The 72,089-nt window shown below is 44.1% G+C and overlaps 1 protein-coding gene across 1 annotated transcript; it reads right to left on the reverse strand.

The window, feature by feature from the left end:
• Positions 1–20,260: 20,260 nt before the first annotated feature.
• Positions 20,261–39,258, reverse strand: LOC309558508 (cardiotrophin-2-like; the record flags this gene model as incomplete). The annotated part of the gene is made up of 3 exons (XM_082261588.1): positions 20,261–20,868; positions 24,654–24,778; positions 39,210–39,258. The coding sequence occupies 3 exons, from the start codon at positions 39,256–39,258 to the stop codon at positions 20,443–20,445; spliced, it is 600 nt and encodes a 199-aa protein (XP_082117714.1). The 3' UTR covers positions 20,261–20,442.
• Between the last annotated feature and the right edge of the window lie 32,831 nt (positions 39,259–72,089).

Below are 72,089 nucleotides of genomic sequence, written 5' to 3' on the forward strand. Positions count from 1 at the left end.
TCATTTCATCAGTTCAGTCACGTTTTTTGTGATTAGTTTGTCATCTGATCCGTTTTTTTTAATGGATGAAAAATAGAGCCGTTAAAAAAAAAATAACGGATGATGACGGAAGCAGATAAAAACGGATGTATATTTGTATGTATACGGATGTGTATGCATTTATATATATATTTTTTCCATAGAGATGCATTGATGTCCCTCTTTAATCCGTCAACAGATGGATGAAAAACTGACAGACGGTATGTGTGAAAGGGGCCTAAAGCCTCGTACACACGCAACGATTATCGGCCGACCGATCGTCCGACTTTTGTCCAAGTTGTGTTTTGTTGGTTTTCTCAGCCAACAAAATTCTACTTCAGAAGTGATGTCATGTGTTGGTTTGTTTTCTTTGTGTTTTTTCTTCTCTGAGCATGCCCAGTCTTGCTCATCAGATTTTTCCCTGTCGAAATCTGTACGGACTGACTGAAAATCGGCCGTTGTGGTGACGGCCAACAAAAATTTTATAGTCTGCACACCAGGATTTTTTTCGGCCGAAAAGTCGGAGTTGGTTGTCGGAAGCATCATACTAACAAGCCGAAAATCGTCCGATCGGACATTGGCCGAAAATTCCCTGCCAATTTTCGACGCGTGTGTACGGGGCTTTAGTGTCAGATTTGTCCGCCGCAATATCGCAGTCCTGCTAAAAATCTTATTACTAATAAAAACAAAAACAAAAAAGTCCACGAATCTATCCCATAGATTTAAACGCTATAACTTTGGCAGCAAACTATTTAACCACTTCTGGACTGGAAGGATTTTCCCCCTTAATGACCAGACCATATTTTGCGATTCGGCACTGCATTACTTTAACGGACAATTGTGCGGTCGTGTGACGCTGTACCCAAATAAAATTGATGTCCTTTTTTGTTTCCCACAAATAGAGCTTTCTTTTGGTGGTATTTGATCACCTGTGCGATTTTTTTTTTTGCGCTATAAACAAAAAAAGAGCCACAATTCTGAAAATAAAAAACAATATTTTTCAGATTCTGCTATATTACATTCCCAAAAAAAAAAAAAAATTAAAAAAAAAAAATCTAAATTTAACATTTTAGGCCAATTTGTTTTCTGTTACATATTTTTTGGTAAAATATGCAATAAGCGTATTTTGATTGGTTTGCGCAAAATGTATTGTGTCTACAAACTACTGGAAAGATTTGTCATTTTTATTGTTTTTTTTTTACTAGCAATGGCGGCAATCTGCAATATTTTTTTTTTTTTTTTTTAGGGACTGCGCCATTACAGCAAACAGATTGGACCCCTAACTGACATTTTTGACACTTTTGGGGGGGGACCAGTAAATATGCACTGTTACTGTAATAATAACACTGGCAGGGAAGGGGTTAACACTGTGGGTGATCAAGGGGTTAAATGTGAGTCTATTTATGTCGGCTTTATAGTTGCTGGAGGGGGATCTATAATTGCTGTGGGTGGGCCTTAAGTTTCTGGAGGGTCAATCATTGCTGGGTAGGGATCTACTGCTGAGGGAGGGGTCTTTTGAAGCTGGCTGCTGGAGGGTCTATTCATGCTGGCTGTTGGGAGTTCATTGTTGCTAGCTACAGGGGATCTACTTTACTGCTTTTCTTGTTATTATTAACACATTCCATACACATTACTTAATACCACAAAATGATACTTTTTTTAGTTACATAGTAGGTGAGGTTGAATAAAGACAATAGTCCATCCAGTTCAACCTGTGTAGGTGTGTGTGGCCGTAATCATCTCACATAGCCCTGAATGTTCTGATCCTTGAGATGTACGTCTAAGAGTCTTTTGAAAGCCACCATACTTCCCGCAGAAACCACCTCTTGTGGTAGAGAATTCCACAATCTTGTAGCCCTAACCGTAAAGAACCCCCCACGTTGCCTGAGGTTAAAATAATTCTTCTCCAATCGCATTGTATGCCCTCGAGTCCTCATTCAATCCCTTCGACTGAATAGCTTTCAGCTCACCACCTCCTCCATCACTGTATGGATACTTGGTTCTGTACTCTTATCAAAGGGATGGTACTGGTAGGTGCAGGGGCATCCCGTCTATTGGGGGCACCACCCCCCCATCCATGCATCTGGCTCCCTAATCTACATGCAGGGTGCCGGATGTATGGATTCCAATGGGGATTTTTTTTTTTTTTTTTGAAGCACCTGATTAGAGCCAGAGGCTCTAATAGGCTTCAAAAAAGGGTGGGCTCGGGGCGCAGAGCACTGCGCCCTGAGCCCACCCAGTAGTGTGACAATAGCGAATATTCCCTATTGTCACACTGACTCTCCTCCCAGCGAATCAGGAAGAGGGTTGTGAGACCCCTTTCCCAATTGGCCAAAAGGAGAAGGGATCTTAATGGCCAGGAAGAGGCAGAAGAGACACGGCTGGAGGAGGACAGCGGCTCCGCCATCCAGCACTCCCCGGCTTGGACAGGAGGAGGTAACGTGTCGCCTAACTGATCCGACTGACTGGGGGGGGGGGTGCGCATTAGTTTACTGCCCCCCCCCAGAATTACCGAGCACCAGCCGCCACTGCGTAGGTGGGGGAACCAAGGGAGGGTGCTTGGAGGTGGGTAGAGGGCAGAGCCAAAGGGTGACTTGGAAGGTAGGAGTTCCTGCGCCTATTCTCTGAGGGAAAAAAAAGCCCTGGCAATAAGAATGCTTATTAGGGTAACAAACAAGTGATATACAGGTCCCTCTCAAAAAATTAGCATATTGTGATAATGTTCATTATTTTCTGTAATGTACTGATAAACATTAGACTTTCATATATTTTAGATTCATTACACACAACTGAAGTAGTGCAAGTCTTTTATTGTTTTAATATTGATGATTTTGGCATACAGCTCATGAAAAACCAAAATTCCTATCTCAAAAAATTAGTATATTTCATCCGACCAATAAAAGAAAAGTGTTTTAATACAAAAAAGGCAACCTTCAAAAAATTATGTTCAGTTATGCACTCAATACTTGGTCAGGAATTCTTTTGCAGAAATGACTGCTTCAATGCGGCGTGGCATGGAGGCAACCAGCCTGTGGCACTGCTGAGGTGTTATGGAGGCCCAGGATGCTTCAATAGCGGCCTTGAGCTCATCCAGAGTGTTGGGTCTTGCGTCTCTCAACTTTCTCTTCACAACATCCCACAGATTCTCTATGGGGTTCAGGTCAGGAGAGTTGGCAGGCCAATTGAGCACAGTAATACCATGGTCGGTAAACCATTTACCAGTGGTTTTGGCACTGTGAGCAGGTGCCAGGTCGTGCTGAAAAATGAAATCTTCATCTCCATAAAGCTTTTCAGCAGATGGAAGCATGAAGTGCTCCAAAATCTCCTGATAGCTAGCTGCATTGACCCTGCCCTTGATAAAACACAGTGGACCAACACCAGCAGCTGACATGGCACCCCAGACCATCACCGACTGTGGGTACTTGACACTGGACTTCAGGCATTTTGGCATTTCCCTCTCCCCAGTCTTCCTCAGGGTCCGGTCACCTCTTCTCCTTGTGCAGCGTTTTCTGCCACACTTTTTCCTTCCCACAGACTTCCCACTGAGGTGCCTTGATACAGCACTCTGGGAACAGCCTATTCGTTCAGAAATTTCTTTCTGTGTCTTACCCTCTTGCTTGAGGGTGTCAATGATGGCCTTCTGGACAGCAGTCAGGTCGGCAGTCTTACCCATGATTGCGGTTTTGAGTAATGAACCAGGCTGGGAGTTTTTAAAAGCCTCAGGAATCTTTTGCAGGTGTTTATAGTTAATTAGTTGATTCAGATGATTAGGTTAATAGCTCGTTTAGAGAACCTTTTCATGATATGCTAATTTTTTGAGATAGGAATTTTGGGTTTTCATGAGCTGTATGCCAAAATCATCAATATTAAGCACTACTTCAGTTGTGTGTAATGAACCTAAAATATATGAAAGTCTAATGTTTATCAGTACATTACAGAAAATAATGAACTTTATCACAATATGCTCATTTTTTGAGAGGGACCTGTAGTTCTGAGAATGGTCCCTTATGTATCATAGTATAGCAGATCTGGGAAGCCGAAATCAAGGCGTTCCAGCTGTCTGTAGACCTAACTATGTTGGTTGCAGTAACTAGAGAGACACGGGGAGTGACTACTGTTCTAGATTTGTCCTTATCTGGAATATTGGCCCATTTCCATCTCAGTTAGTATTTCTGAAGTTCTCAGGAAATTTTGCAACAGCAGCGGTAACCCCGTGCAGATTTCTGAGGTAGGCCAAGGCCTCCAGAGGGAAGGTAGGAATTTATGGAAGGAGTATAAAATGCAGCTCAAGAGTCGGAGGCCGCAGTCTTTATAAAGTTTATCATATAAAATTCCTGTTGAAGCTCGTCAGCTTCTTCTCCGAGGAGCAGCTCACATTCCCGATATACAAAACCAGCCGCTCAGAGAAAATAAATCTTCTCTGAAATTTCATAATCAAACATTAGCAAGTGGTTTATATAAAGCTGCTCCCAATATTCACAGACACAGATATAGAAGACTTTCAGGAATTTATTTAACCGCTTGTCCACCGCCCGCCAGTTTTACTGCGGCAGGCTGGCTCGGCTGCGCGAAACAACGTAGGGGGTCGGTGGGGCTAGGGGGCGAGCGCACACCGCCCGCGACGCACTCCAACCCCCACTAGACAGCAGGGAAGCTGATCCACGGAACCGATGGCCGCGATTGCCTCCTGATACCCGCGATCACTCCCCGTTGAGAGATGGTCAGCTATTGTAAACACATCATGGTGCTGGAGGGGGGGCGAGCGCGCGGCGGCGTACTCCCACCCCCCACTAGGCAGCAGGGAAGCCAATCCACAGGACCGATGGCCACGATTGCCACCTGCGATCGCTCCCCGCTGAGAGAGATGCATGGTCAGCTATTGTAAACACAGCATGGTGCTGGGGGGGCGCAAGCGCGCAGCGTACTTCCACCCCCACTAGGCAGCAGGGAAGCTGATCCACGATTGCCACCTGCGATCGCTCCCTGCTGAGAGAGAAGAACGGTCGGATGTTGTAAACACAGCTGACCGTTCTTCTCTCTGGAATGATCACAGAGCCCCTGTGATCCTTCTATATAGGATCACATGTCTCTATGGTCATTTCACAAGTCCCTCCCCCCCATACAGTTAGAATACACTCCCCCTAGGCTCTCACTTAACCCTTTGATCACCACTTTGTTAACCCCTTCCCTGCCAGTGTCATTATTACAGTGACAGTGTTAAAAATACACACTGATTACTCTAGTAATGTCACTGGTCCCCCCAAAAGTATCAGTTAGGGGTCCGATCTGTCTGCTGCAATCCCGCTAGAAATCACAGATCACTGCCATTACTAGTAAAAGAAATAAAAATGACAAAGCTTTCCCCTAGTTTGTAGACGTGATAACTTTTGTGCAAACCAACCAAAATACGCTTATTGGGATTTTTTTTTTTTTACCAAAAATATGTAGCAGAAAACGAATTGGCCTGAAAGGATAAAACTTTTTTTTTTTTTTGGGAATGTTATAGCAGAATGTGAAAATTTTTTTTTTTTTTTTTTTTCAGTATTGACGCTCTTTTTTTGTTTAACCGCTTGCCGCCCGCCCGCCGTCATATGACGGCGGAGCGGAGCGACCATTATCCTGGGCCGCCGTCATATGACGGCGGCACTTTAAGCAGGGCAGGCGCGCGATCGCGTGCACGCCGCCCTGCACTGTCGGTGTCGGGGTGTCCCCGGGACACCCCCCATCACCGACAGGGGGGAAACAGCCAATGGGCGTGGCTGTTTCCCACGTGATCGGCTGTGTTCCAATGACACAGCCGATCACAATGAAGGCGCCCACCAGATGACCGCGCATGCGCGATCGGGAGCGCGCAGCGCGGTCATGTCGGTGGCACTGTGTTCCGTAGGAACACAGCTGTCACCGGCAGTAGTAAACAGTCACTGACAGTGACTGTTTACTATGTGATCGGCTGTGAATCCATTCACAGCCGATCACAAAATGTAAACAAAGAGCAGTAACTGACTGTTACTAGCTCTTCTCCAATCATACAGTTTCCAGTATGAGGGGAGAAGAGCTAGAAATAGTGAGTTACTGCTCTGTACACATGTAAAAAGTAAAAATCACACTAATAAAGGTCCCCCCACAGTCCTCAGCCCCCCCCAATGTCACCTGTCACCCAACAGTCACCTCATCAGTGCCCAGAAATTGACACCCATAACGTTCACATGTGAGCGCAGCGATCGCAGGCAGAATCACAGCGATTCTGCCCGCGATCCGGAAATCATTGCAAATCGCGGGACGCCTGTGCGTTGCCCGTGATTTGCAATAGCACCCCAAACGCTGTGCGATGTTGCCGCCATTTCCGCCTGCCGAATCGCGGTAACATCGCGCAAACATCGCATGACGCCCAAAAAAGGTACAAGAGTTTCTTTGGAGCGTCATGCGTTGTTTGCGTGATGTTACCGCGATTCGGCAGGCGGAAATCGCAGCAAAATCGCACAGCGTTTGGGGTGCTATTGCAAATCACGGGCAATGCACAGGCGTCCCGCCATTTGCAATGATTTCTGGATCACGGGCAGAATCGCAGTGATTCTGCCCGCGATCGCTACGCTCACATGTGAACGTAGCCTAAAGTTCACCGGTCACCCGAGACTGCCATCAGTACCGCCGTGCACCATCGCCCGTCACCTGTCACCCATCAGTGACCATCGCCCGTCACCTGTCACCCCATCAATCACCGTCACCTGTCACCCCATCAATCACCGTCACCTGTCACCCCATCAGTCATCGTCACCTGTCACCCCATCAGTCATCGTCACTTGACACCCCATCAGTGATCGTCACTTGTCACCCCATCAATCATCGTCACATGTCACCCCGTCAGTGACTGTCATCTGTCACCCCATCAATCATCGTCATCTGTCACCCCATCAATCATCATCACCTGTCACCTCATCAATCATCGTCACCTGTCACCCCATCAATCATCGTCACCTGTCACCTCATCAATCATCATCACCTGTCACCCCATCAGTCATCGTCACCTGTCACCCCGTCAGTCATCGTCACCTGTCACCCCGTCAGTCATCGTCACCGGTTTGCCATATACATGCAATCACTTACTGACCGCCTAACGACTATATGCGTCGGCCATTAAAAGCTAAATACTGGGGTTATGGCAGCAGATAGCCCCCATAACCCCGGTATTTTTTGAAACGGCGGGCGGTCGGCTTTCAGATAAGGGTGGTCCCAGTTGCGGATTCGCCGCGGAATTACCCTTACGGTGCAGGGGAAGAGGTGCCCCCCCCCCCCTCCTGCCGCGTCCCAGACGTTTTCCCAGCTTACCGGACCCGCCGGCAGCGGGGAAAACTATCCGGTCCCGGATCCTCAGAGACAGGAAGTCGAGTGAGGGCAAGATGGCCCTCACTCAACTCTATGGTCTTGGAGGACCGGAGCTACGTCAAAAGACGTTGCCTAGCAACCGGTTTAAAGGGCCGCTTTTTTTTTTTTGCTTTTTTTTTTCCTCTTTCAACAATTTTTTTTTTTTTTTTTCTTTTTTAGTGTAGTTGTGAGGTGTGAGGTCTTTTTGACCCCAGATCTCACAATAAAGAGGACCTGTCATGCCTATTTCTATTACAAGGGATGTTTACATTCCTTGTAATAGGAATAAAAATGATCAAAACATTTTTTTTTTTTTTAACTGTGTAAAAATAAAAAAATAATAAATAAAATAAATAGGAAAAAAAAAAAAAAAAAAAATTAAAGCGCCCTGTCCCCGTTAGCTCACGCGCAGAAGCAAACGCATACGCAAGTCCCGCCCACATATGTAAACGGTGTTCAAACTATACATGTGAGGTATCGCCGCGATCGTTAGAGCGAGTGCAATAATTTGAGCCCTAGACCTCCTCTGTAACTCTAAGCTAGTAACCTGCAGAAATTTTTAAAATGTTGCCTATGGGGATTTTTAAGTACCAATGTTTGGCGCCATTCTGTGAGCATGCGCAATTTTGAAGCATGACATGTTGGGTATCTAATTACTCGGCGTAACATTATCTTTCACATTATGGAAAAAAATTGTGCTAAATTTACTGTTTTCTTATTTTTTAGTTCAAAAAAAATGGATTTTTGTAAAATCTTACCGTAAAATCCTTTTCTCTTAGCTCATCGACAGACGTAGTCCTCGGTGATACACCACCTTCGGGTTATGTTACCTCCGCAGGAGCAGGACTAGACAGGAAATTAAAAAGCTCTGGCCACACCCTAGGGGCAGTCCCAGAGGGTATATCCTCTCTCTCTCTGCCTCAGCAAATCAGTTATGTGAAAAAGCAGTGCTTAGAGAATTTAACCCAACCCAACTCCAAAACAGAGGGGCGGGGACTACGTCTGTCGATGAGCTAAGAGAAAAGGATTTTACGGTAAGATTTTACAAAAATCCATTTTTCTCTAGCGCTCATCGACAGACGTAGTCCTCGGTGATACACCACCTTCGGGACGTCCCAGAGCAGTATCACAACTGAGGGGTGGGAAAATGGAAATCAAATCCCAATCTAGAAGGCCCAACCGGTGCCAACTAGAAGTTTACAATGCTCATCCTTAATGATGAGACTCAACAAAAAAATTTTTCAAACAGAAAAAAACCCTCGAGGTAGACCACCGGTCTCCTCAAATTGCGGCCTGCAAAACCTTGCGGCCAAATGAGGCATCCGCCGATGCCGTCACATCAATTTTATAGAATTTAGTAAAGGTATGTACCGACGACCAAGTGGCCGCCTTACATACCTGGACCACTGACGCCTGATGGCGAAAGGCCCAGGAAGTACTGAGCGCTCGAGTGGAGTGCGCCCTAACAGGGAACGGAGGACTCTGACCCTTAATAGAATAAGCCTGTACCACCGTTTGTCTAATCCATTTGGCAATGGTCGCGGCAGATGCAGGCAAACCCTTTCTGGGCCCATCCGTGATCACAAAAAGTGAATCCGTCTTACGGAATGATTCCGTAGCTTTCAGGTATACCCTGATTGCCCGAACCACATCTAAGGAATGCAACGCATGTTCCCGATGATGCTTGGGCTGAGGACACAAGGAAGGTAGTACAATATCTTCATTCAGATGAAAATCTGAAACCACCTTAGGAAGAAAAGATGGCTTAGGATGAAGTACTACCTTATCCCTATGAATCACTAGGTATGGGGACTGGCATGATAATGCAGCCAGTTCTGACACCCTGCGAGCAGAAGTAATAGCCACCAAGAAGACCACCTTCTGGGATAAAGTAAGCAAGGGAATCTCCCTGATGTTTTCAAAGGGAGGTTTCTGTAGAACCGACAAAACCAAATTAAGATCCCAGGGCGGTAAGGGCGCGCGGACTGGAGGAGCCAGGTGCCGCACCCCCTGGATGAAATTCCGCACCAAGGATTTGGTAGCTAAAGGTTTCTGAAAGAAGATTGCTAATGCTGAAACTTGACCCTTGATGGTGCTCAAGGCTAGCTTCTGCTCAACCCCTTGTTGCAAAAAGGCCAATATTCGAGACACCGAATAGGTACGTGGAGGAAATCCTAAAGATTCGCACCACGCAATATAAGTCTTCCATGTGATAATAGACTTTGCTGGAAGTCGCTTTCCTTGCTTTAATAAGGGTAGGAATGACAGAAGTAGACAAACCTCTGTCCTTCAGTACTTGGGTCTCAATGGCCAGGCCATTAAAACCAGCGACTGTAAAGCACGAAGGTAAATAGGTCCTTGAGACTACAGACACTCCCTGAGACGAAGTTCCCACGGAACGTCTGCGACTAACCTGTCCAAGTCGGCCAGGCCGGCTTGAAGAGGCCAGCCTAGAATTTCTAGGACCACTGGCGCTGATTGGATCTGAACCAGGCGTCCCTAGAGGTATCTGGCCCCGACCATCCGAGAAAGTCTGGTCGTTTTCTGTTCCCACACATTTATCAGATACCTGATAGTTATCAGGCAAGGTGATCTTTTCTGGTTGAACCTCAGGGACCGAAGTCACCCGACTAGAGGCTACTTGGCCTATCTGGTCAATCAGATCCGATTCCTGTGAGGTATCGGGACTAATCTTAGGAAAGGGTAAAGGAAAAGATCTATACAGGGAACGGTAACTACCGCTTCCTGTACTTAAATGTTGGAAGGGAAGAATCGCACCGGTAGTAGTGGTTGATGCTCGATCTAATGTCCTGAATACCGGTGAAAACGTCCCCCCACCCTGAAATTGGGTGGGGGCGCACCTTCAGGCTGTGTACTCCTTTACTTCGGGTTTGGCTGGGTTGGTCCTCTGCTTGTCCGACCAGCCCTTCTTGAACCCTCCTGGAGGAGTCTTGCCTTTCCCGGAAGTACCAGCCGGGCGTCCTTTATGGGCGGTAAAGAAAGGTCCTCGCTTGTTGCGAGGTTCCTTAGCTTTTGCAGCCTGTGGTAAAAAAGTACTCTTGCCCCCGGTGGCATCCTTAATGATTTCATCTAGGTTGGCTCCAAATAGACGATTCCCCTGGAAAGGGAGATTGGTCAAAGTCTTTTTGGAACCTAGGTCAGCTGACCAGCATTTTAACCACAGCACACGTCTGAGGATCACTGCTAACTTAGATGCATGCCCTAACAAGGGAGTAGTGTCCAAGGCTGCGTCACAGATAAACCGTAGCCCTTGTATGATCTGTTCTATCAAATCAGATGTCTCCTGGGGAATATCTTTTCCCCTAAGATCTTGGCGTACCATCTTCGCCCATTCTGTAAGTGTCTGGGAAACTAGACCAATAACAATTACTGGTCTAAATGCTGACCCTATCAGAGAAAAGATAGTGCGGGACTCCGCTTCTATCTTTCGATCCACCGGATCCTTAAAGGACGAAGTGTCCTCCACTGGAATAACCGTGGCTTTATTCAGCCTGGAAATAGGCGGATCCACGACTGGTGGTACCGTCCATTTCTTAATGATGGATTCCTCAAACGGATAGCGTCTAGCAATACGCTTGGAAATAGTAAAGGTACGTTTAGAATGTTCCCATTCTCCTTTAATCTGATTTCCAAAACATTTAGGTACAGGAAAGGCCTTCGCCGTCTTGATGGGCTTATTAGTCCCAAAAGGCCTCTCTGTTTCAGTTGCCTCTGCCGGTAAAGCCTCAAGTTTTAAGGTTTCTTGCACTGCCACAACTAGTGCGTCCACCAATGCTTCTTCCTGAATTATAGCAGGAGAAGAAGCGTCCTCCTCACTGTCTGAGGGGGCTTTACCTGGGATAGCAGCCCTTGCAGAGGAACCTGCAACTGCAGTGACCATCTCTGAATCAGAGTCAGAGGTGTCAGATAGTATAGGGGTAGGCGGGGGTCGCTTCCTTGACCCCCGTCCCTGACAGGCCGCCTCCACCCGAGCCACCATAGACTCCAAAATTGCTGTAAATGACTCTATACTCTGTACACCGGCGGGTCCCGAGGCCCCCTCGAGGGAAACAGGTGGGGGAATCTGTGTGGCAGGGTCCATAATAACTCCAGTTACTTCCTGGATGATATAATTCAAAGTAAAGAAAAACTTTTTTTTTTTTTTTTTTTTTTTTTTGACCCTCAGCGCCACAAAAAACCCCTTAGTGTTACCTGCTAGGGATCCCTATCGATCGAGAGAGAGAGAGATAGACCCCCAGGCTCACCACTTGATGTTCAGAGTTGAACTGCAACAGCTTACAGCGCTGTCTTAGACAAACAGGAAGTCTTTTGGCTGGCTGCCCAGGAAGAAAGGAGGCGGCTCCGCCCCTCTGTACGCCTTCCGGCGCCTCCCCCAAGCTCCACGAGGTGTAGAATCACCTAAAACATGGCCGCCCCCATGCTGGAGACACGAGGCTACGTCAAAATGGCGGCTCGTGCGATCCAGCAAAAAACATGGCGGCGGCCTGTGCTGACTAGCGGTGTGCTGCAGGCACACAACACTCTCTCTGCATGGGGATATGGCGTGTTTGGCGGTACCGGCCCTGGCGGACCGCATGGCCGTTCGGGAGGCCTGCTATTAGCTGGAGATCTGACTTGGAAGGCAGTCTACATGTCCATGGCTTCTGACTGGTAGGTAGCTTATACTTAACCCATAAGATTCCCAGAATGCCACAGATTACATCTTTGAAACATGTATACAATAGATTGTTAGCTCCCAAACCAAGCCTCCTGGCTTTTGCACACATAAAATCACACTCAAAGTAGGAGGATTTGTGACATGTTATAGGATAGAAAGAAACTCTTTCTTACCATACAGAGAGGGGCCCGCGTTCACCACAAAACCCGTCAGGGAAAACAGGGGGAACATACTACTCACCATACCGGAACCAGGCGGGCACCAACTCCTGACAGTACCCCTCTCCACCGGGGCGGGAGGGCTGTCGACCGATACAGACGCCGTGACTCATGGTCTTTGGCGTTTCAGCGAGACGTTTAACTCGCGGGTTCAGTCCTTTAATGGGACTTTGTCGCGGCCGACTCAGCGCGGAGCTATGGCCTGCACGCGCTCGTAGGCTGAACTGGGGTGACCACCGGATCTCAACATCCAGCCCGTCGCCCAGTTCAGCTTTCTTGCTTGAAGATCTCACAGGAACACTGGAGAAAAAAGCTGTCCAAAAATCCTTTTAGAAAAAAATTTCTTGCCAGGACCTAAGATCCCAGCAAGGTATCTAGGTCCTTACTCCTAACTAGACAGAAAATAACTGATTTGCTGAGGCAGAGAGAGAGAGAGGATATACCCTCTGGGACTGCCCCTAGGGTGTGGCCAGAGCTTTTTAATTTCCTGTCTAGTCCTGCTCCTGCGGAGGTAACATAACCCGAAGGTGGTGTATCACCGAGGACTACGTCTGTCGATGAGCGCTAGAGAAAGTGAATTTTTTTCAAAAAAAATCGCATTTGGAAGACTGCTGCGCAAATATGGTGTGATAAAAAATATTGCAACGATCTCCATTTTATTCTCTAGGGTCTCTGCTAAAATAAAATATATAATGTTTGGGGGTTCAAAGTAGTTTTCTAGCAAAAAAAATGATTTTAGCTTGTAAACACCAAGTGTCAAAAATAGGCCCAGTCTTAAAGTGGATAAATGGACAACTTTGTGTAAAGCGCTACTTGGATGTGAGGCCTATGTATGTGGCCAGGCTGTGAAAAAGTGTTACACATGTGGTATCGCCATACTCAGGAGGAGTAGCAGAATGTATTTTGGGGTGCAAGTTTTGCTATGTACATGCAATGTGTTAGAAATATTGCATAAATGGACAGCTTTGTGTAAAAAAAATGTGTTTTCATTTTCTTTCCACATTTTCCAAAAACTTGTGGAAAAAAATGACATATTCAAAAGACTCATTATGCCTCAAAAATTATACGTTGGGCTGTTTGCTTTCCAAAATGGGGTCATTTTATGGGGGTTTCCATTGTCCTGGTGCTCCAGGGCCTTCAAAAGTGCGATAGGTTGTCAGGAAATTATATGTGTAATTTGTGCTCCTAGAATGCCGGACGCTGCTACTCGGATGTTAGGCCTCTGTATGTGGCCAGGCTGTGAAAAAGTCTCACACATGTGGTATCGCCATACTCAGGCGGAGTAGTAGAATGTGTTTTGGGGTGTAGTTGAAAGTATACATGTGCTGTGTGAGAGAAATAACCTGTTAATACGGCAATTTGTAAAAAAAAAAAAATAAAAAAAAATAAATCTTCATTTTGCAAAGCATTGTGGGAAAAAATTACAACTTCAAAAAACTCATCATGCCCCTTATTAAATACCTTGGAATGTCTACTTTCCAAAAAGGGGTCATTTGGGGGGTATTTGTACTTTCCTGACCTTTTAGTGTCTCAAGAAATGAGATAGGCCTTCAGTACATCAGGTGTGATCAAGTGTGATCAATTTTCAATGAATAGCACCATAACTTGTGGACTCTATAACTTTCACAAAGACCAAATAATATACACTTATTTGGGTTTTTTTTTACCAAAGATAAGTAGCAGTATAAATTTTGGCCAAAATTTGTGAAGAAAAATGACTAATTTGCAAAATTTTATGACAGAAACAAAGAAAAATGCGTTTTTTCACGATATTTTCAGTCTTTTTTTATTTATAGCACAAAAAATAAAAAACCCAGTATTGATCAAATACCATCAAAAGAAAGCTCTATTTGTGTGAAAAAAAGGACACAATTTTTGTATGGGTACAGTGTTGCATGACTGAGTAATTCTCAGTCAAAGTGTGAGAGCGCTGAAAGCTGAAAATCGGTCTGGGCAGGAAGGGGGTGAAAGTGCACTGTAGGCAAGTGGTTAAAGCATGAAAGCGTAAAAATCGCACAGGTGATCAAATACCACCAAAAGAAAGCTCTGTTTGTGGGACAAAAAGGACATCGATTTTATTTGGGTACAGCGTCGCACGACCACGCAATTTTCTGTTAAAGTAACGCAGTGCCGAATGGCCAAAATATGGCCTAGTCATTAAGGGGGAAAAATCTTCGGGTTCAGAAGTGGTTAAAGCCTGAGGCTTTACACACTATGAGAAAAATCGGAAGAAAAACTCTGTACGAGGCACGATCGTTCGATTTTCATATAGTGGCAAATCCTTCCGGTCCAGAACTGGTTAAAGGGGATTGCTCATGAACCAATATACCTGTGTGAGAAACCTTAAAGCGTAACTCCACTTTTGTTGAGAAAAAAAAAAAACCTTCCCCTCTGGGTGATCTCTGTACATTGCAGGGATTATAACAAACTTTGTTGCAGATTTCTACCTTTTGTTATTCTGAAGAAATCATTGTTTGTTCCTCTGTGCTGAGTGGGTCTAATGGGAAGGGTTTCATAATTATCAATCAATCAGCTGTGCAGCTGCAGGGCTCTAATGAGGAAATCTGCTGGGCTTGCATCCCTTTAGACGTGTTCCTATTGGGAGTATCTCACCAAAAATGACATTTGTGTTGCAGGGGATGCCAGAAATCTGACTTGTATCTTAGTGCAGACTTCTGGGAAAATTGGTGAGCCAATCACACAAGCAGGAAATGATGTTTCTGGGGGTGTGGTCAGTATACATTCTGTGTACAGAACAGCGCCAGGCGGCCATATTGCATTGCATTTTCAGACAATTACAACAGCTGCAGATTGAAAAGCAAAGGTCATTTTTAATAACATTCAATTACAATATGGTTTGTGTCGCAATTGTATACGCTATATTTTTTTTTCTATATTTGCTGATTTTTTTTTTTCCCCACGAAAGGAGGCTGGCATTCTTTGGCTCCTAGGCTTCTACTAGGCATAGGAGAGTGGAGCTAAATCTATTCCATTTTTTTTTTTTTGCAAAAAAATGCAAGGATATATTATTAGTTAAAGTGTTACTAAACCCAGGAGCCCACAGTCACTACATCTGGTCTCCCCAGGAGCCCACAGTCACTACATCTGGTCTCCCCAGGAGCCCGCAGTCACTACATCTGCTCTCCCCAGGAGCCCGCAGTCACTACATCTGCTCTCCCCAGGAGCCCGCAGTCACTATATCTGGTCTTCCACAGTACACGGAAAATGTAATTATTTTAGTAAATATAAAACTGTTAAATATCTTTTCTCATCAGCAGTTTATAGCAGTCTTGTGACTTCTATAAGTGTCTGGTTAAACTTGTAGGAGGAGTTTTCATTCTCTTCTGACTGTCTTAATAGGGCTGCATGACCCCCGACCCTCTGGACAGTGATGATTGGCCCTGTGCTGATCACATGCACCCTCCCTTAAAAGAAAAAAAATCCTAGCAATACACACCAAACTGAGCATGTCTCAAAGCTCTGCTCTATCAGGAGGTAGATTGGGGACAGTGGAAGAAGGGGATGATCAGAAAAGACAGGATCAAACAGCCTTTTTACACAATGCAGAGGATTAACCCCTTAGGTTCCACAATGAGTACAACAAGCATGCTTTACTGCATATACAGACTGATTTTACTGTTGTGGGATTAGTAAAAAAAACTTTAAGGATCTGCAAGTACAGGGCTTAAGAAAACAAGGAGACATCTGGTTATTGTCATTGCAAAGCCTCTTCTGAAAATACTAATTTCCAGGCTGTGTCTGTCTTAAATATTCTAGCCACTTTAAGACCAGGCCTTTTCTGCCACTTTGTTTACAGGTAAAAAAAAAAAAAAAAAAAAAATCAGCATTTTTTGCTAAAAAAATACTTTAAAACCCCCAATTATAATATGTATACATTTTTTAGCAGAGACCCTAGAGAATAAAATGGTGATTGTTGCAATTTTTTTTTATATGTCACATTTGGACAGAGAATGCATAAAAAAAAAAAAAAAAAAAAAAAAAAAAAACAAACAACAACACACTTTCATGAATTGTAATTAATTAAAAAAAAAAAAGTGACCAAATGTTTGGTAAATTATAAAAGATGTTTTTATACGTGGCCGGCAGTCCTTTTTCACATAAAAGTGGTCCCAGCGGAGGATTCGCCGCTGGATCACTTTTATGGGCGGCGCTGCTTCCCGGTCAGAAAGAAGGTTCTCATCCCAGATTTTATAATACAAGGCCCCGTCCATTGACCACTCACGAAAAAAAAAAAAAAAAAATACTTTCACCCTTAAAAGGGCACCAGCCATCATGTGATTATAATGCTTCTTGCCCAATGTTCAGGCCCCACATCTCAGTGTTTTATTAATTTATTTTTTTAAGATGACAAATCTCGGATGGATGGCTCCAGCTATCTCTCAAACAGCTGATTATGGCTTGAGCCTCTCTCCCTCATAGATGGCATACCCCAAAGTCACTGGATCGCTTCTCATACAGGTTTTTCAGCACAACAGATACTGTACATACCAGGGGAAAAGCAAAGAATTCCATAGTGAAGTACAGTTTACTAATAAACCAAGTGGGTACTCCCAAACCATTAGGAGCAGATACAGCCTGCCAGTAGGGATGATCGAAACATTACTGTTCGAATTCCGAAATTTTTGCAGAAAAAGTTCGGAATTCGGCAACCAGAACCGCCCAAAATGCCATGGGACAGGAACTGGGCTTTAAAAGCCCTTGATTGGACCAGAAACATCAGTAAAAGCCAATTGAGGGGGCAGGAGGATGCTAGGAATGTGATTGGAGTGACTAGGGGGTCCAGAGGCCAATCAGTAGTGAATACGCCCCCCAGTATATAACATAGCCCAGCCAAATCTTTAGCACTGTAATACAGGGGCTGTGGAAGAGAGTGGAAGCAGTTCTGTTACTCCTGCTTCAAAAGTGTCATTTAGCAATTATTAGTGTGAGGAAAGGGATATGCAGTGTAGTTAGGGTACTATATACCACTATAGTTAGATTCAATAATCTAGTTTCTGTAAGGAAAGTGTTAAGGTGTCAGGGTGACCGTATTGTAGTTTAGGGTGAACTGACTGACTGCTATGCTAGGGTGACAGAACTCATCCATGTCAGGGTGACCGCCATAAGAAAAAGATAATTTCTTAGAATTATTAGTAGAGCAGGGATGGGGTTCCGCTCCTATCACACCTGTGTGTGTGTGTGTGTGTGTGTGTGTGTGTGTGTGTGTGTGTGTGTGTATGTATATATATATATATATATATATATATATATATATATATATATATATATATATATATATATATATATATATATATAATACATACATACACCCCTATACAGAAGTTCAGATGTAATGCCTGCCTCCGAAGATGCCCAAAAAATGCCTGAAACAAAAACGCCCAGGTGTGAAAGTAGCGGAACCCCATCCCTGCGCTAATAAAAATTCTAAGAAAAATTTTTTTCTGGTTCTGGACATGCTACAGAGCTGAAACTTCACAGGTACACTTTAGACCCCCCCCCCCCCCGACACTAATCCAAAGAAATCTCATTTTTTTTTTAACAATTTTTTCAATAATTGACTCTCTATCAAAAACGACAATTTTTAATAACTTTTTTTGTGTGATTAATAGTCCCTGGGACATGACCCAGAACCCTAGGCACTTAGGGGCATTTATTGGGTTTTAGGGCTTCAAAATTATGTTTTTTGATTACCGAAGTTCAGGCCCCATTGATTTCAATGGGGTTCTGGAATCCCGACCCGAACTTTTGGGAAGTTTGGGTGTTCTGGTTGAACCAAACTTTTCAAAAGTTCGATCATCCATACCTGCCAGCTCTCTAGATAAGCGTGAGGACATCACCACTAAAATCCACCCTATGCATGTTTCGTCCAACGAGACGTCTTCCAGAGGCAAAAGAGTTTGACAGGGCAAACACTATTTTTGAGCTAATACAGTCAATTAAATAAATGTATTTGCGCTTTCTAAAGACCAGAGGGAGGGGGGGGGGGGAGGAAGAAAGAAAAAAAAAAAAAAATAGTATCGGGCAGCGGCTGCAGCATTTGGAACACGTTACATCCTAAAAATCAGTCAAATCATTGACTTTTTCTAATCCTTATGCTGCTAGCATTAAAAAGCTAGGAAGGTATATACACTCGGGATGCACCGATCCGACTTTTTTGGATCCGATACCTGGCGTTGTGAAATCGCCGATACCGGAACCGATCTGGAGCTACACACAAAGCAAGCGGCTGCAGTACAGAGCAAAGCCGCTGCTTCATGTGTATGGCTCCTCCATTCACAGGCGGAGTGCATCTGATATCACTCTGCCTGTGAGCTGGGAAGTAGCGGCTCCCATCCCATACTATTACTGCACCAAGGGATGGCTGAGCTGTTACTAAGCAAAAACCGGATCGGCCAGTGGATCGGTCAATGTTACCGATCCCCCCCCCCCGATCCAGCTATAATGGCCATATCGGCACCGATATCCGCTCCGTGCATCCTTAGTATATACACACACATACACATGTGTGTGTATATATATATATATATATATATATATATATATATATATATATATACACATATACATATACATATACACACACATATATACATATACACATACACACACACACTTCTTCAGTTAACTGGTTTTCAGGCTCAGGTAAATTACATCATACATACCAGGTGCCTTTCAGGAAGGGGAGGAGAAGTAACCTGCATGCATGAGCTAAGGGCAGAGGGATTCCAGGCAGTAAATACTATAAAAACCATCTGCCCTTACTCAAGATGGCCATGGCCAGAAATGCTAGGGGGGTATTTTTCAAGTGACTTCACAGAAAGAATTGAGACATTGATAGGGAAGGGGGGTTCCTTTGAATAGTAAAAATGAATAAAATAGTGTTCATGGTTTGTGTTCCTTAGGTGCAGGGTTGTTCTGCTTTAACTTACTTGATTATAAAGACCACAAAACCACTTTTCAAGCTCGAAAAAAAAAATATCCACAATGCATCATTTTTGCAAACTTTATCAAAAAAAATACCAGGGACATTATAAAAAGGTTTTCTGAAAAGCTTTGGTGTAAGGGGATTGCCAATCCCCGATAATTATTAAAATACTTCACACAAACTGGAAAGCAGAATACAGTGTTAAAAGAATGATTGAGGGTTTGACCGTAAATATTAGACCGCATGTCCTTTGTTTATAAACCTGTAATCTAAGACTCTTGTCAGTCATTCGAAAAAACCATCAAATCCTTTGTGCCACTATAATTGAGGGCTTGGCTGCCTACCAGTTGTAACCCAAATCCTCAATCTTTCAGTAACATTCCCTCCTGAGCTGTGGTAATCTCAGTGGAATCGGTTTTCAGTAAAAAGTCTCTTTATAAATAAAAGAAATTCCAGTGGATTATGTTTGGAGAAGATTAACCGAGTTAACTGTGTACAGGTTTAAATGCATCTTCAGAACAGTCAGACATATCTGAGGAACCTTTACAAAGTTCTTGAAAACATTTCTGATTAAACGGATTTCTTCACTGTGCTTGGCTGGGTTATTTACTATTGGCAAATTTAAGTGGTTCTTCAGAAAGGAGTTCCTCCGATTTAACTAGAAAAAGCTTTAGAGATACATCATCATAAATCGTGAAGAAATGTATTTGAAGAATCCAAATCGTGAAGAGATGTATTTGAAGAACCTTTCAAGTTCCTATAAAATAACATTTGGACAAATTTTATTTCTTCACCATGTCTGGCTGATCTGCATGCTTTGTTTCATGTTCTGGAGAAAGTTAGGTTGCCGTTCATAAAAAGTTCTTAAAAAAGGAGAAGACTTCGATTTTCCAACTAGGTTAGTTGAAACTTTAGAAATGATTCAAGAGCCTTACACAAAACAAGTTCATGTATCAAATCTTAAAAAAAAAAAAAAAAACACGAATTCCGAAACAACCCAGCTGTTCCCATAAAAGGTCAATTTCCGGGATTAAAAAAGACCATTGTTTAGTAGCTGCGGGTGACCTTTGATGAAAATTTTGGAAGATATCCTTCACTGTATTGAGACATCCGACATGTAAGCATTGATCTAGAAGTATTATCCTCAATGAGGTAGGCAGGTCTACACTAGATGTTGCACAGGCGTTACATCAGAACATTTCTACATGAAGTGAAGAAGTCTACACGGAGCTCTCCGCTACAAGAATGATCAAGTCCTTCTCAGTTTGTACGAGCCAGTCATAATAATTTCTACAAACCATGTAGCCAGCAACTTTCTGCTTGTAAGCACTGGAAACTGTTGGCGAAGATTGAGCAGGGAGGTCGTTTTGCCCAAGGAGATCACCAAGGTTTGCACTGATTGCCATGGAATTATTTCTGGAGATTTCCAGAAGTTTGAGAAGCTCCCAAGATCCAGGATTAAGCGACTGCTGCCAGCTGAGGACAGAAGCAAACCAACCTCTGAAGGACAGGAAAGTAGACAGGCTCAAGGATAGACGCTTCCACGGGGACGAAGGTAGTGTCTTTTTATCCAGGACAGGTACATTGTCTATCTTCAATGTAGGAGGCTTGGCGTTGTCTGAGAATGGAGAACCTTGTTGGCTGAGCTGTTAGAGGAAGAAAAATTAAAGAGTTACCATGCCAGGGCAAAATATTTTAGAAGTTTTAAGTCACCGTGAGAAAAATTCTACAAGTTAAAGAGGATGTAAAAAACAAAAAGGGAGGTCGGGACTTTAAATGAAACAATGGCAACCCAACAAAGTCCCAAATTTCTTCTCCCCCCTTTTCCAATTTAAAGAGGATGTATAACGAACAGTCTAAAAATATCCAGCACACAGCTTAGATAAGATCTAAATCTGTCACAATGAAAGTTATGTCCTTGACCAAGACTGAAAGGCAAAGACACATCTATCCCTAGTGGAGGCAAATCAAGCTGTTTTAATGTATCAGTTTTTGGGCCCCCAAACTTCCTAAGCAATAACTCACTCTGATGGGGTTTCCAAATGCTCCAAACATAGGGCCAGTTTACCGTCCTTCAAAAACTTTAGGGGGGCCAATGGGAGAAAAAAAAAAAGTCATGGCATCAGTGGAAGTAAAAAAAAAAAAAATGCGCCATTAGCATTAGGGTGAAAGAATGGTGTCAGTGGAAGGAATAGTGCCTCATCATTGGTGTCAGTGGAAGGAATAGTGCCTCATCATTGGTGTCAGTGGAAGGAATAGTGCCTCATCATTGGTGTCAGTGGAAGGAATAGTGCCTCATCATTGGTGTCAGTGGAAGGAATAGTGCCCCATCATTGGTATCAGTGGAAGGAATAGTGCCCCATCATTGGTATCAGTGGAAGGAATAGTGCCTCATCATTGGTGTCAGTGGGAGGAATAGTGCCTCATCATTGGTGTCAGTGGGAGGAATAGTGCCTCATCATTGGTGTCAGTGGGAGGAATAGTGCCTCATCATTGGTGTCAGTGGAAGGAATAGTGCCCCATCATTGGTGTCAGTGGAAGGAATAGTGCCCCATTATTGGTGTCAATGGGAGGAATAGTGCCCAGTCATTGGAAGTAATGCCCCATTGTTGGGGTCAATGCAAGAAATAGGGTCAGATCATTTGTGTAATTGGGAGGAATAGTGCCCATTGATTGCATCAGTGGGAGGAATAATGTGGTGTCAGTGGGAGAATAGTGTTCCCATCATTAGTGTCAGTGAGAGGAATAGCGTCCCGTTGTAGGCGTCAGTGGCAGGAACTATGCCCCACTGTTGCCGACATTGTGGGGAATAATGTAGAAGTAGGGAAACTACTGCGCTTCATAAAAAAAAAAAAAAAATAGACCAGCTGCTGGCACTACAATACAACTATATTAAACCTGTAAAAAAAAAAAAATTCGAAAGTGCTACGCTACAAATGTGAAAATAATTGGATGGATCCAATATATGCGTGTTAGCCCGTGATAGATTAGATATGGTTGGGGCTTACTACTAGAAGTATAGCGAAGGGCAAAATAAAAAAACCCAAGATGCAGTCTGTCCCTAGCACTGATGCAGCATTTTCTTTCCCCCAGACTCCCCTTGTTATTCATCTTGTGAACAACGTAGACTAACTGGGCATGCAGTTTTACAGTACTTAAAAGAGACAAAACCCATTAAGGCTCCTTTCACAATGGCACTGTCTAGTCTGTTCAGCAGGGGATCCTGGAACCGATCACCTCCGGAATCAAAGTACCCTCATTTACATCTGGCTGTCCATAGGTTTACATGAAGCTTTTGATCAGATCCTCCTGAAAAAATGACAGGTGGACCTGATCATACCACCTGAGTGAAAGGGGCCCTTAAAGCCAAACTATGGGATAAGCAGATTGTCTGAATACAAGAGTCATGTGTATTCTTCCTTAAATCTTGGCGTTCTTTGTGCATTTCTTCCAGATCTGTGCAGTAATCCAGTGTGAGACTTCTCAGTGCAGGAGCCTCCTGCACAAACAGTCACTGCTGCTCTCTCTCCTTGTGCAGGGTGACGGGTCTCATCTCAGCCCCCCTATAACTTTCTGCAGGCAGCTTGTGGTACGTGGGGCCTGTTGGGTCCCTTCCACATCTCTGCATCCAGCACAGTGATGATGCAACTCTTGGTGTAAGGTTCACAAAACATTTATTGGATGGGGTAAATCATGTACATCAGGCCAATGGAACGGATTCCCCCTTCTTCAGGGGAGTCCATTCCCTCCATAAACACGTTTGGCTTGATGCACGTTTTACCCCTTCAATAAACATTTTGTGAGCCCTACGCCAAGAGCTGCATTTGTCTGGACACCAGGTGCTCCTTCCCTCTCACCCAAGTCCTCTTGCTGGAATGACCACACAGTTGAAAGTTGAAAGTTGTAGTCGAAAGGTAGCAACCAGGGGGGTTCACCATCACCAACCATCGTTGGGCTCAACCCACTGGGAGAGATTTCTTCCTCACTGCCCATGTGGCCACCTATGACTAGATACCGATCCAGACAGTCCAGCGTGGTTTCTAGCCCAAACCAGATGCACCAGTGACGATGTCACAGATTTGTTTTTTTTTCAAGGTTATATCTGGGTTTCCAAAGACATTTGGTTTACACAAAGTAGTTGACTGTGGCTATTGTGGATCATCTTCAAAAAAGGAAATATTTTTTTGATACCCGAAAGGTAGCAGCCCAAGGCCCCAAGGAGGTTCACCATCACCAACCACCATTGGGCTCAACCCACTGGGAGAGACTTCCTTGCTGCCCATGTGGCCACCTATAAAGGACTAGACACCAATCCAGACAGTCCAGCGTGGTCTCCAGCCCAAACCAGATGCACCAGTGACGAGGTCACCGATTTCGGTCAAGGTTATGTCTGGGTTTGCAAAGACATTTGGTTTACATGAATTAGTTGACTGTGGCTATTGTGGATGATCTTCAAAAAGGAAAGATTTGATACCCGAAAGGTAGCAGCCCAAGGGGGTTCACCATCACCAACCACCATTGGGCTCAACCCACTGGGAGAGATTTCTTCCTCACTGCCCATGTGGCCACCGATCCAGACAGTCCAGCATGGTCTCCAGCCCAAACCAGATGGCAGAGTGACGATGTCACTGATTTTTTTCAAGGTTATATCTGGGTTTGCAAAGAAGTTTGGTTTACATGAAGTAGTTGATTGTGGATATTGTGGATGATCTTCGGAGGAAAGATTTTTATTTTGCCTACGAGTTCAGTTTTAAAAATACCCTTATATAAAATATCTCCTATTTTTGTAAACTAGAATGGTAGATTTGGGAAAACCTACCATTCAATGCCATTAAACCCTTTTTATATGTGCCAAGTTATAAAAAAGATAAGAAAAGACCCCACACACAACAAACGACAGGAGGGGGAGGAGACAAGAAGTCACCCTGCACTGTAGGAGGAACCCCACAGGCTCCACCCAGTACAGCCTGCAGAAATCTAAATTAGGGGGCGGAGACCAGACCAATCACCCTGCAGAAGGAGAAAAAGACTGCTCACTGCTGCTCTATTACAAGATGTCTCACACTGGATTACTGCACAGATCTGGAAGAAATACATGAAGCACACCAAGATGCAAGAAGAATACACACGATGAATGGATTTAGACAATATTTGCTTATCCTGGAGTTCAGACCTAATGTCAGGGGTGTTACATAGCCTGTATAGCAGGGGTCTTCAAACTACGGCCCTCCAGTTGTTCAGGAACTACAATTCCCATCATGCCTAGTCATGTCTGTGAATATCAGAGTTTTACAATGCCCAATGGGATGTGTAGTTCCGCAACAGCTGGAGGGCCGTAGTTTGAGAATCCCTGCTGTATAGTGTGTGGCTGTGGGAATATAGACGACATTTACACAGCTTATGTATACTACTACACAACACTCAAACTTACATATTCCTGCACCAGGGTCTCTGCTTCTGATCTTGCCAACGACACCTGAAACAGCGATTGCCGCTCTGTCTCCTTTCCATCCGATTCCCGTGGCAGAGATAGGAGTCCTGCCAAGTGGTCCACTGCTAAAAGAAGAAGAAGATCACCACCATTAGATTAAAGGGATTCCAACATGTTTTCTTACAGCAACAGGTTATATTTAAAGTGTACCGGTCAGTAACTTTACAAGGCTGCATGAATGCATTTCTGACACGTCACATTATACAGCAACAGGATCATTTCTCAGAAAAGGATTACAAAAAAGAAAAGTCCAGATATCATCAGCCTACAGCAGGTAGGAGGAAGCATTTCCCCAGTCTCCTCTCCCCCAGTGATCAGACTGTATATTGTAACTTCGCAGCAGGTGAGAGGGACTGATTTGCATCAGACATTTGTGAACAGTCAAGAGCTGCACAAGCATCAGGAACACAAAAAACATGATTGCGTCATCTCCGAGTTGCCATTTCAGTCTAGGGAGTAGATGAGAACCCTGAACAAAAGGTTGTCCTAGGAAGAAAAGCAGATGAAGGGATGGTCTACGGCAGTACTGTGATCTGAGAGGTGATAAATACCTGGAAGTGCTGTAATGACACAAGGTTCCCCCTTCCCCAATTCCTGGCTCTGCTCCTGTCCACCTGAGTTTTAGGGGTCCCTGCCCACTTTTGTGCTCCAGCTCCTCCCATACAATTCTGTATATTTTATTTATTTTATTAAATTTATATATAAAAAATAAACGGGCACAGCAGGTGTACAGACCCCGGAACTCAGCCCAGGGATGGTGGGAACCCCTCATAATGGGCACAGCAGGTGTACAGACCCAGGAACTCAGCACAGGGATGGTGGAAACCCCTCATAATGGGCACAGCAGGTGTACAGACCCGGGAACTCAGCCCAGGGATGGTGGGAACCCCTCATAATGGGCACAGCAGTTGTACAGACCCGGGAACTCAGCCCAGGGATGGTGGGAACCCCTCATAATGGGCACAGCAGGTGTACAGACCCGGGAACTCAGCCCAGGGATGGTGGGAACCCCTCATAATGGGCACAGCAGGAGTACAGACCTGGGAACTCTGCACAGGGATGGTGTGGGAACCCCCCATAATTGGCACAGGTGGTGTACAGACCCAGGAACTCAGCACAGGGATGGTGGGAACCCCTCATAATGGGCACAGCAGGTGTTGTACAGACCCAGGAACTCAGCCCAGGGATGGTGGGAACCCCTCATAATGGGCACAGCAGGTGTACAGACCTGGGAACTCAGCCCAGGCATGGTGGGAACTCCTCATAATGGGCACAGCAGGTGTACAGACCTGGGAACTCAGCCCAGGCATGGTGGGAACTCCTCATAATGGGCACAGCAGGTGTACAGACCCGGGAATACAGGAATATAGCATAGAGAGCTCACTAAGAGTAACTCTCAAGCACTTAAACACTAAAAATGTCAGTTTTAGGTGGACTGCTCCTTCAAAACCATAACACAGTAATAAGTGTAAGAACGATGATCACATTTTAAAATGGATCATAAAACAACAAAAAATCTTTTGATATACGCCATTTGTCCCTTTCATGGTTGGAGTTGCTGGATGAGGAAGTGGGACTGTTGATCATTTGGCTCCTACAGATGACAGATTCCAGAATTGAAGGAAGACATGAGAAGAGGATCATACAATGGATAGATTGTTACAGAGTCATCTCCTCCTCAATTATATCCTCATAAATTCCTGAGATGTGAGGTCTCTGCCTACATGTTGTAATGCCATCAGCACCTCGCCCCCATCCATTCCAGCATGCCAGACATGGGACAAAACATGGTCATCGCTTCCCACTGTTCACCACCAACTGTTCCGTAACTATTCTGTTCCATAACATTAATCTTGTGTTTTGATAGACATATTGCATTGATGCAAGTATTTATTATTATGGCTGCTATTTAATTGCTGAATATTTTAACCCCTGATGTGGCATGCACAGAAAAAAAAAAAAAAAAAAAAAAAAAAAAAAAAAAAGCATTTGGAAAATGCATGGCAATACACAGTAAAAAAACCCAGCCCAGCATGATGAAAAATGAATGCTAATGATTTTCCTGTGCATTTTTTGGTGTGAAGCCCTAAAAATACCCTTTTCTTTTAATGGAAACTTCTTATCCTCTCACTCCAGAGCTCTGTGCTGGCAGAGATTTGGCCACACCCCTCTGCAGAAGCATCCTCACAGAGGGGGCGTGTCTAATCAGTAAAAGGAAGGTCTCCTGGACTCAGGGGCAGACTGCCAACCTTAACCCCAGGGGGCAAGTACAAACCAAAGGCCCAGTGTGCAGCGACTAGGCCCCCCCTCCCACTCATCCCTCTTCCCATCCTCCTCCTTACCCCCATTCCAGACTTCAGCCCTGCTGCAGGTTGAATGGGACTCAGGGGAGGAGAGTCTCAAGTGGGGCATGGAACCGGCCTCTGCTCAGACACAGTTTACAACATCCATGCCCTCTGTCCTTGTCTTCATCCCGCACTCAGTAGGTCAGTGGCAGAGACCTTTTACTTCTCTTCACTAGGAATCCTTTAGGCATGTTTGTGGCAGAAGCAGTGCAGCCTTTCTACAGGATATCAGAGCGGCCCAGGGGCAATTGCCCCCCTGCTCCAGTCCTGCCCTGGCTGGACTACAGACTACAGAGTGCACTGACCAGTATGGAGAGGGAGTGTGTCCAATCAGAGAGGGGGGGGGGGGTGTGCTCTGACCAGGTTTGTAATACAGAGGGCACTGGTCAGTATGGAAGGGGGTGTGTCTGATTGGGGAAAGGGCGAGGCCAGACCAGGTTTGTAATACAGAGTGCACTGGCCAGTATGGAGAAGGGCTTGTCTGATCAGAAGAGGGGGCGTGCCTGACCGGGTCTGTAGACTACAGAGTGCACTACTGGTCAGTATGTAGAGGGGTGTGCCTGATCAGAGGGGCGTGTCTAACCAGGTCTGTAGACTACCGAGTGCACTACTGGTCAGTATGTAGAGGGGTGTGTCTGACCAGGTCTGTAGACTACAGAGTGCACTACTGGTCAATATGTAGAGGGGTGTGTCTGACCAGGTCTGTAGACTACAGAGTGCACTACTGGTCAATATGTAGAGGGGTGTGTCTGACCAGGTCTGTAGACTACAGAGTGCACTACTGGTCAGTATGTAGAGGGGTGTGCCTGATCAGAGGGGCGTGTCTAACCAGGTCTGTAGACTACCGAGTGCACTACTGGTCTGTATGTAGAGGGGCGTGTCTGATCAGGTCTGTAGACTACAGAGTGCACTACTGGTCAGTATGTAGAGGGGTGTGTCTGACCAGGTCTGTAGACTACAGAGTGCACTACCGGTCAGTATGTAGAGGGGTGTGCCTGATCAGAGGAGGGGCGTGTCTGATCAGGTCTGTAGACTACAGAGTGCACTACCGGTCAGTATGTAGAGGGGTGTGTCTGATCAGAGGAGGGGCGTTTCTGACTAGGTCTGTAAGACTACAGAGAGCACTACTGGTCGGGGTGGAGAGGGGCGTGTCTGACCAGGTCTGTAGACTACAGAGTGCACTACCGGTCAGTACGTAGAGGGGTGTGCCTGATCAGAGGGGCGTGTCTGACCAGGTCTGTAGACTACCGAGTGCACTACTGGTCAGTATGTAGAGGGGTGTGCCTGATCAGAGGAGGGGCGTGTCTGACCAGGTCTGTAGGACTACAGAGTGCACTACTGGTCAGTATGTAGAGGGGCGTGTCTGACCAGGTCTGTAGGACTACAGAGTGCACTACTGGTCAGGGTGGAGAGGGGGTGTGTCTGATCAGAGAGGGGCATGGCCTGACCAGGTCCATTAGATCAATGTTTCTCAGCCCTTTTTCAGTCAAGGCACCCTTTAAAAATTATGGTCAGTATCGAGGCACCCCATTCTAAAATGTAAAAGCCATTTTAAATAGTTTTACATAATGCAGCAACATCCAAAAGTCCAAGTAGGACACCCAACATTAGAAGTGATTTATTCTTTCAAAGCAAATATACTTTTGCAAACTGGTACTGACTAGTATGCCGATGTTTCTCTTCTCCATCAGTTTTTCTCCATCACTCAGCTAAGGAGAACTCCAACACTGATGGGAGAGGGGCAGGGGAAGGTCAAACAAGGATGCTCAGTCTGTAGGTGACTGACCTCCTTAACTAATGATGCCATTGATCGTTCGGACGCCGGCACCTAGAAGGTCGTAATGGTGCACAAGGAAAATCTGTGACTAACTAAAAAGGCAGCCTTCATCCACACGCCAGCTTGTATACAGTTTTTGGGAAATTTTTGGGGGTTTTGCCAAGGCACCCCTAAAGAAACCTCAAGGCAGTCAGGGTGCCTGGGCACCCTGGTTGGAAAAGGCTGTGTTGGATTACAGAGTACACTGGTCAGTGTGGTCCGACTCTGGTGCTGACTGGACTACACAGTCCTCAGACCCCCAGCACAGCTGCTACAGCAGGAAATTGGGATTAGGACTATGAACATGGAGAGTATCCGTACAAAGTGTCTATCTATATCTATGACTTGCATTGGGCTTTAAGGCTTTGGGTTCACAGGACTGAAGGCTGAATCACATCCAGCTCCTGTTTATCTTCTGACGCTCTTTCCAGTCATAATTCCAACACTTTGGCATGGAGGAAGCCTTTTGATGCAAGTAAATGGTCACTGCCGGAATACTTCAGGTCTTGTTATTTTTGGCATGCTAAAGTGCAGAGCAATTCCATTCTCAGTGCCCACGTACCATTCCACTACATACTGGGATTTCAGACACATTATGGAATGCATTCTTCTCCTTCTTAAGAAGAAGTGGAGAATCTGATAAGAACATAACTGTTTACTCAAACTGACTGACACTACTGAAAATTTAACCAGAATGTATGGTTTGTTTTATATGTACATTTTTATCATCAGGACTAAAAAAAAAAAAAAAAAAAAAAAGTTTTAGTAAGGTAAACAAAAAAAAATTCTAGATTCATACAATGCTACAAAAAATTAAAGGAACACTTTTAGTGCCGGTTCACACTAGGGCGACCTGTGAGGCGACTCTGATTTAAGCCCCCATTCACACTACTGCGAAGTAGCGTCGTGGTAGTGTGAATGGGGGCTTAAATCAGAGTATAGCATCAAGTCAAATAAACTCCTGGGATATTGATCTAGTCAGTTAAGTAGCAGAGGGGGTTGTTCATTTCATTAATACCAAAAGCAGCTGAAACAGATTAACAGGTGAACTAGATGGGCAACAATGAGAACCTCAAAAACAGGATTGGTTTTACAGGAGGAAGCCACTAACATTTTTTACCCCCTACTGTTTTAACTAAATTTGCATTTGGCTAGGGTCAGTGCCACTACTGGTAGGATGAGGGGATACCTGGACCCTATAGAGGTTGCACAGGCAGTCCAACTCCTCCGGGATGGCACATCAATACATACCACTGCCAGAAGGTTTGCTGTGTCTCCCAGCATGGAGGAGATTCCAGGAGACAGGCAGTTACTCTAGGAAAGCTGGACAGAACCGTAGAAGGCCCTAACCCATGAGTAGGACCTGTATCTCCTCCTTTGTGCAAGGAGGAACAGGATGAGCACTGCCAGAGCCCTACAAAATGACCTCCAGCAGACCACTGGTGTGAAGGTTTGTTTGGTCAGAGAGACTTCATGAGGGTGGCCTGAGGGCCAGACGTGGTCCTCCTGTGGGCTCTGTGCTCACTGCCCAGCACCGTGGAGCTGGATTAGCAATTGCCATTGAACACCAGAATTGGTAGGTCCGCCACTGGCGCCCTGTACTTTTAAGAGTTGAGAGCAGGTTCACCCTGAGCACATGTGACAGACATGAAAGGGTCTGGAGAAGCCATAGAGAACATTATGCTGCCTGTAACATCGTTCAGCATGACCGGTTTGGTGGTGGGTCAGTGATGGTCTGGGAAGGCAAATCCATGGAGGGACGCTCAGACTTCTACAGGATAGACTACGGCACCCTGACTGCCATTAGGTATTGGGATGAAATCCTTGGACCCATTGTCAGACCCAAAACTGGTGCAGTGGGTCCTGGGTTCCTCCTGGTGCACAACAGTGCCCGGCCTCATGTGATGAGTATGCAGCCAGTTCCTGGAGGATGAAGGAATTGATACCACTGAATGGTCCCCACCCTCGCCTGACCTAAATCCAATAGAACACCTCTGGGACATTAGGTTTTGGTCCATCCGACGCTGCCAGATTGCACCTCAGCCTGTTCAGGAGCTCAGTGATGCCCTGGTCCAGATCTGGGAGGAAATACCCCAGGACACCATCCATCATCTCATTCGGAGCATGCCCCGATGTGGTCAGGCATGCATACAAGCATGCGGGGGCCATACAAACTACTGAGTACCATTCTGAGTTGCTGCAATAAATTCAGCAAAATGGAGTAGCCTGCTGCATCATTTTTTCACTTTGATTTTCTGGGTGTCTTTGAATTCAGCCCTCTGTAGGGTAATACTTTTCATTTCCATCAAATGATGTGGCATCCTTTCATTCCTAACACATTACCCAGTCCATACCAGTATAGATCCTAACACATGACCCAGTCCATACCAGTATAGATCCTAACACATGACCCAGTCCATACCAGTATAGATCCTAACACATTACCCAGTCCATACCAGTATAGATCCTAACACATTACCCAGTCCATACCAGTATAGATCCTAACACATTACCCAGTCCATTTCAGTTTAGATATCCAGCATGAGAGATTTTTCCTCATTGAGATCTGATGTGTTTTCAAAGTGTTCCTTTAATTTTTTTTTTTTGAGCAGTGTATACTGTGGTTTTATTTTAATACAGCGAGTAGATGGAACTTTAGACACCTTTTACATTTTCCTTTGCATTATTTGCTCCTTTGTTGTAAAAAAATAAATAAAAAAATAAAAAACCTATCCAGGGCTCAACAGCTTGAAGCATAAAAAGACAAAACTTCATTTTTTTCTCTTCTAGGTTGTAGACAGAGTAGAGGGATTAGAACCCCTGTAAGACTTTCATTTAACTCAAATGACACTGGAAAAAAAAAAAACAAAAACATACCCCATGTTCAAGTGCCATTCATTTTCAATGGCACCTACAAAGCGGTGCAGTTTTGCCGCAATTATCGCACAATAAATCACGCAGCAATCAGAAACATGTGACGCTTGTCACCCAAAAAGGAGCAGCAGCTTCTTTTGGGTGACAAGCTTCTCGCGTTGCAGACTGGCGCACTAAGCGCAGCTTTGCCACGATTACCAAACCACGACGTGCGAAGCTTGTCCCCCCCAAAAAAAAGCTGCTGCTCCTTTCTGGGTGACAAGCTTCACATGTTGCAGTTTTCTGCAATTGCGGCAAAACTACACCACATTTTAGGTGCCATTGAAAAACATGCGTACCCAAACATGCGTATTGCAGTGCGATTTGAGATGGCAGGCAGAATCGCTGGAATTCCAAAACACCAAGTGTGAACAGAGCCTTAACCGCCACCTCTTTCAGATGCCAAGAGGCGGGGTTTATCATGAGACCATCATGATTGGCTGTCACAGTGATCACATGATAAGAAAGCTTTCCCTTAGTCGAAGCTAACTTGCTGGGAGCGTGCAGGGTACATGCTCTCAGCACACAGCTGTGTCTGGAAATTGGTACGCAAATGTGGCCACTTGGCACTAAGGCCCACCCACAAGAGGTTGCATACTGTTGGTGCATAGGGGTCAAAGATTTTAAAATACGAAATCTGTTCTACTTACCTGCTCTGTGTAATGGTTTTGCACCGAGCAACCCCAATCCCCCTCTTCTGGGGTCTCCCACTGGCGGTGCTGGCTCCTCTCCCCGAGTACCCCCATAGCAAGCTGTGTGTGGGCTCACTTCCAAGCCAGCTATGTGGGTCTATAGACACACACAGAGCATGGCTCGGCCCATCCCTTCTCACTGACTGATTAACAGAAGTGAGAACCAATGGCTCCCCCTGCTGTCTGAGCCTATGAGGAAGGAGAGAACTGCTGCTCTCTTGCACATCGCTGGATCGAGATTGGGATCAGGCAAGTATAAAGGGGGATAGGGGTATGCAATAAGGCACAAAAAAAAAAAAAAACCCTTCAGCACTTCTGTATTTACTAGTATTGTCAGCACTAGCTAGTGGCAATAATGTAGCATTTTTGGAAAAATGCTACATTATGATATTATACACACACACACACACACCAGTTTAAAATAGAAACTGACCACAACCATTATAGTTTCCCTTTAGCCCAGTCATTGTTTCAAATTTAAAATGAAAAAAAAAAAAAAAGTTTGGGGAAATCTATAGTTCTTCCTAATATATATATATATATATATATATATATATATATATATATATATATATACATCAGTGCGATGGCATTTTAGTTTTAGTCCCATTTTAGTCTTCTGCAAGTGTTTTATTTTTAGTCATATTTAGTTGACTAAAACTCCAGTACATTTTAGTCGACTAAAACGTCCTACATTTTAGTCGACTAAAACTCATTTAAGTCATCTATAATGGAATAGGTATAGTTCAATTATAATTTGTAATGCATTATTTAAGCATTTCTCTACAATTTCCAAACTCATTATATACTACTGCTGGTCCTGGAGTGAAAAATCGAATATCTTATTATTTATGGTATTAAGCTTTGAGCATGCACCAGTGTTAATTTTGGCAGCAAATTTCGATTTAGTTTTAGTTATAATCTTTTGACTAAAATGCCATTTTAGTTTTAGTCGTATTTTAGTCATCTGAATTGTTTTAGTTTTAGTCGTATTTTAGTCGACTAAAATTGTGTTAATTTAGTCGACGAAAACGTTTTAGTCGGTTTTAGTCGACGAAATTAACACTGATAGAGATATATATATATATATATATATATATATATATATATATATATATATATATATATATATATATATATATATATATATATATATATATATATATATATATATATATATATATATATATATATATATATATAATTTTTTTTTTTTTTTTTATTTAGTATACACGCATTTTGCAGCACACCTAGAGGAACAATTATCACGTTACGCATCTGGCCGCACACTTGTGGAAGCTGGTAATTAGGAGAACCGCGGCCTATGACACAATTCCTCTCCTGACAGTCTGCGGTTTGCCCTGGAAAATGAGTGACCTTGGTGCCCCTGGTTTTTTTTTTTAGTCTGAATAATTCTGCTTTTTCTCCGGACTGGTTAATCTTCTTGCGGTCCAACTATTCCAGGAATGTATGGAAAATGTCAGAGTGTACCGCTCATGATGCCAGGCTATGGAGCGGTTGGGGCTGAACATTAATATAGATGGGAGATCTGGGTTACTGAATAATGGTCATCACTCAACAAGACTTCTGGCAGAGTGTAGGACCATGCATGCGAGGTATGCACACACTTTCTATACACAGCAGTAGAAATGAACATAATGACCTAATCAGTGACAGGTGCCGCTTAAAGCCCATTCCAACGTGCTACACATTAACCATTTCATGACTATGATGCATTTTGTGCCCTTAGGACCAGAGGGATTGGCACACAGGGACTAAAGCCTCGTACACACGCACAGATTGTTGGCCAACTGATCGGCCAACTTTTGTCCAGGGTTTGTTGGTTGAAATGTGCTCTAGACTTGGCCAACAAAAACCAACTTCAGAAGTGATGTCATGTGATGGATTGTCTCCATATTTGATAGTCATTTCTTTTGCATGTGTGCGCTATTCTTTTTTAATATACATGTTGCTTGGTCCATAGCTGCACCGGCTTTAGATATACATGTTCAGGGTTTGCTCCCCCAATTTGCTTGTTTATTATGTATTCAGTCTGACCAGACTTCTGTGGTTGAGCATCCCATCCCCCACACACACCTGTACTCTATCAGAGTCCACCATCAAGTAGATACAGGAGGAGTCCTTTGTAGTGCATTAGCACATCCATCCCAGCAAGGAGTGTTATCTCCAAGGGTAAGAGAGGCTGGATTCACCCCTTTTTTATGGATAGTGTAGGACCCACTGATAATGGGGTACTTTGACGCAGTGGTGGGCTTGAGCACGATATGGCCATATGGTGGGACTAAACCCCCATTTTTATTTATGGATTGTCTCCATATTTAATAGTCATTTCTTTTGCATGGTTGCGCTATTCTTTTTTAATATACATGTTGCTTGGTCCATAGCTGCACCGGCTTTAGATATACATGTTCAGGGTTTGCTCCCCCAATTTTTTGCTTGTTTATTATTTTCCATGTGTTTTTTCTTCTCTGAGCATGCCCAGTCTTGCTCATCTGAATTTTGTCTGCCGAAATCTGTACTGACTGAGGAACAATCGGCCGTTCTTTGTTGGCCAACAAAAATTTTATAGCCTGCACACCAGATTTTTTTCGGCCGAAAATTCGCAGTTGGTTGTCGGAAGCATCATACTAACAAGCCTACAATCGGCCGATCGGACGTTGGCCAACAATTTACGGTCTGTGCGTGTGTACGGGGCTTAAGTCCTTCTTTGCAGTGTGTTATGGTGCATTGTCACACAACATGCGTTGAATCGCGACACATCGATTCACAATCAATGGGCGCCAACACACCCCACTGTGTCAAAAATTGGACATCTTATTTTAAATTACACAACATACAGCGATGCAATACTGTGCACTGCAGCACTCCACAATGCCATTGTGCACCGGGGTGCCAAAAAGCACTGCCAATGCAACCCAGCATTCCATCACTGGATTCATTCCAATAGCATAAGAAAAAGTCCAAAGCCCGGATAGGATAGAAAGAGTCCAAAGCCCAGAAAGAAAAAAAAAGTCCAAAGCCCAGACACAGCCCTTTCATAGTAATACACATTATAGTGCTTTGTCATCATTTGTATCACTCTACAATACAGGTGCATTGCCCGTATTGTGTGTTGTGTTGGGTGCCATTCAAACAGAATAACACTGCACTGCAAGCAGAGGCGTAACTAGAACCTTCAGGGCCCTGATGCAAGAAACCATGAAGGGCCCCCCAGACCCCTGGCCGGGGCCCTTACCTTCAAGCCCAGGGCTCTTCCCACTAATCCTGGGGCTCTTTACACGCGTTGCATGGCCTTTTATTACGGTCCCGCAGCAGGATTCTTTCACAGGTTCTGCAGTGGGCCCCCTTCCTGCAATCTTGTGGACCCCCTTCCTGCAATCTTGGGGCCTCCCCACAGTGGTGCAATGCCAGCGTCCGGTCGCAAGTGTGACCTGGAAGTTCACCCACTGGTTTGCTACCGGGCCCCCTGGAGCATGGGGCCCGGTAGCGATTGCAACCCCTGCAACCCCTGTAGTTACGCCCCTGACTGCAAGGCAGCGGGGCATGTTCCGCTCATTACTGCAGGTTGTGGTAGCAGGTGCATAACCAAGATAGACTAATGTAAAAAGACCCTCAATCACAATATACAACAAACCAGGAGATCACCATCAGATGGCAATGATTAGCAGTTGGGATCAGATGGCTATGGCCACCCAGGCAACTTTACTGTGAGCATGACCGTTGACAGCAGCAAGTGTTCAGTGCCATGTGTAGGTATGCATGGGGGAGGGGGGAGCAGTTATTCACTGTAACAGATCTATATTTAAAAGGGTTAGTTCACCTATACAAAAAACAAATAAAAAAACCTATGCAGAAAGGGGAGTCTGTAGATAGAAATGAACTGTGCAGCTCTGACGTAAGTCGAATAATGTCCTTGGACAGGGCTCACAATTTCAAGTCCTGAGCTACTAGCCAGGCCTCAAAGTAGAACTCCACCCAAAAGGGAAAGCTTGGCTTGTTCACACCCCCCCCCCCCCCCCCCCTCCACTGCCACATTTGGCACTTTTTTGGGGATGGGCGCGAATACCTGTTATCTGCTCCCACTTTCAGGTAAGATCGCCACATGGGGGGGGGGGTCTATGAAATTTCCAGTCCCCCCCCCCACTACCCTCTAGAAGACACACCGATTGACAAAATTGGCTTGGGGTGCCGACATCATGGGATTCCCAGACATGCAAGTGACCTTCCATTAAAAGTCAGCAGCTACAGTATTTGTACCTACTGACTTAATTTCTTTTTTTCTCTTCAGGCTCAAACTCCGCTTTAACCACCTCAATACTGGGCACTTAAACCCCCTTCCTTCCCAGACCAATTTTCAGCTTTTAGCGCTGTTGCATTTTGAATGACAATTGCACGGTCATGCAACACTGTACCTAAACCAAATTTGTGTCATTTTTTTCCCCACAAATAGAGCTTTCTTTTGGTGGTATTTGATCACCGCCAGGTTTTTTCTTTTTTGGTGCACAAATAAAAAAAGGCCGAAAAGTTTGAAAAAAAAAAAAAAAAAAAAGTTTTTTGTTTAGGTTATAAAATTTTGTAAATAGATACGTTTTTTCCTGCACTGATGAGCACTGATGACGCCGCACTGACAGGCACTGATGGGGTGGCACTGATGGGGTGGCACTGATGGGGTGGCATTGGTGGGCAGCACTGATAGGGGGGCACCACTGGCAGGCTCTCTGAGCCCTGTTTGCCATCCCTGGTGGCCATGGTGGGCATCCCTGGTGGTCATGGGTGGGCATCCCTGGTGGCTCTAGTGGCATCCCCTCCCCCCAGGGCTGCACTGGTAATCAATCATCTGATTACCAGCACAGACCCCCCCTGTGATCAGTGAGTAATTAGAAATACTCACTGATCACCCCAGCTGCAGAATTGATCCTCTTCTGTTCTCCTCACTGACAGAATCTGTCAGGAGGAGAAGAGATCGAAGCCGTTACAACGGCTGTATTGACATTACATGACGGCTGTGATTGGACACAGCCGTCATGTGATCAGGAGGGCCAATCACAGGGCCCTCCTGCCGAGTCTTGTTGCTCTGTGTCCTAGGGACACAGGCACATCGAGATCGCGCCGCTGCGCGTGCCCGCGGCGGCGCGATCTCTCTCCTTCTGAAGGACGTTCCGGAACGTCCATTCAGAAGGACGAGACTCCCACCCGGCCGTATATGTACTATGGCCCGGGTGGGAGGTGGTTAAAAGAGTTGTAAAGGCAGAAGATTTTTAATGCATTCTATGCATTAAATCGGTAGTACCGCTTTTTTTGACTTAAAGCGGAGTTCCAGCCATTTCACTCACCTGTCTACCGGTCCAGCGATGCGGCCGCCTGAAGCCTCGATCCTCTCCCTCTGGTCTCGGCGGCATCACTGCTGTGGGCACCCGGCTGTGACAGTTTGCGGCTTCACAGCCGGGTACCCACTGCGCATGCGCGAGTCGCGCTGCGTGTCTTGATTGGCCGGCAATCTTCTGGGACCTCTGACGTGTCCCAGAAGATTGCAGGGAGGGAGGGGGAGAGGAGAACTTCCGTTCAGGGCGCCGCGGTGCTCCGAGCGGAAGTGGGAGCGGGTACCTGTCAAAACTAGGTACCCGCTCCCCCCCCCCCAAAAAAAATGACATGCCAAATGTGGCATGTCAGGGGGTTAGAATACCTAAAGCGGAAGTTCCATTTTTGGGTGGAACTCCACTTTAACTACAGGTAAGCCTATAATAAGGCTTACCTGTAGGTACAATTAAACACGGTTTAGGAGATATTTGCTTGCATGCAGCCGCTGACGCGTGCGGCGCATGCGCTCTGAAGGTCCGTCGGACCTTCAGAGTTTCCTTGCCGGGAAGGGCCAGAAAATGATTCCCGCGCATGCGCGGGAGTGATGTCATCGCGGCTCCGGCCAATCACAGCCCTGGAGCCGCCGAACCCTGAAGAGACGTCGAGGGATCATGTCAGCTCCCACAGCGGTGTCCGGGGGTCCGTGTCGGGGCTTCGTTCTAAGGTAAGTGTTTCATAATGAGCTAGTATGCGATGCATACTAGCTCATTATGCCTTTGTCTTGCAGGGTTTTTTTTTTCTGTGAGTTTACTACCGCTTTAAGATAAAAAGCCTTCTTCAAAGGCATTGTAAAACAAGATAAACACATTAAAAGTATAAATCATGTGTTCCATCACTCCCCACACTACTAAAGTGTCCTCATTGCATGCTGCATCTGTCCACCTTTCCTGCCCTGGTGCTCACCATCACTAGGACATTAATGCCCCTTTCACACGGCTTTCTGATCAGGTTTTTCAGGCGGACCTGATTGGATCCTCCATGCACCCCTATGGAGCAGCGAATGTTAGCAGTGACATCTCCACTGACACCCACTGCTATCCGATCCAATGTGGTCCATGAAATCCAGACAGATGGAAACCCTATTTTCCATCAGTCTGGAGGATCGGATGAAAGCAGACAGGTGGTCCATTTTCATCCGATATCCCATAGAGGAGAGCAGAGATCTGACAGATCCATCTCTACAAAGTAAGCGGAGACTGTAATCCACCGGCTCACCAGGGATCAGCGGATTGATCCCCGCTGAGCAAAGACAGAGTCTGCCGGGCAGAAAGCCCAAGTGAAAGGAACCTAAAGCTGGTCATAGAGGTTTAGAATCTTGGCTGGGTCAGCAGGGACCAACCAGGATTCTAACCATCCATGGGCAGGCTTGATTGTACCAAAGTGGATCCATCGATCGACATTGGTACAACCAGTATATCTGATTTCTAGCATGCGATTATTGCCAACGGCTAATGCCACTAGTAATAATCACTGTGCTCTCTGCAGGAGGCAATACAATGGGGGGGGGGGGGGGGGATTTACTAAACCTGGTGTGCAAAATCTGGTGCAGCTCTGCATAGACACCAATCAGCGTCCAGGTTTTATTATCAAAGCTTAACTGAACAAGCAGATGTCAGAAGCTGATTAATTACCATGCACAGCTGCACCAGATTCTGAGTGCACCACTTTTAGTAAGGCCCCTTTCACACATGCTGTCCATTTGTCTATTTTTCAGCCATCCGTTGACGGCTGAAAAACGGACATCAATGCATCACTATGGAAAAATGGATGTAAATGGATGATCATCCGTTTACATCCGCTTCCGTCATCATCCATTTTTTTTTTAAACTAATCAAAGCTCTATTTTTCTTCCGTAAAAAAAAAAAAAAAAAATGGATTGGATGAAAAACTGACAAATGGTCAGTTTTCCATCTGTTTTTGCATTGGTAGTGGAGGGATGCAAAACTGATGCATACTTCCATTTTGACATGACTGAACTGATGAAATGAACGGGCCCTAAACTCCCCCAATGGCCCTGCAGGAGTGATTACCCCATTAACACTGGCTGTGTTGATCGGGGGGGGGGGGGGGGGGAGCAAGTGATTTTCTTTCCTGCAGTGCCAGGACAAGGTCATCCAGCGCCTAGAGCAAAGATGCCAAACTGCACCCCTCCTTCCCTTAGGGTTAGGATCAGGGCGCCCCCATTCCTGCAATAAACCATTGCACCCAGGGCAGCCGCCCCTCTTGCCCACCCCTTGTCTCGGCCCTGGTTGCAGGAAAGACAATCGCACCATCTATGGTTCCTCCCCAACAAAGTAATACATCAGTGGCAATTCTAACTCCAACTAAGCACGCCCCTGTCCTATGTGATGCCTTTTCATACAGCCACCTGCACTAAAAACTATTCTCCCCCCCCCCTTTCTTACATATCAGTGCAATTTCCAAAAGAATTCTTGGACCTTCAACCACAGTCACTCGCTGCTGGCTTTCCCTGAACGTCCAGCGCTGCAATTTCCACTGCTATCACCGCTCTCCACTTCTAGGGCTTTATAGATACTGCAGTCATATCACAACCCCCCACCTCTTCCACCAATCACTGTACAGGTGACCACCATTCAGCACTATGTCTCGGTCATAGACTGTAGAGACGCACAACATGTATTTGAAGGGCTCATTCACACAGTTGCATTTTAAATGCACATGTTACAACACGCTATTCTGGTGTCCTACGTCTCCATTGTGGGGGTGGGGGTTCTTTAAAACTGGAGCACACAGAACCTGTTACAGCTGTGCATGGTAACCAGCTTCTAACTTCAGCTTGTTCAATTAACCACTTGCCGACCGCCGCACGACTATCTACGGCGGCGGTCAGCCCCTCACAGGCAAAGTGACGTAGGGCTACGTCACTAGCTTGTGAGGGTCTAGGGAGCGAGCGCGCGCCGCCGGAGGCGCGCTCCCGCTCCCGCGTGGTCACGGACCCCCCCGCGCGTGTGACTGGCGGACCAGATGTCCGCCGGTCACTCTGCGATCGGCGGGGGAGAGGGAGAAAGTCAGGCAGCTTGTGTAAACAAGCCACCTGTCATTCTCCCCTGTGTATGAGAGATGATCATATGGATCTACTATGTAGATCCGTTGATCACTCTGCATACAGCTGAAGCCACAGCCAATCACAGTTAGAATCACGCCCCTAGGGACACACACAGCATCCCTCTCAAATAAAGTTAACCCCTTCACTACCAGTGTATTTTTACAGTAACAGTGCATATATATAGCACTGATTACTGTAGAAATGTCACTGGTAACCCCAAAAGTGTCAAAAATGTCAGTCAAGGGTCCGATCTGTCCGCCGCAATGTCGCAGTACCGCAAAAAAAAAAAATTGCAGATCGCCGCCATTACGCGTTAACAACAAAAATGACAAAAATCTTTCCCTTTGTTAGTAAACGCGATAACTTTTGCGCAAACCAATCAAAATACGCTTTTTGCAATTTTTTTCACCAAACATAGGTAGCATAAAACAAATTGGCCGAAAATGTTAAAAAATTTTGATTTTTACATTTTTTTGGGGGGAATTTCATATAAAAAAGTGAAAAATATTGTTATTTTTGCAAAATTGTCGCTCTTTTTTTGTTTATAGCGCATGATCAACAAAAAAAAAAAAAAAAAAAAAAAACGCACAGGTGATCAAATACCACCAAAAGAAAGCTCTGTGGGAAAAAAAAGGACGCCAAATTTGTTTAAATACAGCGCCGCACAACCGCGCAATTGTCCGTTAAAGTCACGCAGTGCCGAATCGCAAAATACCCCCTGGTCGTTTAGCAGCCAAATCCTCCGGGGCTTAAGTGGTTAATAGCTAAACCCACAAGTGTTTTTTTTTTTTTTTTTTTTTTTTAAACCACCACTATTCTTTTATATTGGCTTTTGAAATTTAGAAATTGAATGAAAGGTTTAGCACTAGGTAGGAAACCTTTTTTAAATAAATAGATAAATAATGCATTTTATATACAACTATATATATCAGACCAAAATGAGGGACAAGTGAGCGAGCAAAAGAGGGACTTTAAGTCGGGGGCAGTTGGGAGCTGGTTGGTTTTAGTACATCTACACGATATCTGTTCTCTTTGCTGCAGTGCAATGCTTTTCGAAAAAATAAATAAAGAATTAAATATGACAGGTCTGTTTTTCTGCATTTTGCGGGAGGCCCACAGAAGTCAAGGGTAGCGCATCGAGACACAGGTAATGTGCTTTGATATGTTGGCAACAGGTATCAACAAGCCCCACTCAATGGCTGTTAACACACACTTCATACACTGACATAATGCCCCATACACACGTGCAGATTATCTGCAGACTTACCAAAACCATATAATATGAGGTCACACCTAAACACTTTCAATTTGTATGCAATCCGGCAGGCCCTTGCACTACATAGAAAAGGTAAGTCTGCAGACAAAAGTCTGCAGATAATCTGCACGTGTGTATGGGGCATAAGACATGGATTGGTCTGTTACAAAACAAAAACATACAAAAAAACCACCACCACCTAAAATACACCGCCCCCCACAATAAAAAAGACAGCTCTCCGCACATAGATCTATATGGGTCTCTTATGCCTTGTTGTGGAAAAAAATATTTCAGGACAGACCTGAGATGAAGCACTTTGGTAGGCAGGTTTATAATAAACTTCCTTCAGGATAAAGCTTTTGGATTGAATTCTAAGCTGGGTCCAGCGGCTGTGGAACCACAAGTCTCAGCAGGCCCATGATGAAGCACAGGATGGCTTGTCAGCTGGTGTGGAACCACAAGTGTCAGCAGGACTTTAGCAAGGTTTGGATGAAGTGTGGCTTGGAAGCTTCTGTGGAACCACAAGTATCAGCAGGACCTTAGCATGGTTGTGATGAAGGGGTGCTGTGGAACCACAGGTATCATCAGGACCTTAGCAAGGTTGTGATGAAGCAAGGGGTGCCGTGGAACTCAAAGTCTCAGCAGGACCTTAGCATGGTTGTGATGAAGCAAGGGGTGCAGTTGAACCACAAGTCTCAGCAGGACCTTACCAAGGTTGTGATGAAGCAAGGGTTGCCGTGGAACCATAAGTCTCAGCAGGACCTTACCAAGGTTGTGATGAAGCAAGGGTTGCCGTGGAACCCCAAGTCTCAGCAGGACCTTAGCATGGTTGTGATGAAGCAAGGGGTGCAGTGGAACCACAAGTCTCAGCAGGACCCCAGCATTGTTGTGATGAAGCAAGGGGTGCCATGGAACCCCAAGTCTCAGCAGGACCTTAGCATGGTTGTGATGAAGCAAGGGGTGCCGTGGAACCCCAAGTCTCAGCAGGACCTTAGCATGGTTGTGATGAAGCAAGGGGTGCCGTGGAACCCCAAGTCTCAGCAGGACCTTACCAAGGTTGTGATGAAGCAAGGGGTGCCATGGAACCCCAAGTCTCAGCAGGACCTTAGCATGGTTGTGATGAAGCAAGGGGTGCAGTGGAACCACAAGTCTCAGCAGGACCTTACCAAGGTTGTGATGAAGCAAGGGTTGCCGTGGAACCACAAGTCTCAGCAGGACCTTACCAAGGTTGTGATGAAGCAAGGGGTGCCGTGGAACCCCAAGTCTCAGCAGGACCTTACCAAGGTTGTGATGAAGCAAGGGTTGCCGTGGAACCACAAGTCTCAGCAGGACCTTACCAAGGTTGTGATGAAGCAAGGGTTGCCGTGGAACCCAAAGTCTCAGCAGGACCTTAGCATGGTTGTGATGAAGCAAGGGGTGCAGTGGAACCACAAGTCTCAGCAGGACCTTACCAAGGTTGTGATGAAGCAAGGGGTGCAGTGGAACCACAAGTCTCAGCAGGACCTTACCAAGGTTGTGATGAAGCAAGGGGTGCAGTGGAACCACAAGTCTCAGCAGGACCTTACCAAGGTTGTGATGAAGCAAGGGTTGCCGTGGAACCCCAAGTCTCAGCAGGACCTTAGCATGGTTGTGATGAAGCAAGGGGTGCCGTGGAACCACAAGTCTCAGCAGGACCTTAGCATGGTTGTGATGAAGCAAGGGGTGCCGTGGAACCACAAGTCTCAGCAGGACCCTAGCATGGTTGTGATGAAGCAAAGGGGTGCCGTGGAACCACAAGTCTCAGCAGGACCCAAGCATGGTTGTGATGAAGCAAGGGGTGCAGTGGAACCACAAGTCTCAGCAGGACCCAAGCATGGTTGTGATGAAACAAAGGGGTGCCGTGGAACCACAAGTCTCAGCAGGACCCAAGCATGGTTGTGATGAAACAAAGGGGTGCCGTGGAACCACAAGTCTCAGCAGGACCCAAGCATGGTCGTGATGAAGCAAAGGGGTGCCGTGGAACCCCAAGTCTCAGCAGGACCTTAGCATGGTTGTGATGAAGCAAAGGGGGGCCGTGGAACCACAATTCTCAGCAGGACCCAAGCATGGTTGTGATGAAGCAAGAGGTGGCTTGTCAGCTGCTGTGGAACCACAAGTCCCAGCAGGACCTTAGCAAGGTTTGGACGAGACAAGGTGGCTTGTCAGCTACTGCAGGATCAAAAAGCTCAACAGGAATTTAGCAAGGTTCAGATGAAGCAAGGGGTGACTTGTCAGCTGCTGTGGAACCACAACACTCAGCAGGGCAATAGCAAGGTTATGTTAAAGCAGGGGGGGTGACTTGTCAGCTGGTGTGCAACCACAAGTCCCAGCAGGACCTCAGCAAGGTTCTGACAAAGCAAAGGGTGGCTTGTCAGCTGCTGTGAAACCACAAGTCCCAACAGGGACAAAGTGCTCAGCAAATTCAAGTGCAGCCACCTGTGGCTTATTAACTACTGTGGAAGCACAACTCCCAACCTGACCCTCAACAAACTTCCATCCCAACAACTTGTAGGTTTATCATCTGCTGGAGAACTACAACCCTCAGCAGGCCACCTCTTGTCAAAGAATGTGGATCTCCAGCAGCCATGGAACCAGAAGTCCAAGCATGGCTTGCCCAGGACCCTGAGACTTGTAGTTCTCCTGGTGCGGCTTCCTTGAGTGTTGATCATCTGAGGTTGGGACGCGCTGGATCCCCCCCAAGTTCTACAAAAACTCAGCATAGGGAGATGCTGGGTCTTGTGGCTCCCCAACAATTGGTGCAGCTTTAGTGCAATGGATCCCCCCAAGTTCTACCACAGTCTAGGGAGATTCTGGGTCTTGTAGTTCCACAACAGCTGAAGAGGTTTAAATGACTCCAAACTAGTAAGATGATCCCAGCAGCTGCCTGAGCTGAGCTCCAGGATTATATAACAAGGCAGATAGAGTTACATTGTATCAGCTTCAGTACAGAGAAGTTTTTCTGAACTTTATAGAAAGTTTCTTACCTGTTATAACCTCCATCTCCTCTCTGCACTGCCCCAGAGCCTTCTGTCTGTCTGTGAGTGTGCAGAGCTCCTCTCCTTATCCCTGTCCTTCCTCCTCCCCCCATATCCCTTCCTCCTCCTCCTCCTCCTCCTCCCCCCTGCTGGCCCACACACACCAATTCCCTCAAAGGTTTTTCCTTTCCTCTCTGATGTCAAAATCCCACCTCCTCCCAGTGACACTCCACACGCAATCCCTTGGCGCTGCGCCAAAACTGGGGGCGCGCGAGATTTGCCCCGAGAGCTGACAATCTGCAGGGGTGCAGAACTTAGAAAAAAATAAATAAATAAAGAAAAAAGAAAATGAACATTTCAAAGACTTATTCAGGCAGTTCTGAAATGTTATTACTGGACTGGAGAGAAAATAAATACAATTAAATAACAAAATAATAATAATAATAATAATAATATATAATAAAATACAATTAAATAACAAAATAATAGTAATAATAATAATAATAATAATATATAATTAAATACAATTAAAGACAAAACTTTTTATTAGTTTTGGATAGAGTGGAGAGGGATTAGAACCATTTTTTTTTTCTATGAGCTCATTGGTACCCTCGTTCAGCAGATCTCCTGCTCAGTAGTACCCCTCGCTCTGCTGATCCCCCCCGGCAGGTTTTTATTGCTGTCTGTGTCCCATGCATGCAATGTAATGTGCGTAGCTGCCTTGCAGCGCTGTTCATTATGAATGGCTCCCCAACGCACTACGGCAATGCATTGTAGCTCACCGGTAGAGAGCTGCCACTCGATGCGTTACAAAAGGAGGGTCATTGTTCGATGTCAGAGTGTGCAAAATAAATGGGCTGCCCTAATGCAATAATCCATGTCATAATGCGAGTTATTGCACATGCGTTATTACCCTGCAAAGAAGTAATGATAATAATAATGATGATGATAATAATGATAATAATAATAATAATGATGATAATGATAATAATAATGAATAATAATAATGATAATAATAAATATAATAATAAAGATGATGATAATATTAATAATGATAATAATAATGATGATAATAATAATAATGATAATAATAATAATATTAATGATAATAATAATAATAATAATAATAATAATAATGATAATAGTAATACTGATAATAGTAATAATGATAATAATAATGATGATAATAATAATAATGATGAAAATAATAATAATAATGATAATAATAATGATAATAATAATAATAATGATGATAATAATAATAATGATAATAATAAGAATAATAATGATAATAGTAATACTGATAATAGTAATATTGATAATAATGATGATAATGATAATAATAATGAATAATAATAAATATAATAATAAAGATGATGATAATATTAATAATGATAATAATAATGATGATAATAATAATAATAATAATAATAATAATAATAATAATAATAATAATAATAATGATAATAGTAATACTGATAATAGTAATAATGATAATAATAATGATGATAATAATAATAATGATGAAAATAATAATAATGATAATAATAATGATAATAATAATAATGATGATAATAATAATAATAATAATGATAATAGTAATACTGATAATAGTAATATTGATAATAATAATGATGATAATAATAATAATGATGAAAATAATAATAATAATGATAATAATAATAATGATAATAATAATAATAATGATGATAATAATAATGATAATAATAATTAATGATAATAATAATAATAATGATTATAATAATAATAAAGATGTAATAATGACGGGTATCTGGTGACGCAGGGAGAGTAGTGGGTGCTGGGAGTGGATTCTAGGAAGAGATGGTTGGGTACTACCAGAGAATTATAACTTGATTCCTTGCAGTCAGGAAGTATATGGGTGCGTCCAGCGGCTCTTATCACCCTTCATATGGAGTGCCTGTCTCCTGGCCGCACTGGATACGGATGCATTGTCTTCTCTGAATAACCCTTTCCAAGTCAGCAGTGTTAGCCGCAGTCGCCTTTATTTTGAAGGAATAAAAGTGTTGTCCCAAATATATGAGTTCCATCCTCAGGGGGCTGCTAATAAGAACTAGAAGTCCCAGCAAAACCTTCCAGAGGCATCCTATAGGGGGTGACAGACCATTTAAAGGGCCCCTATCGTGGATACTCTTTATAAAGGGGGCCTCCTTTGAGTGACATAGCCCAGTCCCTTTATTCAATGCTGGATTGGTGGTAGGTTAGTAGCCATGGGTGACACCGGAAGAGGTTTCTTCTGTTCCAGAACAAAAAGTGATTCTGGGCAGACTGCAGAGCTGTGGCCCAACCGTGTGTTCACCCGTGTAAAGGATCCCTTAATGGTAATGGTGAGATTCAGTTTATGGGTAGAGGTGTAGAGCAGCAAACATTTTAAACAAAGGGGCAGTTTACTGTCCTTCAGACTTTACAGGGGCTGCACTGTGGCCAGTGGGAGTAGAAAATGTCCCGGAATCACTCGGAATAAACCATTCTCCATCAATAGTTTTACCAGGACAAACTGTACCCCAGTTTTGGTATCAGTGGGAGGAATAGTGCCCCATCATTGGTGTCAGTGGATGGAATAGTGCCCCATCATTGGTGTCAGTGGGAGGAATAGTGCCCTATCATTGGTGTCAGTGGATGGAATAGTGCCCCATTATTGGTGTCAGTGGGAGGAATAGTGCCCCATCATTGGTGTCAGTGGGAGGAATAGTGCCCCATCATTGGTGTCAGTGAGAGGAATAGTGTCCCATCATTGGTGTCAGTGGATGGAATAGTGCCCCATCATTGGTGTCAGTGGATGGAATAGTGCCCCATCATTGGTGTCAGTGGGAGGAATAGTGCCACATCATTGGTGTCAGTGAGAGGAATAGTGCCCCATCATTGGTGTCAGTGGAAGGAATAGTGCCCCATCATTGGTGTCAGTGGGAGGAATAGTGTCCCATCATTGGTATCAGTGGGAGGAATAGTGCCCCATCATTGGTGTCATTGAGAGGAATAGTGCCCCATCATTGGTGTCAGTGGGAGGAAAAGTGCCCCATCATTGGTGTCAGTGGGAGGAATAGTGCCCCATCATTGGTGTCAGTGAGAGGAATAGTGCCCCATCATTGGTGTCAGTGAGAGGAATAGTGCCCCATCATTGGTGTCAGTGAGAAGAATAGTGCCCCATCATTGGTGTCGGTGGGAGGAATAGTGCCCCATCATTGGTATCAGTGGGAGGAATAGTGCCCCATCATTGGTGTCAGTGGGAGGAATAGTGCCCCATCATTGGTGTCAGTGAGAGGAATAGTGCCCCATCATTGGTGTCAGTGGGAGGAATAGTGCCCCATCATTGGTGTCAGTGGGAGGTATGGTGCCCCATCATTGGTGTCAGTGGGAGGAATAGTGCCCCATCATTGGTGTCAGTGGGAGGAATAGTGCCCCATCATTGGTGTCAGTGGGAGGAATAGTGCCCCATCATTGGTGTCAGTGGGAGGAATAGTACCCCATGGTTGGTATCAATGGAAGGGATTGTGCCCCTTTGATGGTGTCAGTGGGAGGAATAGTGCCCCATCATTGGTATCAGTGGGAGGAATAGTGCCCCATCATTGGTATCAGTGGGAGGAATAGTGCCCCATCATTGGTATCAGTGGGAGGAATAGTGCCCCATCATTGGTGTCAGTGGGAGGAATAGTGTCCCATCATTGGTGTCAGTGGGAGGAATAGTGCCCCATTATTGGTGTCAGTGGGAGGAATAGTGCCCCATCATTGGTGTCAGTGGGAGGAATAGTGCCCCATCATTGATATCAGTGGGAGGAATAGTGCCCCATCATTGGTGTCAGTGGGAGGAATAGTGCCCCATCATTGGTGTCAGTGGGAGGAATAGTGCCCCATTATTGGTGTCAGTGGGAGGAATAGTGCCCCATCATTGGTGTCAGTGGGAGGAATAGTGCCCCATCATTGATATCAGTGGGAGGAATAGTGCCCCATCATTGGTGTCAGTGAGAGGAGTAATGCCCCATTAATAGTATCAGAGGGAAAAAATGGTGCTTCATCCTTGGTGTCAGTTGGAGAAATATTTTCCCACGGACCGGGTAAAGGCTCGCAAAGGGCCATATCTGGCCCCTGGGCCACAGTTTGTAGACCACCGGTGTGAAGGATCAGCCGAAGTCAGGAGTGGACCATGCCTGCGCAATGGGTGCAGCTTCCACCATGGGTAAATGTGCCCTGGTGACAACAGAGGAGCACAATTAGGATACAGTTGTCACCCCATAACAGGAAGTGCTTGAACAAGGACCATCATGGCAGATCATTAATTATTATTCTTATGATTGATTATGATGAACTTTTGAAATCGTAATTACTTTGTAGATAAGATTCAAAAAGAGACCGAGGTCCGTCCCATTCCATCTATCGGTGCTGTGTGAGTTTAAGTCTCTGCAAATCCCCATATGTCTGTATATTACACTCCCTGAGGAAGACATCTTTTGGATTTATCTACACACTCAGCTGATACCCAGACCTGGGGAAGGGGGTTCCACATTTTTAATGCTTTAACAGTAAAGAACCCTCTATGCAATTTAATATTAAAATGTGTTGATTCAGTTTGGAATTACTGTCATTTTTTTTGGTGTGTGCTAACTGCTAATACAAACACATGCAGAGCCAACAACAGGGAAGACAGGGCCACAATAATCCTGACAATAGTGTGGAGTGGGAATGACTGAACCGGCAGGTTTAATAACAGCGCTGGACGGTTTAGAGGAAACTCTGGAATATCAATGAATCTGATTTCCTGAAATAAAGGGTCAGGCAGTATTGTAATGGGTAAACTGGTTTGTCTGTCTGGGTGTCTTTACGGGAGGGGTCTTTACAGTCAAAGATCTTCCTATTCACATGAATATCAAAGAGATTTATTGAGAGGGGGGAGGGGCAGCTAATACCTTTGTATGATACAGAGAGGATGGAGGGGGACTCCATAATAACAGTGTAAAATTATAATAAATTATTATTGTTATTAGAACTTTATCATTGTGATTTTTTTTTTTTTTACCTTTGAACATGGCGCTGTATATTAGGCAATGTGTCCATGTATGATGTGTTATTAGATTTGTATGTTAGGCAATGTTTAGGGGCATAAAAATAAGACGCCCCAATCCTACATTCAGAGAGAAGCGTACTGTCATAATGTACACACATAAATACATAGAAATACACCAAAATACATATAAATACATATAAATATATAACAATACATAACAATACATAGCAATACATATAAATACATATAAATATGTAACAATACATATACATATATAACAATATATAACAATACATGTAAATACATAACAATACATATAAATACATATAAATATATAACAATACATAACAATACATAGCAATACATATAAATACATATAAATATGTAACAATACATATACATATATAACAATATATAACAAGACATGTAAATACATAACAATACATATAAACACATATAAATATATAACAATATATAACAATACATATAAATACATAACAATACATAAAAACACATATAAATATATAACAATATATAACAATACATATAAATACATAACAATACATAAAAACACATATAAATATATAACAATATATAACAAGACATGTAAATACATAACACATATAAATACATAACAATACATATAAATACATATACATATATATAAATACATATACATGAGATCATTGTAGTGGTTAGAACAAAGGAATTTTCTATCCAATAGAATGAGATTACACGTCTAACCGCCATACACACATAAATGCACCTAATTCATTCTAATTATTTAACTTCTTCATGCTCGCGCTATAGCCGAAACACGACTACAGCACGGACCTAAATTGCCGGGAGGGCGTCCATTCAAGTCCTCCCATGCATGAGCTGCCTGGGCGGCTCGCTCTGTGATCAGCAAGTCCATGAGATCATGCCACCTATCATAGCCAATCAGTGCCCTATCATCAGTGCTGCCTATCAGTGTCACCGACCAGTGCCTATCATTGCCCATCAGTGCCACCCATCAGTGCCACCTATTAGTGCCCTTCAGTGCCACCTACCAGTGCCCTTCAGTGCCACCCATCATTCCACTTTAGTGCCACCCATCAGTGCCACCTATCAGTGCCCACCAGTGTCGCCTTATCAGTGCCGCCTTATCAGTGTCTATGAATGCCCATCAGTGACGCCTATCAGTGCTCATCAGTGCAGCCTATCAGTGCCCACCAGTGTCACCTACCAGTGCAGGTCAGTGCCACCTACCAGTACCCACCAGTGTCACCTACCAGTGCAGGTCAGTGCCACCAATCAATGCCCACCAGTGCCACCTATCAGTGCCAATCAGTGCCCCATCATCAGTGCTGCCTATCAGTGTCACCTACCAGTGCCTATCATTGCCCATCAGTGCCACCTATCAGTGCCCATCAGTGTCACCTATTAGTGCCCATCAGTGCCACCTATCAGTGCCACCTATTAGAGTCCTTCAGTGCCACCTACCAGTGCCCTTCAGTGCCACCCAACATTCCCCTTTAGTGCCACCCATGAGTGCCACCAATCAGTGCCCACCACTGCCGCCTTATCAGTGTCTATTAGTGCCACCTTATCAGTGCCCATCAGTGTTGCCTATCAGTGCTCATCAGTGCAGCCTATCAGTGCCCATCAGTGCCGCCTTATCAGTGTCACCTATCAGTGCCCATCAGTGTAGCAAAATTTTATATTTGTGTGACAAAATAATCAAAATTTCATTTGGGTACATTGTTGCATTACCTCGCAATTGTCATTCAGTGTGATAGCGCTGAAAGCTGAGAAATGGCCTGGGCAGGAAGGGGGTGAAAGTGCCCCTACCGGGCAAGTGGTTAAAGAATATGTTACCCATACATTTCATATTCCTGATATGTGGCTGGTGTACCATGTACTTATATGGGAAAGTCTCCTGTTCTCTATGTATTGCTTCCTTTATGAGAAATCCCTGGTGATCCTGCCAGTCCCTATACTTCCCTATCAAAAACTGACCACACTAAGCATGAGGGCATAGCATGGTCAGTTCTCTAGCTGTGCTGGGGAAACTCAACCTGCACTGGTCAAACTTGTCCTGATCAACCCCCCCCCCCCCCGCATAGCCATTTACTGGGAAGATCAGTGTGCTTCTGATTCTCCTCCCCCAGCTTCTATGTAAATGTAAAAATGATTCAAGCCCGCTGATAGGGGGGGCACCAATCCTCTTGTAGGGGGCCTGAGCACACAGGGGGGCCCACACAGGGAGGGGGATTAGTAGTGAACGGCTTTTACAGAAAACTTCCTGGAGCAGCTGAAAGCTGATCTCTCCCCCTCTCCCTGCTGTCAGCTTCTAACTAGGGATAGACCGATTATCGGCAATGCCAATATATCGGTGGCCGATATGCATTTTCCCCGATATATCGGTATCAGCCCCGGAACTGGCCGATGTTGCCGATATTTTTGTGACATCATTCTGCCTTCTTAGGCCGCCTCTGTCACCTTGGACAGACTCGTCTGGAGTGTATCAAAGCCATACACCCACCCACAGCAGCCTGGTGCCAGTCAGCCATCCACAGGCACTGTACCAGCCAGCCACCCACAGCCCCTGTGCCAGCCACCACAGGGTGCCAGCCAGCCACCCACATCCACAGGCACTGTACCAGCCAGCAAGCCAGCCACAGCCACTGTACCAGCGAGCCAGCCAGCCAGCCACCCACAGGCCCTGTACCAGCCTGCCACCCACCACAGGGTGCCAGCCAGCCAGCTACAGTTACTGTACCAGCCAGCCACCCACAGCCCCTGTGCCAGCCACCACAGGGTGCCAGCCAGCCACCCACATCCACAGGCACTGTACCAGCCAGCAAGCCAGCCACAGCCACTGTACCAGCGAGCCAGCCAGCCACCCACAAGCCCTGTACCAGCCTGCCACCCACCACAGGGTGCCAGCCAGCCAGCCAGCTACAGGCACTGTACCAGCCAGCCACCCACAGCCCCTGTGCCAGCCACCACAGGGTGCCAGCCAGCCACCCACATCCACAGGCACTGTACCAGCCAGCAAGCCAGCCACAGCCACTGTACCAGCGAGCCAGCCAGCCACCCACAGGCCCTGTACCAGCCTGCCACCCACCACAGGGTGCCAGCCAGCCAGCTACAGGCACTGTACCAGCCAGCCAGCCACAGGCACTGTACCAGCCAGCCACCCACAGGCCCTGTACCAGCCAGCCACAGGCACTGTACCAGCGAGCCAGCCAGCCACCCACAGGCACTGTACCAGCCAGCCAGCCACAGGCACTGTACCAGCCAGCCACAGGCACTGTACCAGCCAGCCACCCACAGGCCCTGTACCAGCCAGCCACAGGCACTCTACCAGTGAGCCAGCCAGCCACCCACAGGCCCTGTACCAGCCAGCCACAGGCACTGTACCAGTGAGCCAGCCAGCCACCCACAGGCACTGTACCAGCCAGCCACCCACAGCCCCTGTGCCAGCCAGCCACCCACCACAGGGTGCCAGACAGCCAGACAACCACCACAGCAAGCCAGCTGTTAAGCATTAAACAAAAATTAACATGTTCAGTACAAGATTTGTGTCAAAAATTGTCTTAATTATTCAAAACTTTAAATGTACAAAATATCGGCCCATATCGGCCGATACCGATACGTTGTGACCAAAATATCGGTATCGGCATCGGCCCTGAAAAAAACATATCGGTCTATCCCTATGTCTAACTGCTGAGAAAGAGACAGTTGTCCCTCACTAATCCCCCTCCCTGTGTGGACCCCTCTCCCAGCCCTGGATCTAATGTTAGCTCTGCTTTTGAGTTTGTTATCTCTGTAACTTTGTTTCTCTCCCTGCAGTTCTTCCTATACTTCTTGTCCCAGCCTGTATATTTTTTTCATCTCCCTTCCCCATTGCTCTGTCCTCCTGACACAGTCGCGGCTTATCAGCTGCATTCCCATGGGGTGAGAAATTTACTGTCACACCGGTTTCATAGCTGCCTGTTATTTGTCCCAGTGCAGTTTAGTGCGCTTTATGTAGCTGGGCTTCCCCCTCCTCTCCCCCCGACTGCTTCCTGATCCATGCAACTTTGCATCTTCTCCCCTTCACTGTCAGTTCCCTCTGCATCCATGTATCAACTCCTTCTATTTACCCATTTACTAACTCACTAACTAACTAACTTCCCCCTCCTCTCCCCCTGTCTATGGGTGGCTGGCTGTCTGGCACCCTGTTTGTGGGTGGCTGGCTGTCTGGCACTCTGTGGTGGGTGGCTGGCTGTCTGGCACCCTGTGGTGGGTGGCTGGCTGGCGCAGGGGCTGTGGGTGGCTGGCTGGTGCCGTGCCTGTGGCTGGCAGGTACAGGGCCTGTGGGTGGCTGACTGGCTGGTACAGGACCTGTGGGTGGCTGGTACAGGACCTGTGGGTGGCTGGTACAGGACCTGTGGCTGGCAGGTACAGGGGCTGGGGGTGGCTGGCTGGTTCGCTGGTACAGGGCCTGTGGATGTGGGTGGCTGGCTGGGGCACCGTGATTTCTATCAGCAGCCCTGTGCCCAACGTTAGAGGAGATTTATTCTACACTTTTGCACACTGGTACTGACTAGTATTCCAATGTTTCTCCTCTCCATCCCTCAGCTAATGTGACCCCCAGCACTGATGGAGAGGGGCAGAGGAGGGTCAAACAAGGATGCTGTGCAGACGACCGTCATTCTCCTTAGTAACGGATGATGTCATTGGTTGTTAGGATGCCGGCAGCTAGAAGGTCATTATGGTGCACAATAAAAATCGGTGTTTTTGTGTAAATAAAAGGCAGTCTTGTTCTACTCTCCGGCTTCTATACAATTTTTGGGCAATTTTTAGGCATTTTGCCAAGGCACCCCTGAATAAGCAAAAAGGCTGCTTTAACCAGTTGCCGACCAGCCGCCATACTTATACCCTTATTCCCCAAAATTGGGATTTTATAGGTGCCAGCTAAAAATCATAAAACAAAGATAGTAATTACGATAATAATAAAAACAACAACAACTATCATTATTATCATTATTATTATTATTACTTGGCCCCGTCACACATGGCTGATCTGTTTTTGCGCATTCTTTGTTCTTTGTGCATTTGTCGCTGACCTAAACATGCCAAAGTAGCTCCTGCACCTTCTTCTGGCAGTGAGCCAAACGCATTTTAGTAATGTGCATTTTGACACTTTTTTTGCATAACAAAATACACGTCTCATGGCCAAGTTTGGGTTATTAAGAAATAATGGCACCACAAGCACAATGCTCAATGTTTTTTTTTTTTTTTTTCTTTGGGAACACGTACAGAAACAGGCATTACTGCTCACTTTCCCAGAATGTACCGGATGTCAGTGGGGCCTCGATCATTTTTTTTTTTTTTTTTAAGCAACATAAATATTGAGATTTAATAGGTGCTACCTAGAAATCATAAAATAATAATAATAATAATTATTATTATTACTGTTTTTATTATTATTATTGCAACATACATACTGTTTGGGTTATAGGTGCTACTTTAATATAATATAACAATGATGATAATAATAATTATAATAGTAATAATGAATAATATTATCATTATTTTATTTTTTCTAGGTATAGGTAGCACCTATAAAATCATATGTGTGCTACCTAAATAGTATTATTATTATTATTATTATATATTTTTTATTTTTTTAAAGTAGCACCTATAACCTAAACAATATGTATACTATAATAATAATAATAATAATAATAATAATAATAATAATAATAATAATAATAATAGTTGTTGTTGTTATTATTATTATTTTATGAACACCTACAAAATAAATATTTATGTTGTTGAAATAAAAATAATAATAATAACATTAATAATAATATTTAAGAAACATACTGTACATATTATGATTTTGTAGGTGCTACATAGAAAAAATAAAATATGTATTATTATTACTGTCATTTTTTTTATTATTATTATTATTATTATTATTGCAACATACATACTGCTTGGGTTATAGGTTCTTTTTTAATATAATAAAACAATGATTATAATAATAATAATAATAATATAATAGTAATAATTATTAATTTTATCATTATTTTATTTTTTCTAGGTAGCACCTATAAAATCATAATATGTATGCTTCTTAAATAGTATTATTGTTATTATTATTATTAACATTGTTTTAATTTTTTAAAGTAGCACCTATAACCTTAACAATATGTATGTTGCAATAATATCAATAATAATAATAATAATAATATAATTATTATTATTATTAATCATATTAATAATAATAATATTATTATTATTATTTTATGATTTCTATGTAACACCTACAAAATCAATATTTATGTTGTTGAAATAAAAATAATAATAATAACATTACATAGAAAAAATAAAATAATAATAATTTGTATTATTACTACTGTTATTATTATTATTATTGCAACATACATACTGCTTGGGTTATAGGTTCTACTTTAATATAATAAAACAATGATTATAATAATAATAATAATAATAATAATAATAATAATAATAATAATATAATAGTAATAATTATTAATTTTATCATTATTTTATTTTTTCTAGGTAGCACCTATAAAATCATAATATGTATGCTTCTTAAATAGTATTATTGTTATTATTGTTATTAACATTGTTTTAATTTTTTAAAGTAGCACCTATAACCTTAACAATATGTATGTTGCAATAATATCAATAATAATAATAATAATAATAATAATAATAATAATAATAATAATAATAATAATAATAATAATATAATTATTATTATTATTAATCATATTAATAATAATAATAATAATATTATTATTATTATTTTATGATTTCTATGTAGCACCTACAAAATCAATATTTATGTTGTTGAAATAAAAATAATAATAATAACATTACATAGAAAAAATAAAATAATAATAATTTGTATTATTACTACTGTTATTATTAATATTATTGCAACATACATACTGCTTGGGTTATAGGTTCTACTTTAATATAATAAAACAATGATTATAATAATAATAATAATAATAATAATATAATAGTAATAATTATTAATTTTATCATTATTTTATTTTTTCTAGGTAGCACCTATAAAATCATAATATGTATGCTTCTTAAATAGTATTATTGTTATTATTGTTATTAACATTGTTTTAATTTTTTAAAGTAGCACCTATAACCTTAACAATATGTATGTTGCAATAATATCAATAATAATAATAATAATAATAATAATAATAATAATAATAATAATAATAATAATAATTATTATTATTATTATGAATCATATTAATAATAATAATAATAATAATATTATTATTATTATTTTATGATTTCTATGTTGCACCTCCAAAACCAATATTTATGTTGTTGATATTAAAAAAAAAAACAATAATAATAATATTTAGGCAACATACTGTACATAATATGATTTTATAGGTGCTACATAGAAAAAAATAAAACAATTATTATCATCATCGTTGTTTTCTTATTTTAAAGTAGCATCTTCCACATTTTCACTGCTCTAACAGGAAAGAACCTCTTACACAATTTAACATTAAAATGTATCCCAGTTATTAATGATTGGGGTGAGACTGAATTTCATTGGTTAGGAGTGAGGTAAGATAACACATGCAGTGCAGAGCCAATGTTGGAGCCAACAAGTGAGAAAACAGGGCCAAAAAATCCATCCCAATATCTAAGTATGGGAATTATTGCACCAGCAGATTACACAGCGCACAGAGGAGACTCTGCCTGGAATATCAATGGATCTGATTTCCTGGAATAAAGGGTCAGCCAGTATTTGTAATGGGTAAACTGGTCTGTCTGTCTGTACGGGAGGGGTCTTTACAGTCAAAGATCTTCCTAATCACATGAATATCAAAGAGTTTTATTGCTGGGGAGGGGCAGCTAATACCTTTGTATGATACAGAGAGAATGAAGGGGGGGGTAGGGGGGGGGGATTGGCATCAGGAGCCCCTAAAAAACCCCATCATCAAAGTGTGAAATTATAATAAATTATTATTGTTATTATAACTTTATCATTGTGATTTTATAGATGCTTTCTATGCAGATAGCAGAAAAAAAAAAAAAAAAAAACACTTTCAGAATTTTTTTTTACCTTTGAACATGGCGCTGTATATTAGACAATGTGTCCATGTATGATGTGTTATTTGATTTGTATGTTAGAGCAATGTTTAGAGGCATAAAAAACGGTGCCCCAATCCTACATTCAGAGAGAAGCGTACTGCCATAATGTACACACATAAATACATATAAATACATAACAATACATAGAAATACATATAAATATATATAAATACATAACGATACATATAAATACATAAAAATACATAGAAATACATATAAATATATATAAATACATAACGATACATATAAATACATAACAATACATAGAAATACATATAAATATATATAACTACCTACACAGTATCTCACAAAAGTGAGTACACCCCTCACATTTTTGTAAATATTTTATTATATCTTTTCATGTGACAACACTGAAGAAATGACACTTTGCTACAATGTAAAGTAGTGAGTGTACAGCTTGTATAACAGTGTACATTTTCTGTCCCCTCAAAATAACTCAACACACAGCCATTAACCACTTACCCACTGGGCACTTAAACCCCCCTTCCTGCCCAGACCAATTTTCAGCTTTCAGTGCTCTCACATTTTGAATGACAATTACTCAGTCGTGCAACACTGTACCCATATCAAATTTTCGTCCTTTTTCCACACAAACAGAGCTTTCTTTTGGTGGTATTTAATCATCATTGGGTTTTTTATTTTTTGCGCTATAAATGCAAAAAAAACAAAAATGTTGTAAAAAAAATGCATTTTTCTTCGTTTCGGTTTCAAAATTTTGCAAATTTAGTAATTTTTCTTCATAAATTTTGGCCAAAGGTTATACTGCTACATATCGTTAGTAAAAATAACCCAAATAAGTATACATTTTTTTGGTCTTTGTGAAAGTTATAGAGTCAACAAACTATAGTGCCAATCATTGAAAATTGATCACACCTGATGTACTGACGGCCTATCTTATTTCTTGAGACCCTAACAAGCCAGGAAAGCACAAATACCCCCAAAATTACCCCTTTTTGGAAAGTAGACATTTCAAGGTATTTAGTAAGAGGCATGGTGAGTTTTTTGAAGTTGTAATTTTGTTCCACAATTCTTTGCAAAATGAAGAATTTTGCAAAGAATTGTGCAAAAAAAAATACAACTTTTTTCAATTATCAATTATCATATTACCAAGTTATTTCTCACACACAGTATATTCATACTTGCAACTACACCCCAAAATACATTCTGCTACTCCTCCTGAGTATGGCGATACCACATGTGTGGCACTTTTCCACAGCCTGACCATATACAGAGGCCCAAAATGCAGGGAGCACCCTCATTTCCTGACTTCCCATTACATTTTTGTGAGGCACTGTAGGGCACTGATAAGCACTGTAGTGGCACTGATGTGGCACGGATGAGCACTGTAGTGGCACTGATGTGGCACGGATGAGCACTGATGTGGCACTGATGTGGCACAGATGAGCACTGATGTGGCACTGATGTGGCACGGATGAGCACTGATGTGGCACGGATGAGCACTGACGTGGCATGGATGTGGCATGGATTAACACTGATGTGGCACAGATGAGCACTGACATGGCATGGATGGGGCACAGATGAGCACTGACATGGCATGGAAGTGGCACAGATGAGCACTGACGTTGCATGGATGTGGTATGGATGAGCACTGATGTGGCATGGATGTGGCACGGATGAGCACTGATGTGGCATGAATGTGGCACAGATTATCACTAACGTGGCATGGATGAGCACTGACGTGGCATGGATGTGGCACGGATGAGCACAGACGTGGCATTGATGAGCACTAACGTGGCATGGATGTGCAATGTGGCGCGGATGAGCACGGGCATGGCATGTGTGAGCACTGATGTGGCATGGATGAGCACTAAGGGGGCATGGGTGGGTACAGATGTGGCACGGATGGGCATGAATGTGGCACGGATGAGGCATGGATGAGGCAAAATTTGGGTATAAAGGAGGCAGAGGATGGCTGCAGCTGCAGTTCTCTCCTCTCCTCGCACACTATACCAATCGTTGTGTACAGTGTGTGAGGAGAGAAATGAACCGGACATGTGGCGGTTTGTTGACAAGTGATCGCTCCGTCATTGGACGGAGCGATCAAGTGGTAAAGGGCTGCTGTCATTGGCCCTTTACCATGATCCGAGATGTGCCGGGTCCCAGGGGGAGCGCAGAAGTGCGATTCTGGGAGGATGTCATTGTACGCCCTCCCAGAATAAGCCGACCGCGCTGTAGCCGTCATTTGGCTATGGCCCGGTCGGCAAGTGGTTAGTGTTTGAACCGCTGGCAACAAAAGTGAGTACACCCCTAAGTCAAAATGTCCATATTGGGCCCAAAGTGTCAATTTTTTGTGGCCACCATTATTTTCCAGCACTGCCTTAACCCTCTTGGGCATGGAGTTCACCAGAACTTCACAGGTTGCCACTGGAATCCTCTTCCACTCCTCTATGATGACATCATGGAGCTAGTGGATGTTAGAGACCTTGCACTCCTCCACCTTCCGTTTGAGGATGCCCCACAGATGCTCAATAGGGTCTGGAGACACGCCTGGCCAGTCCATCTCCTTTATCCTTAGCTTCTTTAGCAAGGCAGTGGTTGTCTTGGAGGTGTGTTTGGGGCTCTTATCATGTTGGAATACTGCAGTATTTGGACATTTTCACTTAGGGGTGTACTCTCTTTTGTTGCCAGTGGTTTAGACAATAATAGGTGTGTGTTGAGTTATTTTGAGGGGACAATTTGCTGAAGACAAGCAGACTAAGGTTAAGGATTACTGAAACCATGTCCTGTGGTCTGATATGACCAAGAGAAACTTATTTGGTTCAGATGGTGTCAAGCGTGTGTGTTGGCAACCAGGTGGGGAGTACAAAGACAAGTGTGTCCTGCCTACAGTCAAGCATGGTGGTGGGAGTGTCATGGTCTGGGACTGCATGAGTGCTGACGGCACTACAGTTCTTTGAGGCAACCATGAATGTCAACATGTACTGTGACATACTGAAGCAGAGCATGATCTCCTCCCTTCAGAGACTGGGCCGCAGGGCAGTATTCCAACATGATAACGACCCCAAACACACCTCCAAGACGACCACTGCCTTGCTAAAGAAGTTGAGGGTAAAGGCAATGGACTGGCCAGGCATGTCTCCAGACCTAAACCCTATTGAGCATCTGTGGGGCATCCTCAAATGGAAGGTGGAGGAGCGCGAGGTCATTAACATCCACCAGCTCTGTGATGTCATCATAGATGAGTGGAGGAGGACTCCAGTGGTATCCTGTGAACCTCTGGTGAACTCCATGCTTAAGAGGGTTAAGACAGTGCTGGAAAATAATGGTGGCCAGAGGCGGCTCTCTAATTAGGCGATTTAGGCGGCCGTCTAAGGGCTCGTGCTTAAAGGGGCCTCGCGGCCGCCTTTCTGCCCAGTAAATAATATAATTATTATAGTATGAAGTTGTAACCTTGGCCGCCGGCGGCCGCATCCACGTTGCCGTGGCACCAGCGCTAGTATGTAGGATTAAAAATCCGGCCCCGCACTCACATCCCGGTTTCACCCGTGCATGCTGTTCTGCGAGTCTCCTCCTCCTGCTCCTGCAATCGGCCAATGGATAGTGATGACGTCACGACACAACGTAGCGTAACTCCTCCCCTGCATTCTCCCGCCTGCGGTACCAGGAGAAGAGAAGAGCAGAAGACAGACAGAGCGAGTGAGTGAGCCAAATGCAATACCTCCCCACCACCACCACCATCCATCCAACATTCTTTATATGGCCAGCCCAGGCAGTAGTGGCTTGAAGTTGTAGCAGCAGCCCTAATATTTGTAATTTTGATGGGGGTACTGGTCACTCTGCATTGTTGGGGGCACTGGTCACTCTGCATGGTTGGGGGCACTGGTCACTTTGCATTGATGGGGCACTGGTCACTCTTGTCATTCTTCATTGATGGGGGCACTGGTCACTCTGCATTGGATGGGGGCACTGGTCACTTTGGTCACTCTGCATTGTTGGGGGCACTGGTCACTCTGCATTGTTGGGGGCACTGGTTACTCTGTATTGATGGATCACTGGTCACTCTGCATTTGATGGGGGCACTGGTCACTCTGCATTGGATGGGGGCACTGGTCACTCTGCTGCATTGATGGGGGCACTTATCACTCTGCATTGGATGAGGGCACTGGTTACTCTGCATTGAGGGGGGCACTGGTCACTCTGCATTCATGGGGGCACTGGTCACTCTGCATTGTTGGAGGCACTGGTCACTCTGCACTGGTCACTCTGCATTGGATGAGGGCACTGGCCACTCTGCATTGGATGAGGGCACTGGTCACTCTGCATTGATGGGGCACTGGTCACTCTGCATTGTTGGGGGCACTGGTCACTCTGCATTGTTGGGGGCACTGGTCACTCTGCATTGATGGGGGCACTGGTCACTTTGCATTGTTGGGGGCACTGGTCACTCTGTATTGATGGGGACACTGGATATTCTGCATTGATGGGGGCACTGGTCACTCTGAATTGTTGGGGGCACTGGTCACTCTGAATTGTTGGGGGCACTGGTCACTCTGAATTGTTGGGGGCACTGGTCACTCTGCATTGTTGGGGGCACTGGTCACTCTGCATTGTTGGGGGCACTGGTCACTCTGTATTGATGGGGGCACTGGTCACTCTGCATTGTTGGGAGCACTGGTCACTCTGCATTGATAGGGGCACTAGTCTATCTGCATTGATGGAGGCACTGGATGTTTGTGTATAGATATTTTGTAGAATAATTACAAAAATAAGATTCTAAGAGCTGTGAATACCGAGGATCTGAGATGTACAGTATTAATGTTTGCCTTAAAATATGCAATTTATACAGTTAATTTTAATATGGCCTGCCTATTTATTTATTTTATCGTGCCTGGGGGGCCTCATATTTGAATTTTGCCTAAGGCCTCAAAAAGTCTAGAGCCATCTCTGATGGTGGCACTGGCCACACAAAATATTGACACTTTGGGGGCGCATTTCCACTTAGGGGTGTACACACTTTTGTTGCCAGCGGTTTAGACGTTAATGGCTGTGTGTTGAGTTATTTTGAGGGGACAGCAAATTTACACTGTTATACAAGCTGTACACTCACTACTTTACATTGTAACAAAGTGTCATTTCTTCAGTGTTGTCACATGAAAAGATAAAATAAAATATTTACAAAAATGTGAGGGGTGTACTCACTTTTGTGAGATACTGTATATAACAATACATATTACACCAAATGACATGATACAAAGCTGTGATCCTAACGGATTACACTGTATCATCCCATTTTATCACAGGATTTCACCTGGTGACTTTTCCAGTGCCCTGCCTGTACTTTTCCAATGCTTTGTGCCTGGAAAATAGAGAACGACCATGGCGTCCAAAAAGCATTATTTTTCACAAAAGCGCTTTTTAGACGAACTGGAAAACAGCGAAACGGAGTTACTTGAAGAACTGAGCGATAGCGATTGGTGGGAAAATTCGTCATCAGGTACGGAAAGTGAGGACAGTGACAATTCTGATGTCTCTTTCTGGGTTTGTATCATGTCATTTGGTGTATATACATTTTTGAATTTCCCGCCGGTTCCACCCCCCCCCCCCCCCTGCGTCACAATGCTCTGTACATCCCCCATCCCTCTGTACATCCCCCATCCCTCTGTACATCCCCATCCCTCTGTACATCCCCATCCCTCTGTACATCCCCCATCCCTCTGTACACCCCCATCCCTCTGTACACCCCCATCCCTCTGTACATCCCCATCCCTCTGTACATCCCCCATCCCTCTGTACATCCCCCATCCCTCTGTACACCCCCATCCCTCTGTACATCCCCCATCCCTCTGTACATCCCCCATCCCTCTGTACATCCCCCATCCCTCTGTACATCCCCATCCCTCTGTACATCCCCCATCCCTCTGTACAACCCCCATCCCTCTGTACACCCCCATCCCTCTGTACATCCCCATCCCTCTGTACACCCCCATCCCTCTGTACATCCCCATCCCTCTGTACATCCCCATCCCTCTGTACATCCCCATCCCTCTGTACATCCCCCATCCCTCTGTACACCCCCATCCCTCTGTACATCCCCATCCCTCTGTACATCCCCCATCCCTCTGTACATCCCCCATCCCTCTGTACACCCCCATCCCTCTGTACATCCCCCATCCCTCTGTACACCCCCATCCCTCTGTACATCCCCCATCCCTCTGTACATCCCCCATCCCTCTGTACACCCCCATCCCTCTGTACATCCCCCATCCCTCTGTACACCCCCACACCCCCATCCCTCTGTACACCCCCATCCCTCTGTATATCCCCCATCCCTCTGTATATCCCCCATCCCTCTGTACATCCCCCATCCCTCTGTACATCCCCCATCCCTCTGTACATCCCCCATCCCTCTGTACACCCCCATCCCTCTGTACATCCCCCATCCCTCTGTACATCCCCCATCCCTCTGTACACCCCCACATCCCCATCCCTCTGTACATCCCCATCCCTCTGTACACCCCCATCCCTCTGTACATCCCCCATCCCTCTGTACACCCCCATCCCTCTGTACATTGCAATCACTGAGGAAGACATCTGAATGGTTTTTAGATTTATCTTCGCTCTCTGCTGACCGTGGGGAAGGGGGCTCCACATTTTTACTACTCTAACAGGAAAGAACCTCTTACACAATTTAATATTATAATGTATGCCAGTTATTAATGATTGGGGTGAGACTGAATTTCATTGGTTAGGAGTGAGGTAAGATAACACATGCAGTGCAGAGCCAATGTTGGAACCAACAAGTGAGAAAACAGGGCCAACAAATCCATCCCAATATCTAAGTATGGGAATTATTGCACCAGCAGATTACACAGCGCATAGAGGAAAGTCTGCCTGGAATATCAATGGATCTGATTTCCTGGAATAAAGGGTCAGCCAGTATTTGTAATGGGTAAACTGGCTTGTCTGTCTATACGGGAGGGGTCTTTACAGTCAAAGATCTTCCTAATCACATGAATATCAAAGAGTTTTATTGAGAGGGGGAGGGGCAGCTAATACCTTTGTATGATACAGAGAGGATGGAGGGGGGGGGGGGGGATTAGCATCAGTAGCCCCTAGAAAACTCCATCATCGAAGTGTGAAATTATAATAAATTATTATTTTTATTATAACTTTATCATTGTGATTTTATAGATGCTTCCTATGCAGATGGGAAGAAAAAAAACCCCCCAAAAAAACCACCACTTTCAGAAGAAGATTTTTTTTTTTTACCTTTGAACATGGCGCTGTATATTAGGCAATATGGCCATCCATGTTGTGTTATTTAGGAATGATCGCACGGTTCGGGTCGCCCATCGGTTCGACCCGAACACTGACTGTTCGAAATTCGTCTGAATTCCGAACTTTTTGCGGAAAAAGTTCGGAATTCAGTAACCAGAACCGACCAAAATGCAATGGGACAGGAACTGGGCTTTAAAAGCCCGTGATTGGACCAGAAACATCAGTAAAAGCCAATTGAGGGGGCAGGAGGATGCTAGGAATTAGGGATGATCGAACGGTTCGGGTCGACCATCGGTTCGACCCGAACATTGACTGTTCCAAATTCGTCTGAATTCCGAACTTTTTGCTGAAAAAGTTCGGAATTCGGCAACCAGAACCCACCAAAATGCAATGGGACAGGAACTGGGCTTTAACCACTTAAGCCCCGGAAGATTTTACCCCCATTCCGACCAGGGGGTATTTTGCGATTCGGCACTGCGTGAATTTAACGGACAATTGCACGGTCGTGCGACGCTGTACCTAAACAAATTTGGCGTCATTTTTTTCCCACAAACAGAGCTTTCTTTTGGTGGTATTTGATCACCTGTGCGATTTTTTGATCACGCGCTATAAACAAAAAAAAGCGTCAATTTTGCAAAAATAGCAATATTTTTCACATTTTTTTATATGAAATTCCCCCAAAAAAAATGTAAAAATCAAAATTTTTTAACATTTTCAGCCAATTTGTTTTATGCTACCTATGTTTGGTAAAAAAATCGCAAAAAGCGTATTTTGATTGGTTTGCGCAAAAGTTATCGTGTTTACTAACAAAGGGAAAGATTTTTGTCATTTTTGTTGTTTTTTTTTAAACGCGTAATGGCGGCGATCTGCGATTTTTTTTGCGGTACTGCGACATTGGGGCGGACAGATCGGACCCTTGACTGACATTTTTGACACTTTTGGGGTTACCAGTGACATTTCTACAGTAATCAGTGCTATACATATGCACTGTTACTGTAAAAGTACACTGGTAGTGAAGGGGTTAACTTTATTTGGGAGGGAGGGGCTGTGTGTGTCCCTAGGGGCGTGCTTTCTACTGTGATTGGCTGTGGCTTGAGCTGTAAGGACACTGATCAACGGATCTACATAGTAGATCCGTGTGATCAGTGTTTTTACACCGAGGAGAATGACAGGTGGCTTGTTTACACAAGCCGCCTGACTTTCTCCCTCTCCCCCGCCGATCGCCGAGTGACCGGCGGACATCGGGTCCGCCGGTCACGCGCGCGGGGGGGTCCGTGACCACGCGGGAGCGCGCCTCCAGGGGGCGCGCGCTCGCTCCCTAGACCCTCACAAGCTAGTGACGTAGCCCTACGTCACTTTGCCTGTGAGGGGCTGACTGCCGACGTAGATCAGCGTTAGGCAGTCGGCAAGTGGTTAAAAGCCCGTGATTGGACCAGAACCATCAGTAAAATGTGATTGGAGTGACTAGGGGGTCCAGAGGCCAATCAGTAGTGAATACGCCCCCCCCAGTATATAAGATAGCCCCGCCAAATCTCCAGCACTTTAATACAGGGCTGTGGAAGAGAGTGGAAGCAGTTCTGTTACTCCTGCTTCAAAGTGTCATTTATCAATTATTAGTGTGAGGAAAGGGATATCTAGTGTAGTTAGGGTGCTATTTTCCACTATGTTAGATTTAATAATCTAGTTTCTGTAGGGAAAGTGTTAAGTATCAGGGGACTGTAGTGTAGTGTAGGGTTAACTGACTCTGACTGCTATGGCAGGGTGACCAAACCCTTCCATGTCAGGGTGACCGCCATAGAAAGCCATAGAAAAAAGATCGTTTCTATTAGAATTGCTATAGAACAGGATAGTGGCTTCGCTCCTTTCACACCTGGCCGTTTTGTTGCAGGCGTTTTATTGGGCTTTTTTGTGGACATGTTTGGAGGCAGGCATGACATCTGAACTTCTGTGTAGGGGAATATATATACACACACACACATGTATGTATATATACACATACACATATATAGGTGTGAAAGTAGCAGAACCCTATGCCTGCGCTAATGAAATAATTAACAGGCATAGGACTTCGCTCCTATAACACCTATATATGTGTATGTGTATAAATACATATAAGTGTGTGTATATATACCCCTATACAGAAGTTCAGATGTTATGCCTGCCTCCAAAGACGCCCAAAAAATGCCAAAAAAAAACGCCTGCAACAACACACCTGGGTGTTTTTGTAGCAGGCTTTTTTTGGGCATTTTTTGGGCGTCTTTGGAGGCAGGCATAACATCTGAACTTGTGTATAGGGGTATATACACACACACACACTTATATGTATATATACACATACACATATATAGGTGTGAAAGTAGCAGAACCCTATGGCTGCGCTAATGAAATTATTAACAGGCATAGGACTTTGCTCCTTTCACACCTATATGTGTGTATGTGTATAAATACATATAGGTGTGTGTGTATATACCCCAATACACAAGTTCAGATGTTATGCCTGCCTCCAAAGACGCCCAAAAAATGCCCAAAAAAAGCCTGCTACAAAAACGCCTAGGTGTGTTGTTGCAGGCATTTTTTTTGGGCGTCTTTGGAGGCAGGCATAACATCTGAACTTGTGTATAGGGGTATATATACACACACACATATATGTATTTATACACATACACACATATAGGTGTGAAAGGAGCGAAGTCCTATGGCTGTTAATAATTTCATTAGCGCAGCCATAGGGTTCTGCTACTTTCACACCTATATATGTGTATGTGTATATATACATATATATGTGTGTGTGTATATATATATATATACCCCTACACACAAGTTCAGATGTTATGCCTGCCTCCAAACACGTCCACAAAAAAGCCCTATAAACGCCTGCAACAAAAAGCCGGGTGTGAAAATAGCGAAGCCACTATCCTGTTCTACTGCAATTCTAATACAAACACACTTTTTTTTCTGGTTCTGGACATGCTACAGAGCTGAAACTTCACAGGTACACTTTTTAGACCCCCCAGACACTAAATCCAAAGAAATCTCATTTTTTTTTCAATAATTTTTTCAATAATTGGCTCTCTATCAAAAATTACAATTTTTAAGAACTTTTTTTGTGTGATTAATAGTCCCTGGGGCATGACCCAGAACCCTAGGCACTTTTTAGGGGCATTTATTGGGTTTTAGGGCTTAAAAATTGTGTTTTTTGATTACCAAAGTTTGGGTCCCATTGTTTTCAATTGGGGTTCTGAAATCTGGGCCGAACTTTTGGGAAGTTCGGGTGTTCTGGTCGAACCGAACTTTTCAAAAGTTCGATCATCCCTACTAGGAATGTGATTGGAGTGACTAGGGGGTCCGGAGGCCAATCAGTAGTGAATACGCTGCCCAGTATATAACATAGCCCCGCCAAATCTCTAGCATTGTAATACAGGGGCTGTGGAAGAGAGTGGAAGCAGTTCTGTTACTCCTGCTGCAAAAGTGTCATTTAGCAATTATTAGTGTGAGGAAAGGGATATGCAGTGTAGTTAGGGTACTATTATCCACTATAGTTAGATTCAAAAATCTAGTTTCTGTAGGGAAAGTGTTAAGTGTCAGGGTGACCGTAGTGTAGTGTAGTGTAGGGTGAACTGACTCTGACTGCTATGGCAGGGTGACCAAACTCTTCCATGTCAGGGTGACCGCCAGAGAAAAAAGATTGTTTGTCTTAGAATTGCAGTAGAGCAGGGATATGGCTCTGCTACTTTCACACCTGGCCGTTTTTGTTGCAGGCATTTATTGGGCTTTTTTGTGGACGTCTTTGGAGGCAGGCATGACATCTGAACTTCTGTATAGGGGTATATATACACACACACATATATGTATTTATACACATACACACATATAGTGTGATAGGAGCGGAACCCTATCCCTGCACTAATGAAATTATTTGCATTCCTAAATAAATGGAATATAACTGGATATTTACATGTTTAAGTAATAATAGCAGGGATTGCTGATCTGTAGGAAAATTGAGTGTCAGGAAGGAATTTTTTCCCCCATTGGAGAAATTTGGACCGTTCTTTATAGGGGCCTTTTTACCTTCCTCCGTATTCGCTGTGCTCGTTGGGTTCTGTATCTGGTTTAAATTTATTTATCTATTTATTTGTTTTCTATTGGTTGATGGATTTTGTATTTCTTCCACCTGTGTGACTTTTATACAGTAACTGCTGCCAACTGCAACCTTCCAGAGGGCCCGGATCCTGGAGGGGATCTTGTAAACCTCTGAATGGTGCAATGTGTTTGTTCGTGGTCACGGCTCTTTGTACGTCATTTGCCATCTGTACCGTCTTATTAAATGAGATGGAATGTTTTTGAAGTCATTTACTTTTTAATCTGCAACAGAAATCAGTTGCAGGGATTGATTTCTAGGAGCTCAGACTCTCCAACTTTAGAAAGTTGGTTGCACAGTCCAATATACACTCTATTACCAAAAGTATTGGGACGCCTGCCTTTACACGCTCATGAACTTTAATGGCATCCCAGTCTTAGTCTGTAGGGTTCAATATTGAGTTGGCCCACCCTTTGCAGCTATAACAGCTTCAACTCTTCTGGGAAGGCTGTGCACAAGGTTTAGGAATGTGTCTATGGGAATGTTTCACCATTCTTCCAGAAGCGCATTTGTGAGGTCAGGCACTGATGTGGACGAGAAGGCCTGGCTCGCAGTTCGCAATTCATCCCAAAGGTGTTCTATCGGTTGAGGCATTATGGTCCCTTAAGGATGATCTCTAAGTGCACAAATAAACATGCAGTTGAATCTGAACTGTCCAGCTGCCACTTACTTTGTAATTCTGTGTCAGCTGGTCCTGAGATTCAGGCACCTCGACCAGACAGCACAGCCAGGTTTTATTTACCTCCACTGCAGTAGCACAGCTTCTGGAACACATCATTGGCTGCTGATTGGACAGTGAAAGAGCAGCACACTGAGTCTTCTCAATCTACACACTACTCATGTCAGCACATACAGTATCTCACAAAAGTGAGTACACCCCTCACATTTTTGTAAATATTTTATTCCATCTTTTCATGTGACAACACTGAAGAAATGACACTTTGCTACAATGTAAAGTAGTGAGTGTACAGCTTGTATAACAGTGTAAATTTGCTGTCCCCTCAAAATAACTCAACACACAGCCATTAATGTCTAAACCGCTGGCAACAAAAGCGAGTACACCCCAAAGTGGAAATGTCCAAATTGGGCACAAAGTGTCAATATTTTGTGTGGCCACCATTATTTTCCAGCACTGCCTGAACCCTCTTGGGCATGGAGTTCACCAGAGCTTCACAGGTTGCCACTGGAGTCCTCTTCCACTCCTCCATGACAACATCACGGAGCTGGTGGATGTTGGAAACCAATGGCTGCAGCCTCCCTCAAAATATAACCAAAGGTTATATGAGAATGTAATAAGATTGGGAGGGATGATGGCGCTGCCTAGGGAGAGATAGGCTAGTATTTATATAGAAAACGTGGGTGAAAAAATAGGTGTGTCATAAAATTGTGATAATAAATAAATAAATAATAACATTAAAAATAATAAAACAATAAAATAAATAAATAATAAAATTGTGATAATAAAAAATGTGACTGTGAAAGTGAAAGTGCAAAATTGAATGTAAATATTAGCATAAAATAGAATGTCGTAAGGTGCATATACAGTGCCTTGCGAAAGTATTCGGCCCCCTTGAACTTTTCGACCTTTTGCCACATTTCAGGCTTCAAACATACAGATATAAAACTGTAATTTTTTGTGAAGAATCAACAACAAGTGGGACACAATCATGAAGTGGAACGAAATTTATTGGATATTTCAAACTTTTTTAACAAATAAAAAACTGAAAAATTGGGCGTGCAAAATTATTCAGCCCCCTTAAGTTAATACTTTGTAGCGCCACCTTTTGCTGCGATTACAGCTGTAAGTCGCTTGGGGTATGTCTCTATCAGTTTTGCACATCGAGAGACTGAAATTTTTGCCCATTCCTCCTTGCAAAACAGCTCGAGCTCAGTGAGGTTGGATGGAGAGCGTTTGTGAACAGCAGTTTTCAGTTCTTTCCACAGATTCTCGATTGGATTCAGGTCTGGGCTTTGACTTGGCCATTCTAACACCTGGATATGTTTATTTGTGAACCATTCCATTGTAGATTTTGCTTTATGTTTTTGATCATTGTCTTGTTGGAAGACAAATCTCCGTCCCAGTCTCAGGTCTTTTGCAGACTCCATCAGGTTTTCTTCCAGAATGGTCCTGTATTTGGCTCCATCCATCTTCCCATCAATTTTAACCATCTTCCCTGTCCCTGCTGAAGAAAAGCAGGCCCAAACCATGATGCTGCCACCACCATGTTTGACAGTGGGGATGGTGTGTTCAGGGTGATGAGCTGTGTTGCTTTTACGCCAAACATAACGTTTTGCATTGTTGCCAAAAAGTTTGATTTTGGTTTCATCTGACCAG

Source organism: Pelophylax lessonae (assembly GCF_965119305.1).
Source record: "Pelophylax lessonae genome assembly, chromosome: 6".
NCBI lineage: Eukaryota > Metazoa > Chordata > Amphibia > Anura > Ranidae > Pelophylax > Pelophylax lessonae.